At 44.4% G+C, this 72,089-nt stretch overlaps 2 protein-coding genes and 1 long non-coding RNA gene across 3 annotated transcripts; 2 read left to right on the top strand and 1 right to left on the bottom strand.

Annotated features, from left to right (window-relative positions):
- The first annotated feature begins 23,031 nt into the window (after nucleotides 1-23,031).
- On the top strand, nucleotides 23,032-34,366 carry LOC127301921 (purine permease 3). Its single transcript, XM_051332221.1, has 2 exons — nucleotides 23,032-23,946; nucleotides 33,726-34,366. The coding sequence occupies exons 1-2, from the start codon at nucleotides 23,047-23,049 to the stop codon at nucleotides 34,056-34,058; spliced, it is 1,233 nt and encodes a 410-aa protein (XP_051188181.1). The 5' UTR covers nucleotides 23,032-23,046; the 3' UTR covers nucleotides 34,059-34,366.
- A 909-nt stretch (nucleotides 34,367-35,275) lies between these two features.
- LOC127301922 (uncharacterized) lies at nucleotides 35,276-36,344 on the bottom strand. Its single transcript, XR_007852506.2, has 3 exons — nucleotides 35,932-36,344; nucleotides 35,721-35,799; nucleotides 35,276-35,492 (listed from the first exon to the last, which is right to left on the bottom strand). It is a non-coding gene; the product is annotated as an uncharacterized lncRNA (long non-coding RNA).
- Nucleotides 36,345-67,010: 30,666 nt separating this feature from the next.
- On the top strand, nucleotides 67,011-69,021 carry LOC127301920 (purine permease 3). The gene is made up of 2 exons (XM_051332219.1): nucleotides 67,011-67,887; nucleotides 68,479-69,021. Exons 1-2 carry the CDS (start codon nucleotides 67,105-67,107, stop codon nucleotides 68,809-68,811), a joined length of 1,116 nt encoding a protein of 371 aa, XP_051188179.1. The 5' UTR covers nucleotides 67,011-67,104; the 3' UTR covers nucleotides 68,812-69,021.
- Nucleotides 69,022-72,089: the final 3,068 nt, after the last annotated feature.

Below are 72,089 nucleotides of genomic sequence, written 5' to 3'. Positions count from 1 at the left end.
CTTCATTTTAATTAGATCGGCTGGTTAATTAAGAAGGATCCATGATTAATTACCTTTTCATTGTCATGTTTTAAACTTGTTTAAATCTTGGTCGAACCTAGGATTTGACCAAGATTCAAATGGGCATAAAATTTCAGAAAAAAATCGAAAGAATGAAAAACCAAATTAAGCACATAGCCTTCTTATGTCATATAGTAAGCATTCAAATTGATAAACATGGTCTAGACATATTCAAACCAGAAAAATCATGTATCTACCCCTAACCCTAAACTCTGTCTTATGAAGTCAAGCATTAACAGAAGTACGGTGGTTTTGGGTTTCAAACATGGTAAATTCAAGAACCTCCCAAAAGCTTCATTTTAGAGTTACTAAGAGAAAGATCCAGACTTAATTACCTTATCATTTTCACATGTTAAACTTGTTTAAATCTTGCTCAACAAACCTAGCATTTTACCAAGATTCTCAAATGGGCATAAAAATCAAAAAATGAAATACCAATGCACATAGTCCTCTTATGTCATATAGTAAGCATTCAAGTTGATAAACAAGGTCTAGACATATTCAAACAAGACAAATCATGTATCTACCCCCTATCGACCCTAAACTTCGTCTTATGAAGTCAAGCATGAAGAGAAGTGGTTTTGGGTTTCAAACATGGAAATTTCAAAAACCTCCCAAAATTCAGCTTCATTTTAGAGCGACTAAGAAGGATCGATGCTTACCTTTTCATTTCCATGTTTTAAACTTGTTTAAATCGATCAAGATTCAAATGGGCATAAAATAAAAAAACCGAAAAATGAAAAACCAAAGCGCACATAGTCTTCTTATATGTCATATAGTAAGCATTAAAGTTGATAAACAAGGTCTAGACATATTCAAACTAGCTAGACAAATCATGTATCTACCCCCTAACCCCTAAACTCTGTCTTATGACGAAGTCAAGCATGAAGATAAGTGGTTTTAGGTTTCAAACATGGAAATTTCAAAAACCTCCCAAAAACTTCATTTTAGGGTGACTAATTAAGAAGGATACATGCTTCCCTTTTCATTTTCATGTTCTATATATACTTGTTTAAATATTGGTCAAACCTAGGAATTGACCAAGATTCAAATGTGCATCAAAATTCCAAAAAATATCAGAAAAATGAAAAACCAAAGCACATAGTTTTCTTATGTCATATAGTAGCATTAAAGTTGATAAACAAGGTCTAGACATATTCAAACAAGAAAAATCATGTATCTACTCCCTAACCCTAAACTTTGTCTTATGTAGTCAAGCATGAAGAGAAGTGGTTTTGGGTTTCAAATATGGAAATTTCAAAAACCTACCAAAAACTTCATTTTAGAGTGACTAAGAAGGATCAATGCTTACCTTTTCATTTTCATATTTTAAACTTGTTTAAATCATTGTCAAACCAGGATTTGACCAAGATTTAAATGGGCATAAAATTAAAAAAATCAGAAAAATAAAAAACAAAAGCACATAGTCTTCTTATGTCACATATATATATAGTAAGCATTCAAAAGTTGACAAACAACGTCTATACATATTCAAATAAGACAAATCATGTATCTACCCCTAACCCTAAACTCTGTCTTATGAAGTCAAGCATGAAGAGAAGTGGTTTTTGGTTTCAAACATGGAAATTTCAAAAACCTCCGAAAAGCTTCATTTTAGAGTGACTAAGAAGGATCCAGGCTTACCTTTTCATTTTCATGTTTTAAACTTGTTTAAATCTTGGTCAAACCTAGGATTTGACCAATAATACAATGGGCTTAAAATAAAAATCAAAAAAAAAAGAACGCACATAGTCTTCTTATGTCATATAGTAAGCATTCAAGTTCATAAACAAGGTCTAGACATATTCAAACAAGGACAAATCATGTATCTACCCCCTATCGACCCTAAACTTCGTCTTATGAAGTCAAGCATGAAGAGAAGTGGTTTTGGGTTTCAAACATGGAAATTTCAAAAACCTACCAAAAGCTTCATTTTAGAGCGAGTAAGAAGGATCGATGCTTATCTTTTCATTTTCATGTTTTAAACTTATTTAAATCTTGGTCAAACCTAGGATTTGACCAAGATTTAAATGGGCATAAAAATTCAGACAAAAATCTAAAGAATGAAAAACCAAAGCACGTACATAGCCTTCTTAATTATGTCATATAGTAAACATTCAAGTTGATAAACAAGGTCTAGACATATTCAAACCAGAAAAATCGTGTATCTACCCCTAACCCTAATTAAACTCTGTCTTATGAAGTCAAGCATGAAGAAAAGTGGTTTTGAGTTTCAAGCATGCATGGAAATTTCGAGAACCTCCCAAAAGCTTCATTTTAGAGTGACTACAAAGGATCCATGCTTACACCTTTTCATTTTCAAGTTTTAAACATGTTTAAAACCTGGTCAAACCTGGGATTTGACCAAGATTCAAATGGGCATAAAATTCAAAAAATTAGATAAATGAAATACCATAGCACATAGTCTTCTTATGTCATATAGTAAGCATTCAAGTGGATAAACAAGCTCTAGACATACTGAAACCAGACAAATCATGTATCTACCCCTATCCCTAAACTATGTCTTATGAAGTCTAGCATGAAAAGAAGTGGTTTTGGGTTTCAAACATGGAAATTTCAAAAACCTCCCAAAAGCTTCATTTTGGATTGACTAAGGAGGATCCAGGCTTACTTTTTCATTTTCATGTTTTAAACTTGTTTTAATCTAGGTCAAACCTAGGATTTGACCAAGATTGAAATGGACATAAAAAATCAACAGTTTACAACAGCACACAAAATAAATATGAAATTACATCTAAATCCCTAACTTTTACATGGAGGACCCCAGGCTGAAAGCAAGAAATGCGATCGGGTCTTGAATCTTGATGCGTCTTCTCTTGACAAAGAAGATCGCTGGGAGTTTGCGTACGTACAGCACGTCACTTGTGCTCACTGAAGTGTGGGACATGACGCATGCATGGGCAACACACGTAAGTGACATGGATTCAAGGGTAGGGAAGGTAAGAGAAAAAAACGAGAATTTGGACAAAAATAACCCAATCTTGCTAGTATGTCGAAAGTTTGTTTTTCCCAATCTTTTCGACTTTGGGTTATTTCTGTCTATTTTGCCGATCGAAAAAACGAGGACAGAGACTGGAAACGGTGATGCATCTAGCTTCAGAGTACGTCAGATTAAGACTTCATGAGCAACACTAGTCTGACGTAAGTACAATGTATACAGACAAGACAGGGACTAGACATTGCTACCCACGTCCCTCTGCGCCCCTTCAAAGAAATCATACTCCGTACTAGAATCTCGAAACGTAGGAATTAGTCTGACACGATTTCTGATTGTTTAATTCATAGGATTGCAATTTTCAGAATTCATTGACAATACATTTTTATACAAAAACAAAAAATCCTTCATTGTGTAACCGTATGTTACTACTAGTATTTCTTTTGGTTTTCACACGCAATCAAATGTTATTGGATCCAAATACCGTTGTTTCTCAATCCTATATATTTGGAGATGATCATCACTCTCTAATCATACAATTTTCATATTCCCGCACTTTGAAAATCTTGCGAATAATCAAAGCAGCCAAAATGTATGGTGTGTATTGTATATGTTTATGCCATGCTTAGTTTCATCGAATATTGTTTGGTTGCATCGCGGGGAAACTGCGTGAATTTAGATTAATTGTTGCATGTTTTTTTGTGGTGTGACCAACTGCTTTTGCAACGAAACAACCCCCCCACCATGTACGCATTGTTTGGGTCGCATGCATGATGTGTACAAAATGTTAAAATAGAAATAATGTAGGAATTGAATATGATTGCATGTTGAATTAATCCTATATGAGAGAAATCACACAAATTTGAATTGCATGTTCTTTGGTTGTAGTGCTACACAAAAAACACGTGAATTAGTATGAATTATCATGTATTCAAGAATCAAAGGAGCCACTGAGATTTGAATCCCACAAAATTTCTATGAATTTTCTTCGAACCAAACAAGCCCAACAAGATTCCAAAGGAATATAATACAACGAACAAACAACTTCCGTTGTTGGAATATTTCCTTAGGACATCAATCCAATAGAAACTATATGATCCAGTTTCAGCGACAATCTGGTCGGTGTAGGCTCGAGGAGGCCAATTGTATATATATGTTTGGACCCGGTTGGTTGAGTGATCATGCTCGTGACATCCAGCCTGAAAGGTAAAATTCGGGCAAGGCCAGCGTGACGCCACAATACTTTTGAAATATTCAAAAGCGCGTAATATTTGTGAAATTTTAATAATAGCTACTACTTATGTGAATTTTTTTCGTTCATACGCTTATTGGGGGGTAGGCTAACCCTAATGGCCTCCTCAAGATCCCTACCTCTACCAAGGTTTCCTGAGTTCATCCACCTCGACGGGTTCCTTGCCACTTTCGACCATGTTGTGGGCATCATTTCGGGTTCCCGTACGACGCCAAATCCTTTTCAGAGTCCCGAACCCGATGCCATAATATTTGTTTGAAAAAATTCAAGACCGCACAATATTTGTTGAAATAAATGAATAAGCATTTTTAAATAGCTAAATAAAAGAAGTATGAATTTTTAAAAATTTATTTTTTCTAAAATAATAATTTGAGCATTGACATGTTTATCCCACTGGTCGATTTTGATAACAACATGACTAACTAGCTGATTAGATAACCAAGTTGTGAAATTTGCAACATATTAGACCACCACATGGTGGAAAGCTGCAAAAAAAAAAAAATGTCCAAGTGGTGGTTTGTGCAACATATAGAGCAAAGACAAGATATGGTAGTACAAGATGAATGTGCCTTTGCCGTGGGCCCGTGGTAATATATCATGATGATGGCAAAGGATCTTTTCTCTCATTGAACTGTCCGAGCTGATTTGATGAGACAAAATACAGCTCCACGGCGTGCAAGGACAATATACAAGACATTAGCTTCTTCTCGGGTCACACGCCTTCACGACAGTGCGATGGTGCAGCAGAGACCAGAGAGAGAAGGCACGCCCGTAGTACTCGTATTATTGATTTCAATTCAAATTGTTTTTTTTTTGCCTGCTTCTCCGTCTTCTTCATCTCCATCTTCTCTGGCGACCCCGCCTACACCAGCAGCCCCTGCACCACCGCCGCCATGCCTTTTTCGGATCATCTCGAGCCACCTGTTTGATGGTACTAGTAGGAGTTGTGGACTTTTATCCATATCGCTCTACCAGCTGCCGCTCGCACTGTCCTCCAATACCTCATACCCAAACGCCAGCGTCCCACTCCCACACCCCCACACCCACTTGACCGCATCCTTCCAATGGCGAGATCGATCAATGAGAGTGGCAGTTCTTGGGTGTTTCCTGATGGCCCCCTTGAAGAAATCGCATCCCGATGCGATGTCATCACCGCCGCGAGCCTCGTCGGTTCATGCAAGTTTTATCATGATTCAGCAACACAAAGTGTAGCTCTGCCTGCATCTCAGCCGTTTGGCATGCCCTGTGTTCTTCATACTCACCAAACTGAGGTACCGCCCGCGCACAATCCCTTCTCCCGCGTCCACAAGTTCAAGCAGCAGGGTGCACAGAAGGACAAGCAGCATGATGCAAAAGATCGCAAGGGTACCTTGTGCCAACTGACGCCGCTGGACAGGATCTCTTCCGATGCCGTGATTCCAGATGGTGGTACGGGCATGTGGGCAGGTGCGAATGGAGATTGGATCGCCCTTCTTGGCTTCCCCTGGAATTGGGAGCTTGTCAATGTGTACACTGGTCGCCGGATTCCTCTACCACCAATAAGTGAGTTTAAATCCACCCCGGATAAACTTGTGTTCGAGTCTAATGATCAACATCTTCAACTGCTGAAGATAGCTATTTGCCGAGTTCCAACAGCTGCTTCAAATTATACTAGTTTCTCTGTTCTTGCCATCTTCAACGCGGCAATTGCAGTCCTTCACTCAGACAGGCGAAGTTTATGCATGGAATCAACTTTCTTGGGGTAATTTTTCTCATCTCATATGATGTGTTTTCGCTATTACCTGCTAGTTTCAGATTTAGCTTTAGCCTTTTTCTTTTTGTTGTGCAGTTTCGTGTCATGCCTGTACCTTTCCCCCTCTATATTCAATCAAAATCAGCAGCGATATGCCTTTGAGTCAAAATAAAGTACTCCCTCCGATCCAAATCAAATTGACTCAGCTTTATCTAGCCAGTGCATCTAGCTAGACAAACTTGAGTCAATTAATGTGTGCATATCTAGCTAGACATATCCAGTTGAGTCAATTAATTTGGATCGGAGGCAGTATTTTAGCTACATCATTATTCATGTATGTAATGAACTAATCAAGTTTTGCTGAACTGACTTCAAGCTGTGCTTTCCTTTGCAAGGTCCTTTGTTGATCAGCACGGCACCTATTCCGCCAGAACTTGATGAACAAGGTCGGTACAATCTTGGCTCCTGGTGGTTAGCATGATCTCCTGATGGTTCTAGACTTTTTCTGGTCCATACCTGGGGCGTTACTGACGGGCGGGATTATACTGGACTGGTTCGGATTTTACCTGCTGCTGCTACCTCTGAGGGTCGTCATGGTCGCACTATTCGCGGGTATGGTAAGGGTTTACTTGGCTGCGAGGTGTACAGCATGGACACCAGTCAGTTGATGCCACCGAGGCCATGGAGGAGGATTATTTCCCTTGGATCATATTCTCTCTTCCTTGGAGTGAACTATCCGATTATCCTTCCAGTAGAAGACGGGGCAGAACATGACCGTCCAAATATGGCGAGAAGCAACTCTGTTTACACATCGCACCATGCAGTAGGCCTTGCATATCCTCCTTCTCCAGAAATTTGCCGCTTCAGTTTGAATTCTGAAGATCTGCATCGTTGGTTTCCAAACCAACATTAGATGGACATGGCGGCAGGTTCCGTTGTGGCTCATCCCAAGCTTCGCCAACGCCGGCAATGGAACCTGCCTTCGCGTCACACAGTCCGTAAAGAAGGGCTGATGTACTTTATGTAATACTCGTGTTGTAATGCAAGATTTGTATCTGTTGAACTATTTCATTTGCATGTTTATCTCTACCTAGGCTACTCCCTTTCCGTAGTTGTGTTGTACTATCTGTTGAACTATTTCCTTTGCCTGTTATCTCTACCTAGGCTACTCCTCCGTAGTTGTTAAATTGATGTAATGCTCCTACAATGCAGGCTACACTGGGCGTGTGGCCTGTAATGTTATCAAACACCTTTTGTAGTCGTTCTAGTAAGCATTTCACACTATAGCTCACATAATTAAAGTACTCCTACAACGTATTAGTTGAAAGATATCTCTCATAAGTAAGTACCCCTCTTTGAGCTTATGCGAAACATAAATGACTATTTTAGAAATATATACTCTCGACACAAGATTATATTAAAAACAATGGTACATAGTTCTATTAGAAAAAGAAAATGTGAATAGTAGAATGATGGAGAAGTGTTTTTTGAGGTCTGTGCATAGCTAGTGTTCATGGTGCAAAAGCACTTAGACTAGTTACAATGGGAAGTATCGTAGACTGATACTAGTCTATGATACAACACCTTCAATGCATAGTATCATGAATTAGTATCATGCAATGTTGCGAAAAACCAATTATTCATTTCTTTCCAAATAGACTAGCTTTGCGAGGATGACAAAACATTTCTTTATTGCCCTCTCGTATGAATCACCTCCATACATCACCTCTCATACCGATTGAAAGCCATGCCAAATCGTTGGTTCAAGACCATGAATACCAAGCCAATTTTGTTAGCTAGTTGGACCACCCTCGGATTGAGAACCAACGGTTGAAAGAAAGGTGGGCGCCAACTCATATTTTTTTCTCGAGATGTTGATTGCAAACTTCACAAAGGCCAAAATTTTGACATCCTCTTTGTGCAAGTCTTGCCACCATCCAAACTCGGTTTTGAAGTACCAACCAAGAAAAAAAAAGCTTGCACTTTGGAGGACCCCATGGACCATGAAAATTTTGAAAAACTTCCAGTATATCATGCATATTTCGATTTATATTTTGGTGAAGTTTCATTCGATTTGAATCATAGGTTTGTGAGCAAATATATATTTAGTTTAAACTAATGCTCGAGTACGTAAGAATCTATTTAATCACAAGCTAGTCATCCGAATGGGATGAAATATTCATAGATTTTAAAACAAGGAATCTACATATTACTGGATTTTTTTTCAAAATTTTCTGAATAGTTTTTCTTTTTTAGCTTCGAAATAAGAGATAGTTTGGAACGTTGGATCTCAAATGGATGGTAGATGGTGGGACACAGTCACAATGTATCTTGGAAGCATCAAGTCACTGAAGCTCTGTCCGGTTTCCAAACCAAGCTAGGAAAGGCATTGAAAATGAAGTTCTGCTCTAAAACATTTCTCATTCCATTTTGGTGCTCGCGCGGTTGCATGCTGCCCACGTGTTAAGGTATGTGTCTCTGGCATGTAGAGAACTACAATTATTGGCGAAAAATATATCGAAATGGAAACTGTAAAAAAAAAAGCCCTCTCTGGTCAACCTGATGTGACGAGACATCACTGCACCAAACGTCGTCGCAAATTTATAGATGGGTGGCGTGCTAGTCTACCAACAGTCAAATCGGCGCCCAGTCGCAGCAGCAGCCTAGAGTACTACCTAGTTTTTGCCCCTTGCATGTCTATCATCTTCTTCTTCACCCCGTTACAAAAAAATAAAAAATCTTCTTCTTCACCCTCCTAATCACGCGCACGCTGTGATCTCGATCCCCACCACGCCGCATCACTAGTACTACTCCGTATACCTTTCTCTCCTTACCCCGGCCGGCCGCGCGCCGCATCGTTCCTTCCATAGCGCTCGCCCTCTCCTCCGAAAACCCCAAGCGCAGTTGCATCCGCCATCCACCTAAATCCATCTTCACGTGATGGATTATTCTAGGCTTTGCCGGGGCGGCGGGGATGGCCACTTGGAGGCTCTCACCGGCGACAACATCGACCTCATCGCTGCGCATCTGGACGTTACCTATACCGTCCGACTTGCTGCATGTTCCAGGGAGCTCTACGACATGATCAGCAAGGATGAAGGTAAGATGCACCATTGGGATGAACCCTGCCTGCTGATGCCTCCGCCTGCTTATTGGTTCGGTGAACACTGGGACCTGGCGACAGCATCTCGTCTGCATGATACCATGTACGACCTGGTGCCCCTCGACCATCCTCGCCGTTCTGTCGCCCTGCCGTTCATGCACGACAGAAAATGGCTTGGCGCGAACGGCGACTGGATCGCCGCCGCCGATCATCATGAGTGGTGCCTCGTGAACGTCTACACCGAGCGACATATCACCCTTCCATCCCTACCTGATTCGAAGATTCATCATAGTATTGTTTCATATCGACCTGCATACTCTTTTAACTGGGGTCCAGCAATTAATTTGTTGAAGATTGTAATCTGCCAAGTGCCCACAAAAGGTGGGAGGTACGCAGATTACAAGCTCATCGCCTTGTTCGACAAAACGATTTTCTACCTTGAAGGGGGTGGCGATCGGGAGAATGCTGGAGGCCCTTACACTGCACTGATTATCCAAATTACTGTGATGCCATTGAACTCCGTGGCCACGTTTTTGCGGTGGACGAAACTGACGGCTCCACGTACTTCTGGGACACCGCAAATGGTATTTTTTTAGTCCTTATGTTGCATTGCTTGATACACTGCCTTAACCAATGAAGTTATTCATGAACTACCTTGTTTATATTTTACCTTTCTTATATGACTTAATGATCACACCCCCTTTTGCTGAATATGAATGAACCGTTGCTTGCAATGAATTAGTAGTACTAATTAGTCACCAACAAACATAGTATGCTCAGTATGTGATTGCATTCCTGAATTAGTAACTCTACGCCATCGTTAATATGGGTGTAATTAACCAAAGATCTCAAAAGATAACGTGGCACTATGAAGGCACCCTTTTTGATAACCTTTTACACCCATTGTTTCATATATAACTAATTGATTTTGCCTCCAAAAGGAGGACGAGAGACCCCCGCCATCTGCATCAGATAGATGCATAAGGGCTTTCATAAGTATATGACTTAACGATCACATCATTTATCTGAATATGAATGAACCGTTGCTTGCAATGAATTAGTACTAGTCAGTCATCAGCAAACATAGTATACTCCGTATGTGAATGCATTCCTGAATTAGTAACTCTATGCACCTGCAGAATATGGATGTAATTAACAAGTATCTCAAATGTTAACGTAGAAACAGAAAAATAGAAGAAAATCGTTTGTAATTACATGCGTAGCTTATATTTTCTAGAGATCGGGGAAAAAGCCTTGATTGGATGTACCTACATGCAGATCAAACAGTTCTTTGTTTATATCGGTGAACAATCTGCAGAATGGTATAATTAATTTTGTTTTTGATACATTTTTTCTCCCATTTTCTTGAATAGATTTCAGTTTCCCACAATTATCTTTCATTAGTGATTGTGACGTCCCCTCATTCAAAATAACTCAGGTTATCTTTTTCCTAATTCAATGATATTTAAGTTTGAGTAAGTTTACGATTAATATCTACAACCTCATATATATATAAGATTTAGCACCTGCAGGCCTAACAAAGTTAGCTGCCTCTAGTCCCCTGTATAGTTCTTTCTTTTTGCTTTCTCAGTTTTTCGTAGCCTTGCTACAACCCTGTATGCTCTAATATATAATGATGCACGACTAGGCATGTGTTCGAGAAAAGAAAATCTAAATATCTTTTGTAATATATGAACCTATATTGATGTTTTAGATGTTGGTAGTATAATTTTCGATAAACTTGAACAGACTTAAATCAGTTTAACTTAGCACAACCATATAGCGTACCTTTTTTAGAACGCGAAAATGAGGTAAACAAATACCATGTGTACCCTTTACTATCAATAGTAGAGAAGAGATTATGAACCTTCAACTCTAAAATGCAAATTCTTCTACTGAATGGATAGCTGCATCTGATACCTATTTTGCAAATGTTACCAGACTTGGGGTTAGCTACAAAGAGCATTTCTTTCTTGTCAAGCTTCATGCACTACCAACACAACCAAAAGTCCGAACTGATCGCAAGGGCGGCAATCCACTTATACAATTCAACCCCCCCCCCCCTCACGTGTGATGGGAGATAAGTCAACATGTGGAAAGACTCAGAGGTATAGCTCAAGAGGCATATACGTGGACTCCGAGGGGGCAACAACAATTTTAGGATAAATTGCGAAAGCCAGGACTCGAACTCGAGACCCTGGCTCTGACACCATGTCAAGCTTCATGGACTAGCCAACGCAACCAAAAGTCCGAACTGATGGAAAGGTCTAGGCAATCCACTTATACAGTTAAACATTTCTTACCCTTCGGGTGGTCACAGGGAAGCTCTCTAATAGATCACTTAAGACAAAGGGAATTAACTACAGCACAGGACTTAAACTTAAGATGATATATATTTGTCAAAATTTGAATGTATCTATATGCTTTCACTGTCCAGATACATCTGAATTTGGACAAATCTCATACACTTTCGGTGGGACAGAGGTAGTATATAACTGTGTATACACTAACTAGTGTCTAGTTTTGGCGAAGTTTAGACTAGTTTCGTGGGATGGATGCAGTATAACTGATATATTGGACACTCGATTTGAACACATGAATGACCAATGGCCTTAGCTTACATAGTCGTATTTATACTGTGAGCATGAACGATGAACAATGCTGCTGTTTGAATATGGTTGCCAGTAACACCCTATTCGTCTCCATTTCTAATATTGCAGAAAACCTGATGCTCCCGTTTGTAATCCCGCCACCGGTGGTGGATGATCAGCAGTACGCGTGGTTCCTCGCTCCATCTGCTGATGGCAAGCGATTGATGATCATCCTTACAGTAAACAAGATTGGGATTGCCAATGCTGAAGTACCTCCTGACATTCCCTATGCTGCTAATGGGCTTCAGCTACGGCAGTATCCTCCTGTTGCCACCTACGTCTTTGAGCTGGATCCCTTATCTACTGCACGTGCAGGGGACTTTCTTTGGAGGCAGGTTAACAGCCTCAGCGATCACTCTCTGTTCCTCGGACTCAATTACTCAATCATTACCAACCTGAAGAAGCGTGAATCCAAAGCTCCTAATGGCACATTGGTTCCATTCATGAGGAAAAACTGCGTCTACACAGCATACCGGAATATTCGTTATAATCAATACCCTAAAATTTTGCGCTGCAACCTCCAGCCAGATGAAGGTGAGACTGTGGGAGTTATCAGCCTTCCCAAGGATGGTTGGGATAGTGTCCGACAAGCGGCTATGTGGTTTAAGCCTGCTTTAAACATTGCCCGTTCGGTGTTACCTTTAAAAAAAATAGTGACACTTTTTTATTATGCTTGAAGTGTTGAGAAGTAGTACACTGTTTTTAGTATGTACTAGTTTGAATCAGTTTATTTGAACACTGCCCTGCTTTTGTATTTCGTGTTGCCTTCATATTATAACCCATGCATGGCTGTTTTAGGATTGACTTTATTTCAGCACTATAATTACAATGTGTGTACGTCCTTTATAATATAGCCACCTCTTGTTGATCATACTCATGAGAGGACCATTCCTATTTTTTTCGCCGCTAAAGGGTAAAGTACATCCACTGGCACGGGGGTGTGTTCGGTTCCACCCCATCCCCAAACCGAACATGCATCAACTACGAGCAAGGAAGTAGATGTGCGACCTAGGTGACTGTGCGGACCCCACATGTGAACCAAAGAAAAAAACATATCAATACGGAACTGATGTACATACGACAACTCCTATATGATATGCGTATGTACGATTGAGCATCTGGAGGTGTGCTGCCACCTGCTTCCTCACACGAAGGGTTGGATCTTGTGTTTCGTACACGGATCGGACTGAAATTGTCGTGTGCATAGCAAGGTTCATGTCAATAAGGCTGAGTTTGGCATCTAAGTCTAGGCAACAAATACTTTTGGGTTCCAACGGCCATCTACAAGGTATTTGCTATAGGCCTACTTGCTCCGGCTGTCGAAGCCCAATAACTACAAATGGGCCTTTCTGCTCATGCAATGTTGGCCCTTTTCTAAAGAACCACAGATCCTATGATTGGCAAAAAACAAAAACACGGAGACTCTACATAAAAGTTGTTTGTATTTATTTTGAATTATTGGGTTGCAATTTTTGAAACTGCTCATGGCCAATATGAAAATCCTTGATCGCTCCATACCCACAAAGATCACGGTATTTTCAAAAATTCATAAAGTGGATTTGAAATTTAAAACATATCCTAATAATTCCATGATTTATTCTATTAACTTGCAAGATCTTGGAGCGAAAGAGCTTGTATTAGTCTCATGAAAATAATACCGATAAACCTGTCGTTAACAAGAAATGAAGGTTTATCGTTCGTAGAGGATGCCATGTGGGACCCATGAGACAAGAGCGTCCTCAACGTTTCAAAGAAAAAGGCAAGTAGCCCGAAAATAGGGGTAAAAAATAAATCCTACAAAGGAAACATTTATAGTTCATAGAGGCCTGACATGTGGGACCGATCTGCAACCGCATCCTCATCATTTCGAAGTCGGCGAGGGATCGGAAAAGAAAAAGGCAAATAGCCAGAAATTATGGGTCAAAAATAAATCCAAAAAGGAAACTTTTATTCTTCATAGAGGATGACATGTGGGACCGACTCTGCCAACAGCGTCCTCATCGTTTCAAAGGCCGCAGGGGATCAAAAGAAAAAAAGGCAAATAGCCGTAAATTAGGGTAAAAATAAATCCAACAAAGGAAAGGTTTGTTGTTCATAGAGGCCGACATGTGGGACCCATGAGCCAGCGCGACCTCAATTTCAAAGGCGGCATATGATCGAAAAGAAAAAGGCAAGTTAGCAAAAATCGTGGGGTAAAAAATCTAAGAAAAGAAACTTTATTGTACATAGAGGATGACATGCGGGTCCCATGAGCCAGCACCTTACTCAACGTTTCGAGGCGGCATGAGATCAAAAGAAAAAGGAAACCGACCAAATATCAGAGCAAAAAATAATCCAAGAAAAGAAACTTTTATTGTACATTGAGGATGACATATGGGTCCCACTTATACAAGCTCTTTCGCTCCAAGATCTTGCAAGTTGATTGTACATAGAGGATGACATGCGGGGCCCTTGTGTCGACAGCTTAATCAACGTTTCCAAGGCGGCAGGGGATCAAAAGAAAAAGGAAATAGCCAAAAATAAGAGGGTGAAAAAAAATCCAAGAAAAGAAACTTTTATAGTATAGAGGATGACATGTGAGTCCCATGAGCCAGTAGCTTCCTCAACGTTTCAGAGGCTGCATGAGATCGAAAGAAAAAGGCAAGTGACCAAAAATAAGAGGGTAAAAAAAATCCAAGAAAAGAGACTTGATTGTACATAGTGGATGACATGCGGGTCCCATCACCAAGCAGCCTTACTCAACGTTTCCAAGGCGGCAGGGATCAAAAGAAAATGGAAATAGCCAAAGATCAGAGGGTGAAAAAATCCAAGAAAAGAAACTTTTGTAGTACATAGAGGATGACATGCGGGTCCCATGGGCCACGGGTTCCTCAACGTTTTCAAGGGCGGCATGAGATCGAAAGAAAAAGGCAAGTGACCAAAAATCAGAGGGTGAAAAATAATCCAAGAAAAGAAACTTTTATTGTACATAGAGGATGACATGCTGTCCCAACGTTTCAAATACGGCTTGAGATCAAAAGAAAAAGAAAGTAGCCAGAAATTAGGGGGTAAAAAAAACTCCAAGAAAAGAAAATTGATTGTACATAGAGGATGACATGCGGGTCCCACGAGTTAGCAGCTTACTCAACGTTTCCAAGGCGGCAGGGGATCAAAAGAAAAAGGAAATAGCCAAAAATCAGAGAGTGAAAAAAATCCCCTAGAAAATAAACTTTTGTAGTACATAGATGATGACATGCGGGTCCCATGAGCCAGCAGGTTCCTCAACGTTTCAAACGTGGCATGAGATCGAAAGAAAAAGGCAAGTGACCAAATATCAGGAGCCAAAAATAATCCAAGAAAAGAAACTTGATTGTACATAGAGGATGACATGCGGGTCCCATTGTGCGGCAGTGGTCCCAACGTTTCAAATGCGGCTTGAGATCAAAAGAAAAATGAAGTAGCCAGAAATCAGGGGGTGAAAAAAATTCAAGAAAAGAAAGATTTCAATTGGGCTGCATCTGGACATCTGGGCCTTCGAACTATCCTTCTGGGCCTTTTGACTCGTACAATTTCAGCCCACTCCAGAACATGAAAGTTCGGATTTTTCTCAAAAAAAAACAGGAAAGTCCTATGCTTCGCCAAAACAAAAAACAAGGAGATTCAAGATAGAAGTTGTAAAAATACAGATTTAATTTATCCGTTTGCAATAGCTCGTGAGCGAAATACACCGTTTATTGTCTCAAAATAATCAAGATATCACATGTTTCTTGTACGGGGAGGCTGACATCAGGGACCCATGAGCCAGCAGCGTCGTCAACGTTTCAAAGGCGGCAGGGGATCGAAAATAAAAATAAACCAAATATCAGTTGGTAAAAAAATCCAATAAAATAAAAAATTTATCATTCTGAGAGGATGACATGCGGGACCGATGAGGCAGCAGCATCCTCAACGTTTCCAAGGCGGCAGGGGATCAAAGAAAAAAAAAGGAAATAGCCAGAAATTAATTAGGGGTTCAAAATAAATCCATCAAAGGAAAGTTTTATTGTTCATAGAGGATGACATGTGGGACCGACCTGCCAACAGCGTCCTCATCGTTTCAAATGGGGCAGGAGATCAAAAGAAAAAGGCAAATAGCCAGAAATTAGGGGTAAAAAATAACTCCAAGAAAGGAAACTTTTATTGTTCGTAGAGGATGACATGCGGGACCCATGAGCCAGCAGCTTACTTAACGTTTCAAAGGCGGCATGAGATCGAAAGAAAAAGGCAAGTGACAAAATATCAGGAGCCCAAGATAATCCAAGAAAAGAACCTTTATTTACATAGAGGATGACATGCGGGTCCCATTTTGCAGCAGCGGTCCCAACGTTTCAAATGCGGCTTGAGATCAAAAGAAAAAGAAAGTAGCCAGAAATTAGGGGGTCAAAAAAATCCAAGAAAATAAAGTTGATGGACATAGAGGATGACATGCGGGTCCCATGAGCTAGCAGCTTACTCAACGTTTCCAAGGCGGCAGGGGATCAAAAGAAAAAGGAAATAGCCAAAAATCAGAGGGTGAAAAAAAACAAAGAAAATGAACTTTTATAGTACATAGAGGATGACATGCGGGTCCCATGAGCCAAAGAAAGTTCCTCAACGTTTCAAACGTGGCATGAGATCGAAAGAAAAAGGCAAGTGACCAAATATCGAGCCAAAAATAATTCAAGAAAAGAAACTTGATTGTACATAGAGGATAACATGCGGGTCCCAATTAGCAAAGAATGCGGTATCACCGTTTGAGAGGCCGCACGGGATCGAAAGAAAAAGCCAATTGACCAAAGATCAGGATCCAAAAAAAATCCAACAAAATAAATTTTATTGTACGTAGAGGATGACATGCGGGTCCCATTTTGCAGCAGCGGTCTCAACGTTTCCAAGGCGGCACAGAACCAAAAGAAAATGAAGTAGCCAGAAATCAGGGGGTGAAAAAAACCCAAGAAGAAAGATTTCAATTGGGCTGCATCTGGACATCTGGGCCTTCGAACTATCCTGCTTGGCCTTTTGACTCGTACAATTTCAGCCCACTCCAAAACAGGAAAGTTCCGAATTTTCTAAAAAAAGGGAAAGTCCTATGCTTCGCAAAGACAAAAAAACAAGGAGATTCAACATATAAGTTTGTTTATGTAAAAATAAAGATTTAATTATCCGTTTGAAATAGCTCAGAGCGCAATACATTGTTTATTGTCTGCAAAATAATCAAGATATCATATGTTTCTTGTACGGGGAGGCTGACATCGGGGACCCATGAGCCAACAGCGTCGTCAACGTTTTAAAGGCGGCAGGGGATGGAAAGAAAAAATAAACCAAAAATCTGTTGGTAAAAAATCCAAGAAAAGAAACATTTTCGTTCTGAGAGGATGACATGCGGGACCCATGAGGCAGCTGCATCCTCAGCGTTTATTGTTCATAGAGGTCGACATGTGGGACCCGTGAGCCAGCGGCGTCCTCAACGTTTTAAAGGCTGCAGGTGATCGAAAGAAAAAATAAGCCAAAAATCATTTGGTCAACAAAATCCAAGAAAATAAACATTTACCGTTCTGAGAGGATGACATGCGGGACCCATGAGGCAGCAGCATCCTCAACGATTCCAAGGCGGCAGGGGAAATATCCAGAAATTAATTAGGGGTTCAAAATAAATCCATCAAAGGAAACATTTATTGTTCATAGAGGATGACATGTGGGACCGACCTGCCAACAGACGTCCTCATCGTTTCAAAGGGGCGGAGATCAAAAGAAAAAGGCAAATAGCCGAAATTAGGGTAAAAAATAACTCCAAGAAAGGAAACTTTTATTGTTCGTAGAGGATGACATGCGGGACCCATGAGCCAGCAGCTTACTCAACGTTTCAAAGGCGGCATGAGATCGAAAGAAAAAGGCAAGTGACAAAATATCAGGAGCAAAAGATAATCCAAGAAAAGAAACTTTATTGTACATAGAGGATGACATGTGGGTCCCATTTAGCAGCAGTGGTCTCAATGTTTGTAATGCGGCTTGAGATCAAAAGAAAAAGAAAGTAGCTAGTAATTAGGGGGTGAAAAAAAATCCAAGAAAAGAAAGTTGATGGACATAGAGGATGACATGCGGGTCCCTCGAGCCAACAGCTTACTCAACGTTTCAAAGGGGGCAGGGGATCAAAAGAAAAAGGCAAGACATAAATCAGAGGGTGAAAAAAAATCCAACAAAGGAAACTTTTATAGCACATAGAGGATGGCATGCGGGTCCCATGAGCCAGCAGGTTCCTCAACATTTCAAACGTGGCATGAGATCGAAAGAAAAAGGCAAGTGACCAAATATGAGGAGCAAAAAATAATTCAAGAAAAGAAAGTTTTATAGTACATAGAGGATGACATGCGGGTCCCATTTAGCAGCAGCGGTATCACCGTTTGAGAGGCGGCAGGGGTTCAAAAGAAAAAAGAAATTGCCAAAAATCAGAGGGTGAAAAAAACCAAGAAAATGAACTTTTATAGCACATAGAGGATGACATGCGGGTCCCATGAGCCTGCAGGTTCCTCAACGTTTCAAACGTGGCATGAGATCGAAAGAAAAAGGCAAGTGCCCAAATATGAGGTGCCAAAAAAAACTCCAAGAAAAGAAAGTTGATTGCTCATAGAGGATGACATGCGGGTCCCATTTAGCTGCAGCGGTCTCACTGTTTGAGAGGCGGCAGGGGATTGAAAGAAAAAGGCAAGTGACCAAATATCAGGAGCCAAAAATAATTCAAGAAAAGAAAGTTTTATAGTCCATAGAGGATGACATGCGGGTCCCATTTAGCAGCAGCGGTATCACCGTTTGAGAGGCGGCAGGGGATCGAAAGAAAAAGGCAAGTGACCAAATATGAGGTGCCAAAAAAATCCAAGAAAAGAAAGTTTTATAGTACATAGAGGATGACATGCGGGTCCCATTTAGCAGCAGCGGTATCACCGTTTGAGAGGCGGCAGGGGATCGAAAGAAAAAGGCAAGTGACCAAATATGAGGTGCAAAAAAAAATCCAAGAAAAGAAAGTTTTATAGTACATAGAGGATGACATGCGGGTCCCATTTAGCAGCAGCGGTATCACCGTTTGAGAGGCGGCAGGGGATCGAAAAAAAAGGCAAGTGACCAAATATGAGGTGCCAAAAAAAAACTCCAAGAAAAGAAAGTTGATTGCACATAGAGGATGACATGCGGATCCCATTTAGTAGCAGCGGTCTCAACGTTTCCAAGGCGGCAAGGGATCAAAAGAAAAAGGAAGTAGCCAGAAATCAGGGGGTCAAAAAAAAATCCAAGAATAGAAAGAATTTTGGTTCATAGAGGATGACATGCGGGACCCATGATCCTGCATCGTAAACGGCTCGATCGGAGAACGTTGAACGAGATGGCGCGATCGAGAAAAAAAACAATGCCAGAGAGGCTGCCATCTGGGCCCTACATCCCTCGGCGGTGCGGATTTGCGTTGACTCGGCCGGCGAACCCGAGATTTCGAGATGCACCACGTCCCGGGCCACCATACGCGACGTTTTGGCCGCTTTCGTCGGGCTAGGTGGCCTCAAAAACGAGAAAAAAAAAGTTTTGACATGCACCACGGAGGGACCCAAAATCGTCGGCCATGGTACACCAGCAACCACGGCGCGACTTCAACTTCGTCGGCCATGGCAACTTTTCTTGTAGTGTCTTCATCGCCATGATCGCCTCCGGATTGATGTGTGAGTAGTTCACCCCTGGACTATGGGTCCATAGCAGTAGCTAGATGGTCGTCTTCTCCTCATTGTGCTATCATTGTTGGATCTTGTGAGCTGCCTAACATGATCAAGATCATCTATCTGTAATGCTACATGTTGCGTTTGTTGGATCCGATGAATATGGAATACTATGTTATGTTGATTATCAATCTATCATATATGTGTTGTTTATGATCTTGCATGCTCTCCGTTGCTAGTAGAGGCTCTGGCCAAGTTGATACTTGTAACTCCAAGAGGCAATATTTATGCTCGATAGTGGGTTCATGCCTCCATTTAATCTGGGACAGTGACAGAAAGTTCTAAGGTTGTGGATGTGCTATTGCCACTAGGGATAAAACATCAATGCTTTATCTAAGGATATTTGTGTTGATTACATTACTCACCATACTTAATGCAATTGTGTGTTGTTTGCAACTTAATACTGGAAGGGGTGCGGATGCTAACCTGAAGGTGGACTATTTAGGCATAGATGCATGCTGGATAGCGGTCTATGTACTTTGTCGTAATGCCCAATTGAATTTCACACTACTCATCATGATATGTATGTGCATTGTCATGCCCTCTTTATTTGTCAATTGCCCAACTGTAATTTGTTCACCCAACATGCTTTATCTTATTGGAGAGACACCACTAGTGAACTGTGGACCCTGGTCCATTCTTTTACATCGAATACAATCTACTGCAATACTCGTTCTACTGTTCTTAGCAAACATCATCTTCCACACTATACATCTAATCCTTTGTTACAGCAAGCCGGTGAGATTGACAACCTCACTGTTACGTTGGGGCAAAGTACTTTGATTGTGTTGTGCAGGTTCCACGTTGGCGCCGGAATCCCTGGTGTTGCGCCGCACTACACTCCGCCACCAATAACCTTCAACGTGCTTCTTGGCTCCTACTGGTTCGATAAACCTTGGTTTCTTACTGAGGGAAAACTTGTTGCTGTACGCATCACACCTTCCTCTTGGGGTTCCCAACGGACGCGTGCTGTACGCATATCATTGTTCATTGATCTTTCTGCTCCTACTACCAATGCTAAGCAATGTCTGATTTCAAGCAAACCAACCATAGTTTGGAAACCTGAGCTTTCAGAGTTTGTGCTCAACCGGTTGGTTCAGCTCATCCTTAGTTGTTGATGTTCTCACATTCGCTGGCATACCTGTGCCGGTATCCTTCGGGAGCGGTACAGCCAGTCGATGTCCTTTTGGGTCACGTCGGAGCCTTTCCAAGCTCCCCGAGTGTTGTTGGCCAAGTCCACACTAGAACCTTGGAGGGAGCTGCTGGCTTCCTGGCCCTTCCTAGAGCTAGAGTCCGGAACGGATGAGGAAGCTCCCATCCGGTCCAGCTCAGCTTCAAGCCCGCCGGAAGCCTGACTGTGGTGGCTGCTGGAAGCCGACTCGGAAAGATATAGGTCGGTAGACATGCGAGTCGATAGATACCGGAATCTACCTAGAAATAAGTTTCCCAAAGTCTAGCCTTGCGCGAAGATCTACGAGTAAGAGGAAAAGCAAAAGAAAGGAGAAAATAAATACTCTACCGGCCCAAGAACTGAAAAGCAAAAAAAGAGGGGCAAGCGTGCATTGGGGCTAACCTGAGGCGGCGGAGATGCAGAGGAAGAAGGTCGCCAGAGACGCGGCAGGCTCGCGGTCATCGACGAGGGCCGGCGACGAAGAGGGGCAGAGGATGCCTACGGGAACCCGATGCAGCGACGGAGAAAGAGCTTCAGAGGCTCTCTGCGCGGCGGAGGTTCGCAGTGCAGCAGGAGGAGCGGCGCTGGTTCGTTTGGAGCGGAGCTTCGGCGGCGACCGGCGACGATGAGAGCGCAAGGGGCGAGAGGCTCTGTGCGCGAGAGAAGGGGGCGAATGCGAGAAGAAGATGAAGAGGAACCGCTCCCCCATTATATAGGAAGAAGGAGAAGTGGGCCGGAAACCGCTGGGCCGCGGCGGTTCAGCTCGTGGGCCGCCACGTGGCGCGCAGATACACACGCCGAAAATACGAAGACACATGGAGGCCACACGGATCCGGAACGGCAGCGCGGATCCGGTGTGGCGCCATAAATACTGGCACAGAAGACGAACCGAAGTGACCACTGACACTGACGCGCGCTAGGTACAGTGCGTATGTCCCTGACAGGCGCGGTACTCGAGATATTCTCGACTTCGTCGAGGAGAGGTTTAATGACAAGAGATACCGGAGAAAATCGGTATAATGACATAAGTTCGGCAAGGACGCCGAAGAGTTCGATTCGGATTCCGGAAGAGTTAAACCGGTACCTTGAGAAAAGAGAACCTGGCATGGTCCGTTGGATAGGATCCACCGGACTATACCAGCTTCGGGGACTAATGTTGGGGGGATGACCCCCGGTATGCCAAAGGCATGCCAAACCGGATGGTTTAGGCCATCAAAGTACCGGTTTAAAGGTTGTTCCGGATAGCGAAGTTTGATTCATAGAATCATACCGGTATCCCAAGAAGGGGGATACCGGAACTGGCTAAGAGCGTACCGGAATACCGGAACAGGCTACACTGTAGCACGTCGGCAAGACTGGTCAAAGATGCTCTCCGGAGCTAGAAGACAAAGATGAGCGAAGCACTTCAGTTTTAATCGAAGCCATGACGCCAAAGGCGAAGGATGACGTAAAAGGTGCCGGAGGATGTCACGGCTTCTGATTAAAGGCATACCGGCATCACCGGTAGCTAAAGTAGCTTTGTAAAGTAGTTTGTCTAGTCAAAGATCCCATTAGGGTTTCTAGGGTTTCTTCCCCTGTAAGCCATCCTCTCCCCTATATAAGGAGAGGGGGCACAGCGCTTCGCGGGCATGTTACGAAACCACCTAAGAGCTATCTTGTACACAGAAACTGGTAAGCGCTTGTGATGAAGAAATAGAGAGATCTTGTGTTGTCCTTGTTTTTGAGTTCTTCATCCGGAAACCTCTCAATCCATACCAAAAACCCTCCCCCGAATCCTCTAGCGTCAATTCGGTCCCAAGATAAGCCATCCCATGGCATCTGTCTATTCACTACGACGACATATGCACTAGGAGTAGCTCTGCGTCTGATCATAGTATAGTATCCTTTGAAGAAACTTACGCATCGATCATTGTCTCTCTGGTTTCGCTTGAAGATAATAATTTCCATGTGGTGTGAATAAAGAAATTTAGGGTCTGTGTGGTTCCATAAACTTCACCGCGACACCGACCATCAAAAAAATATCATCACAACTGAGCCGAGAATGCGAGAAAAGATGATGTTCAAATCCTGGCAACCATCCTGATCAACGCTTGCTACCTACTCTCTCCGTTGGCGAATAAGTGTACATTTTCAAGTTTTAGAACAAACTTGAACATAAAAGTAGTAACAAATGTGATATCAAATTATTAATTTTCTGGTTCCAAAACTCGACTGGTCTCATATGGCCGACTAACCAAGGGGGATCAGTCCAAATAGCCCAAAACCACACGTACGGCACATGTTGCTGATGTTCAGGTGGGCACATTTTCAGTTTTGTGGAGCCACAGGCATAGCGTACCTACACCATACACCAACGGGATATACTCGTACATGACGCGGGACTGTCAGTCTGTCACATACTCACATCGACGCGCCGAAATCGTCTGGCCATTTTCTCCCAACACCTCCATCAAAAGCACTCGAGGTTACTCGCCCGACCACCTGATCATGGAGGTAGAAACCCCAGCTCAGACACAGCGCCGCGAGCAGCAGCAACTCACTAGCGGCGACGACGCCGCTGTCGCCGCTAAACCACTCCACCGCAACCCCCGCCTGGTCGTCAGCCTCGTCCTCATGGTCGTCGGCTCTGCGTCCAGTCCGCTCCTTCTGCGGGCCTACTTCCTCCACGGAGGCAACCGCAAGTGGTTCTCCAGCTTGCTCCAGACCGCCGGGTTTCCACTGCTGCTCGCTCCGCTCTGCGCCTCCTTTATCTCCCGCCGACGGCGCTCTGCCAGCACGCCGGTTTTCCTCATGTCGCCTCGGCTCCTGGCCGCGAGCGTCGGCGTCGGCCTCATGACCGGCCTGATCGGGCTCCTCTACGCCTATGGCACGGCTTACCTCCCGGTGTCCACCTCCTCCATCCTCAGCTCCACGCAGCTTGCCTTCACGGCCGTCTTCGCGCTGCTGCTAGTGCGCCAGCGGTTCACGCCCTTCTCCGTCAACGCCGTGGTGCTGCTCAGCGTCGGCGCCATCATGCTGGGGATGAATGCCGGTGGGGACCGCCCCGCCGGGGTGTCCCTGGCGCAGTACTCCGCGGGGTTCGCCATGATGCTCGGCGCCGCGGCGCTGTACGGGCTCATGATGCCCGTCATTGAGCTCAGCCAGGGGCAGCACGCGGCTCGCACCGGCAGCGCAGTCACGTACACGCTGGTCATGGAGATGCAGGTCGTCATCGGGTTCATAGCCACGGCCTTCAGCACGGTCGGCATGCTCGTCAACAACGATTTCCATGTAAGTCTGTCAACGCATACGGCTAGTCTCGCTGTTGTTCGGTTCCCTTACCTCGCCCGTGATAGGGGCATATGCGATGCTTATTTTTTTAATTTTTAAAAATATTTCATAGCTGATGCCTTCACTTTTATAAAAAAAATCATGGCTTTAGTATAACATTAAACTAAAAGCACAACAAACTATAGAGAGCGGATGGAGTATTTAGAGGACGAGTTCGGCAAAAGTGGCTGTTAGAAGCGATCAATGTTTCCTTCTTTTTTTCCTCTTGTATTTTCTTTCACCTTCAGGAAGTTTGGGAATGGAAGAGTATTTTGATGGAGAGTTCTACATTTAGGCAAAAATGTAGAGTTTTACAGGAATATCTGGAGATTATCACATCTAAAACCAGATAAATAAACGGACTAGTATTAGGAATTTTCCTGGGTTTAAGAGATTCCCCTTCGATCATCCGCAAATACAAAACAAGACCTGAAGCAACTACTCTCGGGTCTAATCCATCTCTGCAGGGTTTCCCTAAAAGCAACCATGACATCACGGATCAGCCTTGCAACGTACCACGCTTCTCATTTGGTTTGATTTCTGGGGAGAATGGTGGCCATGGATGTCGATACCCCTGCTGTGGCGCTTCGAGATCGGCAGTGAAAGCACCTTCAACACCTTACCCATACTTTAAATAAGCCAAGTAGATATGATTAATTAGGGAGAGAATGTATGGGTACGCCAAAAAGTTTTAGCTCTAACAGCTAACCCAAAATTGGCTACCCAAATCACAACCGTGTCACCAGAACAATGGAAACTAGGACGAAAATGTGAAAACTTATCCGGTCCTCAAACTTGGTCGTAGTTGGGGTCCTGCCTCCGGCCGCGACGGGGCACCGACAATATGCCTGTGAATGAGGGTGAGGGCGAAGGTCAGGGGCACCAACGAGATGCCCGTGGATGAGGGGGAGGGTAGCGAGTCAGGAGAGACCACAGAGGCCTCCCTATATATCGACTAGGTCATGCGCTATGCCCGTGACCAAATCAAGGCCAGGAACGCCACGAGGTGGTGGAGCGGCGGTGGAGAGGCACTGACAGCAGAGATTGAAGCGTGGCGACTGTTGTGAAGTGTATATGTGGATTGCCTAGCCCTTTCCATCAGTTCGGACTGTTGGTTCAAGTGGCTAGTGCATGAAACTTAACATGGTATCAGAGCTGTTATAAAAGCGACAAGCAAATAACGAAGAACAAAACAAGAACACACGCAGGGGACACAAGATTTAACGTGGAAAACCCCTTCCAACACAGAAGGGGAAAAAACCACGGGCGCCAGCCAGCAAAACTTCACTATATCGGGAGGTGTTTACAAACGCCGTGGGTTATCTTATAATCTGATAAACCCTAGCCGGCGGCTTACAAGATGTATATATAGGCGGTGCCAACTATCCGTACCGTACCCAAGCCTCCGGCGACGGGCCTCGCTCCGCTCGTCAGAAGTTAGCCTCCCTTTAGTATATGAATTTGGATCACAATACAACAAACTCCACCTTGAGACAAATTCCATCTTGTAGCATGAACTTCAACAATCTCCTGAACAACAAAGGAAAAACACTTGCTGGCGCCAACAACCACTTGGGCTAAACAGTTATACCAACCAAGCTCGAGCAAAGCTCAAACTTGGAAACAGGAACTGGCTTTGTCATCATATCAGCAGGATTATCATGAGTACTTATCTTGCATACCTTCAGTTTACCTTGAGCAACAATATCGCGAATATAATGGTACTTGATATCAATGTGCTTTGTCCTCTCATGGAACATTTGATCTTTAGTAAGGTATATTGCACTTTGACTGTCAGAAAACAAGTTAATGCAAGAATCATCTCCACAAAGCTCAGCATACAAACCTTTCAACCAAACAGACTCTTTGCCAGCTTCATTAATTGCTATATATTCTGCTTCGGTCGTAGATTGGGCAACAACATATTGTAACGTTGCCTTCCAACTCACAGCACATCCACCAACAGTGAACACATAACCTGTGAGGGATCTTCTCTTATCCAAATCGGCAGCAAAATCTGAATCCACATAGCCTATGAGTCCCTCACCGGTCTTGCCAAACTTCAAGCAAGCTTTAGATGTACCACGAAGGTACCTGAAAATCCACTGAACAGCTCTCCAATGTTCTTTACCAGGATCAGCTAGGTATCGACTGACCAAACTCATAGCATATGATAAATCAGGACGAGAACAAACCATGGCATACATCAAAGAACCAACAGCACTAGAATATGGAACTCGAGACATGTACTCAATATCTTCATCAGTACTAGGACATTGCAATGCTGACAATTTGAAGTGAGAAGCAATTGGTGTACTAATAGACTTTGCATCATGCATATTAAAACGATGAAGGACTTTCTGAATGTAATTTTGCTGACTAAGAAATAACACACTAGATTTTTTGTCTCTTGTAATTTCCATACCTAGTATTTTCTTAGCAGCACCAAGATCCTTCATCTCAAACTCACTACTTAACTGTGACTTTAAAGTAGTGATCTCTTTCTTGCTCTTGGCAGCAATCAACATATCATCAACATATAACAGCAAGTATATTGGTGATCCATTAACAAACTTGATATAAACACAACTATCATACTTAGATCTCTTAAACTCATGTGCAAGCATAAATGAATCAAACCTTTTGTACCACTGTCTTGGAGACTGTTTCAAACCATAAAGGGACCTCTTCAACTTGCAAACAAGATCCTCCTTTCCAGGCACAACAAAACCTTCAGGTTGGTCCATGTATATCTCCTCCTCAAGCTCTCCATGCAGAAAAGCAGTCTTCACATCTAACTGCTCAAGCTCAAGATCATGCATAGCCACAATGCCAAAGAATGCACGAATGGAACTATGCTTCACAACCAGAGAGAATACATCATTATAATCAATACCTGGAATTTGGCTGAAACCTTTTGCTACTAACCTTGCCTTAAACCTTGGAGGCTCATTAGGAGACAAACCTTCCTTTCTTTTAAATATCCACTTACAACGGACAGCCTTCTTTTGTTTAGGCAAGGGCACAACATCCCATGTGCCATTCTTGTCAAGCGATTGCATCTCCTCTTGCATAGCAGAAATCCACTTCACGCGGTCAACGGATGCAACGGCCTCAGTATATGTAGCAGGTTCAGTATCATGCTCCACCTGTTCAGCACAACTCAAAGCATGATGAACAAGATTACATTCTTCAATTAAACGAGGACGTGGACCTTTGTTACGCCTCGGTCTATCAGCAGCAATGGAACTATTTGTTTGCTGCAAAATAGGTGGTGAGTGCTGAACAACAATGTTATCAATTTCAGCAACATCATTTTCTTTCTTCTCCACGTGCTCCACCTGCACGCTAATCCTCTGTTGTTCATCATCAGAATTATCAGAAAAATCAACAGCATCAGTAACATCTGTAGATGAACTCTTATAAAACATAACAACCTCATTAAAGACAACATTTCTGCTATGCAAAACTTTCTTAGTTTCAGGATTCCATAACTTGTATGCCTTAACTCCTGAACCATAACCAAGAAACACACACTTAACAGCCCTAGGCTCTAGCTTTCCATTATCAACATGAGCATAAGCAGTGCAACCGAAAACTCTCAACTGTGAATAATCAGCAGGTGAACCAGACCATACCTCAATAGGAGTTTTCTTATCAAGCGGAATACAAGGTGACCTGTTTATCAAGTAACAGGCGGTGGAGGCTGCTTCAGCCCAGAAACGTCTATGCATACCAGCATTGGACAACATGCAGCGAGCCTTGGATATGATGGTTCTGTTCATCCTCTCCGCCACACCATTCTGCTGAGGAGTATATGGGATGGTGTGGTGCCTGACAATGCATTCGTCGCTGCAATAATCATTGAAAACAGTAGAACAAAACTCCATGCCATTGTCGATTTAAGCAATTTAACTTTCTTTTCTGTTTGCTTCTCTACCATAACTTTCCACTTTCTAAAAGCATCAAACACATCAGATTTATGTTTCAGAAAGAAAGGCCACACTAGTCTGGAGTAATCATCTATGATAGTAAGCATGTAATTTGCACCCCAAGAGAAGTCTTGCGGGAAGGTCCCCACACATCAGCATGTACATAATCTAAAATCCCTTTAGTGGTATGAACGGAAGCATTGAATTTAACTATTTTATGCTTACCAAAAATGCAGTGCTCACAGAACTCAAACTTACTCAAATTGCAGCCATCTAGCAGGTCTCTCCTGTGCAATTCTGTCATGCCATGTTCACTCATATGTCCAAGACGCATATGCCACAGATTAGTTTTACCAGGTTCATCAGGAATAACAGCAGCAGCAATACCAGACAAAGTGCTACCTCTAAGAACATATAACTTTGCAGAATTCATATCACCAATCATGTGAACGAGAGAACCTTTTGATACCTTCAGAACTCCGCGAGAACCGGAGTGTTTGTACCCGTCAACATCAAGGGTACTGAGAGAGATCAAATTTCTGGCCATGCCAGGTATGTGTCTCACATCTGTCAGAGTGCGTGTCATGCCATCATGCATCTTGATCTGAACGGAGCCAATGCCCACGATCTCAAGTGGGTTGTTATCTCCCATACGCACAACATCTCCACTCTGCACAAACTCATAAGAACTGAACCAGTCTTTGTTACAGCAAATATGAAACGAACATGCAGAATCAAGGATCCACTCATCATTACCAGAAACACAACCAGCAAAAACAACTAGGCAATCGCCATCAGAATTATCACTGGAAACAACAGCAGCCTTACCATCACCCTCAGATTTGTTTTTCGGTTGGTAAGTACCGTCTTTTCTCTTTGTTCTGCAACTTCCAACAATCATCAATATTGTGGCTAGTTTTCTTACAATACTTGCAGAACTTACCATCTCGTCCCTTGGACTTTGAGCGACCTCTGTCGGTCTTGCTCTTATCTCTGTTGTAGTTGTTGTAGTTGTTGTTTCTATTCTCGGTCCTGCCTCGGATCTGCAGTGCTTCTGCCTTAGATGACGAACCCTCTGCCTGCACTATAGATTTCATCTTTTCCCTCTGCTGGAGGGCCTCATAAACTTCGGCAAGGGTTAGTTCATCACGACTGTATAACAAGGTGTCTCGAAAATTTGCAAAAGAATTAGGCAACGAGACTAACAGTATAAGAGCTAGATCCTCATCATCATATTTTACCTCCATGGATAGCAAATCAGAAACGATCTTTTTAAAGATCGATAGGTGATTCATCACTGACGCACCTTCTTGCAGCTTGTGCGAGAACAACTTCATCTTCACATGCATCTTACTGGTTAGATCTTTGGACATGCAGATCGATTCCAGTTTCAACCACAACGCCGCTGCGGATTTCTCAGCCAGCACTTCCTGCAAGATATTGTTGGATAGATGAAGCTGAATTAATGAAAAAGCCTTACGGTCTTTCCTCTTTTCATCGTTGGTCCAGGTCTTGGCATCTTTCTTGCCAAAACCATCAAGAGCTTCATCCAGATCAGAAGATTGGGTAAGTATCGCCCTCATCTTCACTTGCCACAGCCCTCATCTTCACTTGCCACAGAGAAAATCTCGTGGTGTAATCCAGCTGCGGTAGATCGAACTTCAAGGAAGACATGTCGCAAAACCCTAGATTGAAACACGGGCTCTGATACCACTTGTTATAAAAGCGACAAGCAAATAACGAAGAACGAAAGAAGAACACACGCAGGGGACACAAGATTTAACGTGGAAAACCCCTTCCAATACAGAAGGGGAAAAACCACGGGCGCCAGCCAGCAAAACTTCACTATATCGGGAGGTGTTTACAAATGCCGTGGGTTATCTTATAATCTGATAAACCCTAGCCGGCGGCTTACAAGATGTATATATAGGCGGTGCCAACGATCCGTACCGTACCCAAGCCTCCGGCGACGGGCCTCGCTCCGCTCGTCAGAAGTTAGCCTCCCTTTAGTATATGAATTTGGATCAAAATACAACAAGAGCCCCAGGTCTCGAGTTCAAATCCTGGCTTTCACATGGTTTTCGCAATTAAGCCTAAAAATTGCTGTTGCCCCCCTCTTTAGCCACTGTTGTTTCGGTGTGCTCTTCTTCTTTCATGTGTTGACTTTCTCTTCTCTCGTCACACGCGAGTGGGGGTGTTGTGAAGTGTATATGTGGATTGCCTAGCCCTTTCCATCAGTTCAGACTGTTGGTTCAAGTGGCTAGTGCATGAAGCTTAACAGCGACAAGGCCTATTGAGCGATGGCTTGGACCTCAAATCGTCCTGGAACGGCCACACGTCGGCTGGAAGAAGGGTGGTGGGGGCTTGGGGGAGGTACGGGAAATCGGCCATGGTGTCAAGGTGGCCGTAGCAACAATAGTGAGCGGCATAGCAGTCAGGCAGGAGGAAATATTTGCTTGATGGTTGGATGCACACCGCTCCACCTCTTAACTCCACCGTACAGCAGCTGCTCCAAAAACAATGCCCCCAGAAGCAGCTAGAGTGAAGTGTAAGGAAACCGCAATGATGACGCCTTCAAGAAGGAAATGGTGTGTAAACACCGCCATTGCCCGCCATGACCGGAGTTAGAGCACGGTTTTCACCGACGGCTCCACCACCCCAGCTCTTCACAGGGGATAGATGTGGGATCGGGAGACCCGCCACACCCAGTCAGCTCATCACCTCCGGCGGAAGAGTAGGCCACCGCAGACCACTAACTCTTAACATCGGAGCATACACCTACACCGTGATAGAGAAGAATGCCACCCGAGAGGGAGGGAGATAGAAAACTCGCCGGGCACTGCTGATCTTAACCACGCTGACAAGGACATCAGATCAGCCGAAATCGGGGTCGCCCCCGCCGCCAGTTGCTTCACCAAACGCCACCCAACCGCCACCAACCACATATGCACCCGATTTTTCAATTTCGTTTTAAATACACTTTCAAAATGTTGAAAAACTTGGACATAAAATTTAATGGGTACATCTCAAAATTATACACGCTCACAAAGTCGTTCAACGGAAAACCGACAATTTAGTGTCATGTGTAAAGAAAGACAATTTTTAGTTTAAAAAAAGGTTGTCTGCATGATTGTTTTTTCTCTTTTTCACACAATTCACAGAAAATGTCTATTTTAGGAAATATTTAATATGCACATGTAGAATGTTGGTACGTAAGCGTGAAAAATTTTGTTCAAATTTTTTTGACATTTCGAATTATATTTTCCGGTGGCAAGAATATATGCTTCCATGTGCCGAATTAAATTTATTTACATATATAAAAGCTGCAAGCTTTTGCTTGCACCAGAGCACTTGATGCATTGTTCACGTTGATGAATAATAACCACGTGAATAGTACCATTTTTTACATTTTAAAATCTTTTTTATTTTGAATTGAACAGTAATATCTTATTGGAGCATATCGTATCCACGTTACCGCGGTAACTCTATTTTGTCACGTTAGCTATACAGGTGCTATCTATTTTCTCATGTTAACGTGGATAAATAGTGACCACATGAACAGTTCCACTATTTTTCTCTTTTGTTTTGATTCTTGTAGATTTATAATTTCAACAATAATTTTGTACTGGAGCATAATTCCTTAATGGTAATTCTTTGTTGTCGTGTCAATTATCTTGCAGTAGTTTTTCGCGAGGCATTATCTACTTTTTTGCGTTAATTATTTCACAGTAGTATTATGTGGGATGCTTTGGAAATCAAAATACCCACCATCCGTCGCCTCTTTTAGTCAACGAAAATACTACTACCTTCTTTCAGGCATTAAAAAAAACTTGCTCTGTAGTACATCGCATCATTCAAACGTGTGTGTTGTCCTTGCTCCAGGTACTGCAGCTACGGTGTAGTACTACTGGCATATTGCCCTCTTTTCTCATTGCCATATATTCATCCGATGTTTTTTGTCTATGATATCCTCTTTTTTTACCGTTTCATGTTTACCGATTCTCTATTTTCTGATTCCTTTGCTTTGATCATCGAAAATATAACTTCTAATAGCAAAGAATATCTTTATGATATTTCAAACAGGCGATTTATAGTTTTATCCTTCATGTATTTCCTCGGTACATGAGTTTGACCCTTCCACATCTGCTTCTTCTTCCCGCAGTTGAGATTCATATTAAGAAAAATTATCTCGCACGTGCTTTACTTCTTGCAGTGATACCTATGGGCACCGGAAAAAATCTGAACCATGGCGCTACAATATGACTTCACGTTTTTTGATCAGTTCTTCCACACGGATAATTAGTACTTCTACAATGCTATAACAAACAATCTAACACCCAAAGGTGTGGCGTGCCGCCGCGTAAAAGTTTCTGGTTTCTATACTACCGTCTATCAGGTCTAGTGACAATATTCTCGCAAAAAAAGGTCTAGTGACAATAAAATACCATAAAGAAACAACTGCCACACGAACTGTGGAGTGAGCAAGCCCAGTTGTATGCGGGGACGGTCGAATTGGCTTGTCCGGCAAATATAGATCGAACTCCAGGGAAAATGCTAGCTGTGTAGCTGATATCATGATTCGTGGAATATGATCGGGTACCTCCGCGATCCGCGCATAGTGCCGTTGCATATACAGTGATTTTTCTGTATCCAAGTTGATACGTACTATATGTTTTAGGATTTTCGATGAGGTTGCAAGAAATTAAGAGGGAAGTAATAACAAAACTGAGTTTAACTCTTGAATTACGTATAAACTAGAGAGAAGTGCACATACAGCGTCCACGCTATCTACTGTCCATGCATATATACCATGGATTTCTATGTTTTACTTAAATATTTACAGTTGGAAGGTATTTCTTCTGCCATTTTTGCATGCACGTAGTACTATGCCGAACACATGAATAGCACTCTCTCGCATCCATTAGTACATCCATTACTTTTTTAATCCTTAGATTTAAAAGGGCCATATATGTTGAAATAATCATCAAATTAATAATATGTTTAAATCTGTGCATTTATTTCAACGATATCTTTTAACTAGGCCTAAAAGAATGTTTGTTTTGAATTTTTTTGAAACCTGACTTTCAAAAAAAATGAAACCTCATGATGGGGATTTTGAAACCCAATGAATCAACACTAAAAAGTTGATGTTTCCATTATTATTTGAACTCGAAATTTGATGTTTTGTTTCATCAATATGTTTCATGGTTTTATATCAAAGGAAATTTCCAAATATTTTTGAACTATGGTGAACGAAGTTTGAAACAGTGAAACAAACTGTTTCAACAAAAAACTCACCACATATTATAAAATTTTAGTACTAATTTTCATCAAATCTCAAAATTCTATTTTCAAATATTATTAAAATACAGTCAATATTAGACTTATTTCTAAGATCTCTTCACTAGGAACGCTAATACTCAAACGGTTTTCAAATTGGGCTTCTGGTTCAAAGCAGCATAAGTTTGAAATTTTAGAGCTAGTGTGGAAGACAGAAGTCGGCTGCACATTATATTAAATAAAGTGTAGAGGAGAGAGCATGTTATATAGCGTGCATGGTATATTTGTTAAACGCACAAGCTAGAGGCTTAAGCAAACTAAGAATACATTAGGAAAGCTACGCATCTGAATTTTGGGTTTATCTGTATGTTGAAATAAGTCCCTGAGTCAAAGATTTATGTGGACATCTTGTGTAGTTAGTCTTCTCGTGATACCTTGTTGGCCAACAAACGTGACTTCGATTGGTAGATATTAAAAAAATTGTCTAAACATATATTTTGATTTAATGAGAGAACAACCAAAATGCAGGCAATCCCAGGCGAAGCCCAGGAGTTCGGGCTCGGCAAGGCTGGCTATTACTTGCTGTTGGCAGGCACCGCTGTCATGTACCAGTTGTTCTTACTTGGTACGATAGGCACAGTGTTCTACGGCTCGGCGCTGCTCGCCGGTGTCATCCTGACCGTTCTCATCCCGATCACCGGGGTACTCGCCGTTCTCTTCTTCCACGAGTCGTTCAATGGCACCAAAGGTGTCTCCCTAGCCCTCGCGGTCTGGGGATTCGTCTCCTACTTCTATGGAGAGATCCATACCCATGCGCAACAGTCCAACGAACCTCCAAATATAGGGCAATTGGATCTTTAAATATTCATCTATATTCATTGTGGTTTTCGTCCTCTAATTGTTGGGTAGTCCACTTCAGCAATGACAAGTTTGCTGTGTTGCTGGGTGAAAATGAATAATCGAAAGAGCAAGGTGTGCGTATGTGTTTGGCAGTTTGGGGTTAGAATGGAAACCTTTTGAACCCTAAAGTTTTGTCTTATTTCCAACTTAAATGTTTGGGTGTGCATGTCCGAAGTATTTTTGTCTCTGACATTGATTTCCTCAACACTAAAGTGATAAAAGTCTAGCTAGCTGGCAGCAAGTGTCTATTTGTTGGCTGCCAGTGTTTACTGATGCTTGTTTAAGCAATGTCCTGCCATACGTGATGAGGTTTTATCTTCTTATAGATTGCTATCACTATAAAATTTGCATGCATGTCTCAAACTAATATTTGATTGGGAAGATCCAGGAAAAATCGTGATCTCCACACCTACCCTCTATATTCTAAAATAGGAGTCTATAATGTTTTGATAAAGTTAATCTTCTCAAAATTGAATAAACTATATAGAAAAATGTTAATATTTAAAATTCTAAATTAATATTTTTAGAACATACTAGCAGCGGGTTCCAACTTTTTCTTAAACTAGATGATACCCCGCGCGTTGCGGCGGGATTTTTTTTAATGATGGATAGAATAAGAATTCATAGAGACCTGCCTGAAACTTTCATGTAAAAGATGGTATTTCAGCGGGGTTTCTATTGTATAAATTTTTTTATTGAAGGGGAGCCGAAACCACCAGGAGCCAACAGCAGGAACCAATTGGTATTGTCGATGAGAAACTAACGCCGTTCGGCATCAGTCTTCAAGCCGGCCAAGCTATGCACGGTAATTCTCCCCTCTTGATGTTCAACAGTTGCAGGTTCTCTTCAAGAGGCGTCATCTCGATTCCCTGTACAGGGACGCCGACTTCTCAGCATTGAGGTAGCACGATCCGAGACCAATGCTAAGCTTGTCCGTTGCTTTCCCTGAAAACAAATATCATTACGAGACTTCCATGAGGAGTTGAGGACCATGGGAATGCAGTAGTAGTAATATTGTGAGTGAATTCTTTGGACAGTCAAACTTGATACAAATCAAGTATATTAGACATATGAAATCTAGGGAATTTCTATTTAATTAATGGTGCCTACAACTATCGTTGGGCTTAGAAGGCAAACATTATCACATTAGTTTTGTGCAGGTAGTGTTCACGGAGAACTAACCAATATGAGAACTGAAAACCTCATAGAACTGAAATATGAGGAGTGAAGCTCTGGAAGACCCTCGCCTGGCATAAAAATCACAGACCTTTGCTTTGTAGGTTGCAGGATTGTCTAACTGCATTTTTGCGAAAGGTTGAGAACCCATACTGCATGTGTAACTTCATAAATTAGATTCAGTGTTAACTAAACTTCATCAGCGAACCGAGAGATGCACTACAGAACATCACATAGACAAAGATTTCAGCAGTGTAAACCCAGTGTAACTAAATAATTTAGGAAGATTCCAGGGTAACACATATACATAGTATCACAACAACACTGTTTGCGGATGGGATGTAGTGCCACAATTTTAAAAGTGGTGAAAATGAGCAAGCTGTCAGCAATATTGGCATTACATCAAACATTGAATGGGAGAGTGAATAAAAAATTGAGAAGGATTACCGAAAATTTACTATTTATGAAGTTGTCAACAATACTGGCATTTCATCAAACAGCTGAAGAGCTCTCATATGTTGCTTACCTGATATTCCGGGGGAAGGGCGTGAGTGAGGGCAATATGCAAATTGACCAACTATATGGAGATTATACTGTGATGGTTGATGGATATGAGCTCATCCAATATACAATAAAAATTAAGAGCAAGAGATGAGACCTTTTGTACCACTGCATGCAGGTAGTGCTGCTCATTGCTCAATGTCCGTTGATGGTAGCCGCTTCCTCCTAGCTTCAGCGAGCAACCACAAAATCCAATATATCCTATCAAATTGGGTGCTTGAGCGAGCTGCACGAGGAATCGAATCAAATCGGTGGAGCGGCAAACCGTAGAGCATCTACCAAATTGAGAAACTATGTTGGGGCATTGAAAAAATAAAGGAGGAATTAGAATCGGGAGAGGCCAGCTACCATTGTGGAGACCAGTGCCAGAGGTGCTACCCGAGAAGGCGGGTGTGCTTGATGCCGATGGTAGGAGATGTAGGTTTTTAACATGGAGGTGGCGTCCGATCAGTTCGCCTGAGAAGTTTCTACTTGATTAATGATGGAAGGCATCCGGTTGTTTCATAAGCATTTGTGGATCGAAGGTCATCCGACCCGCTGGAAGAATTTATGGCGAGGAGTCGGTAGGTCACAGCACGATGTTGCCGGGGGGACCACACGAGGAAGACGAACAGAGTCAGGGTGCCACTTTCTTTTTTTCGCAAGCGCACGTAGGTCGAACGGGTCATGGGCCGGTTGTCGGCCCATCTGGTGGAGTGGCGTGGGTATGGCGATGACCGACGAACCTGCTGTCGTTCGGCTCCTACCGTGTCTGCGTGGGCAGAAAAAACGTGTCGATCTGGGCAAGAAAAAACGTGCTACGGCTAGAAACAATGAGGAGAAGGTGGAAATTCTTAATCAGGTCACGTGGCTCGCTGTGAGACCAGCAAAATAGGACCATCTATTAAGAAAGAGAAGATTGCAAACAAGCATGCTGGCAGTCAATGGCGTAGCCACATAGGGAGTTGTGTGGTCAATTGACCACACAGATTTTTGCCAAATCATTTATATGTTGGTATAAATTATTTAAAATATATTTAAAATAATAAAAATACATATATTTGATATCATAGACTTAAAATAATAACACAGATATCAAGTTCTAGCTCCACCACTGAGTGGCAGCGGGCCGAACTAGCCTGCAAGACTAATAATTTATTGGCAACGTGCCGGATGCACATACGATTAGTACCTGGCCTACTTATCGTGTACCGGGTATGCACGCGACAAATACTATTGGTGCGGTACCAGCCACGGACTGGTAGTCAAAATCTACAAGTCCAAACGCGACTGGTAAGCCACTAGTGCACTAAGCTCAATCTAACATACGTCATTAGTATAATCCCCATTCTAGTGTGCACTTACTATTTTATGTTGACTCATTGTACTCCACCTGCGCCGAGCTACCAATTAATTTGGAAACCCTCCACACGATCCATGCCTTCGTTCGCAAAACTTCGGCGATGGCCCCACTGCAACAAGGTCCAGCCAAACCGTTCTTCCCCTAATGGCGTCGCTGCCTTTGCGCACTACCCTTCCTTACTCCCAATCCACCGGCGCACCCCAGCCTATATATCTCCCAGCATAGCCGCCAAGCCATGTCCTGCCATCTCGCACTCCAAAAGCGCTGCCGCATCGATGTACCAGCATCGTTCTTCGCTTCTCCTTAACCGTTCGCCAGCGTGCTGGCCATCGTTCGGCACGCCAGAGGCGCTGTCCGAGATGGTGGAGATGCCCGCGTGAATGGATCGTAGCGAACAAGAGGGGAGGTGAATGGACGCTACGTTAAGTTTTAGTCTTTTTCATTTTTTAGTGCAACGGAAGGTAAAGGTGATAGCTTTAGCGATGGCGGTGTTCCTACTATGATCCTAGACAAGTGCAACAAGCAAAGAAACCAAACAAGATAGTAAGAGTAAGGAGCGGGACAACCGGAGGGCGCGGAGACGAGGCGAGGTTTGTTTCCCGCAGTTCCTCCCACAAAAGGGAGTACGCCTGCGTTGAGGAGGTGCTAGCCTCACACAAGAGGCTAGATGGCCAAACCACGAAGGAAGGCCTCACCTTCTTCCTCGAGAGAGCTCCACGAAGGTGCTCCCCTTCTCCACTATGCACCGGTCGAGGCGGTGATTCCTTCACAAGGTTGGGGCGAGCTCCACACCACAAGGAGGCTCCCAACAACCTATGGGCTAGCACAACACCAAGCTAGCCTCCATAGGTGCACTTCTTCCAAGATTCCACCATAGGAACCCTACCACCAAGATCCACTAAGGGCTACCACGAATTGGTGAAATTTCTCTCGGTAGAACGATAGATCGGGGTCTCCTCCACCACTCCTCAAAGTATGAGCAAGATTGATTGGGTAGGTAGGGAGATCCACTAAGTTTGAGCTCAGCAACAATGGAGGAGAGAGAGAGAGAAGAGCTAAAAACGAGTTGGGGAAGAAGGGGCCTTTATATAGGTCTCCTCAAATCCAACCGTTGTGTGCAGTTTTGGCCTAAGCGGTACTACCGCTTTGGGTAAGCGGTACTACCGCTCTGGGTTCGAAATCCCAACTGAACTTGTCCACGTGGACACGGAGCGGTACTACCGCTCGCGGTACCGCTCGAGGTACCAAAATGGGGTCCAAACCTTACTGGATCCAAAGCGGTACCACAGCGGTACCGAAGCGGTACTGCCGTAACTAGTTACGGTACTTGAGCGGTACCGTGGGCGGTACTACCGCTCAAGGTACCGCAGAGGTACCGTAACTAGTACTATGGGACAAAATCGTGGAAAACCTCCAGAGCGGTACCAGTAGGGTAGCGGTACTACCGCTCCTGGTACCGGTAGTACCGCTATGGCTAAAACGGCTTTTCCTCTTTTCCTCTCCTACCATGTTACCTCGCGACACACACACAAAACCAGAAAACCTAAGAACTACGCTTTAGTCTTCCGATCATAATGTGTCCGGCGAGGGCATCATACACCTTGCAGACCATCAAAGACAATCTTTGTGCACGGTTAGAATCATTCGAGTGTTGTTATCAAACACACAAAACACGAGATATGGATCTTGCTCTTACAATCTCCCCCTTTTTGGTGTTTGATGACAACACACGAATTTGCAATAAAGCGTAGGATATTATGATAAGGTATTTGGTTTGCAAGAGTAGACGGAGCTCCCCCTAGATGTGTGCACATCTAGAATTAAGTGCTCATTGAGGTGGATTAAGTGCTTCTAGCCAGTGGCCTTTTGTTCCTATATCTTGATGCAAATAGTTCTATCGTGTAATTTGTTTGCATTTTGTAGTTGAGTCTTTAGATCGAGATACTGAGAGCAACTCCTGGTGAGATCGCTTCTTGTTGTCATGGTGAGCTTGATACATCCTATCTTCAAGGTCCCTTTTTAAGCAAAAGGACTTCTTGAGGCGAGCGGTGAGCTTGGCGAAGAGACCCTTGGTCTTGACAGAGTTGGGAACGAAGTCGTCACTATCGGTTTCCTCTTCCTCGTCCTTGGGAGCCCCCTTGCCGAACATTGGAAGATCATGGTTCTTGACAAGAGGACTCTTCTTCTTATGGATAGTGATGTTGGGGCAGCATTGCTCAAGAAGATCTCCGCAGCCCGCTTGCGCCCACTTGAGACAAATGAGCCTCATGATGTAGGGCCCATATTTAGGAAGCTTGCGAAGAAAAGCACAATCACGCATCTCATGCCAAATGTAGTCCATGACATCCAGTTGCTTGCCGCGGCCTCTCATCTCATGAGTGCGCACAAGAAGGTTCACAAGAAACCCATGCACTTCATCATGGTTGGTGTGCTTGGAGTTGATGGTGCTGCGGTAGATGCGGTTCATGATGTCCCGCGGATGTAGAGGTTGGCCATCTTCTCCTTGGCCATTGGCTTGGGCTGTAGGTGAATCTGGAAGATGTTGGTGTTATAGTCATGAAGCTCATATCCAATGCCTCTAGCAAATTCCTCCCACGTAGCCTCCATCACATGCTCCTTAGTCATCCATTTCAAGGCGCGGAAGCCTCCTTCATCTTCAAGAAACACAACTGTGGCGTAGAATTGGCATATCACTTCCTTGGAGTAGTTGTGAGAGAAAGTCATCAGAGGTGTAAGCCCTTGTTCTTCACATATCTCAAGAGCTTCTCCAAAGTACTCGAGGTTGGAGTTGAGCTTGTCCATGCTGATGGAGTATTGGGGGCAACAGTTGAATTCCTTGGCCCCATAGACTTCATTGTAGATCCTCTCCTGGTTGACATGATAGAACAAGGGATTGGGGCATTGACGAGCATTCCTTGGTAACAAATACGGATTGGCCCATCGTACTTCCAAGAATTGGGCTTTCTTGAGATCTATCATTGACTTTTGAGGACCCTGGGCGGTCCTTTTCCCGGCTGCTGCCTCCCTCTGACGCTTGGTGGTTCTTGTCGGAACGATCTCTTCTTGCTCATCTTCATCTCGATGACGACGAGAGGACGGCTTGACCTTGCCGCCACCACGGGGCCTAGATGATCCTGTGAACAGCAAAGGTTTGGGAGGGAATGGGAGATAAGTGCACAAGCCATGGATTTAAAGATCAAAGAGAACACTAACAAGCAACATTGGTGAAACTTAGTCAAAGCGGTAGTACCGAAATCTGACCCGGTAGTACCGCTTGGACCGGTAGTACCGCCCTTGATCGAGTTGTACTACCGCTCAAGCTCTACACATCTAGGTCGAGATTGAGGACATGGCAACGAAGTTCATAGTGTCACACATCGTTGCAAGCTAGTATCCCCGTATATGTAGATCTTCCAAGAGGGCTTCTCCACCGCAAACCCGTGATACGTCTCAAACGTATCTATAATTTCTTATGGTCCATGCTACTTTTATTATGATACTCACATGTTTTATACACACTTTATGTCATATTTATGCATTTTTCGGCACTAACCTATTGACAAGATGCCGAAGAGCCAGTTGTTGTTTTCTGCTGTTTTTGGTTTCAGAAATCCTACAAAGGAAATATTCTCGGAATTGGACAAAATCAACGCCCAGGGTCTTATTTTTCCAAGAAGCTTCCAGAAGACCGAAAGGATTACGAAGTGGGGCGACGAGGAGACGCCACGCCAGGGCCGCGCGGCCAAGGGTGGGGCCGCGCCGCCCTGTTGTGTGGGGCCCTCGCGCCGCCCATAAACCTACCCGTCCGCCTACTTAAAGCCTTCGTCGCGAATACCCCAGTACCGAGAGCCACGATACGGAAAACCTTCCAGAGACGCCGCCGCCAATCCCATCTCGGGGGATTCAGGAGATCGCCTCTGGCACCCTGCCGGAGAGGGGAATCATCTCCCGGAGGACTCTTCATCACCATGATCGCCTCCGGATTGATGTGTGAGTAGTTCACCCCTGGACTATGGGTCCATAGCAGTAGCTAGATGGTTGTCTTCTCCTCATGTGCTATCATTGTTCGATCTTGTGAGCTGACTAACATGATCAAGATCATCTATTTGTAATGCTACATTTTGTGTTTGTTGGTGTTCGATGAATATGGAATACTATGTTATGTTGATTATCAATCTATCATATATGTGTTGTTTAAGATCTTGCATGCTCTCCGTTGCTAGTAGAGGCTCTGGCCAAGTTGATACTTGTAACTCCAAGAGGGAGTATTTATGCTTGATAGTGGGTTCATGCCTCCATTTAATCTGGGACAGTGACAGAAAGTTCTAAGGTTGTGGATGTGTGCTGCGCGTAGTTGATGTATGTCTTTCCGTTCAACACGCGTCCGTTGGGAACCCCAAGAGGAAGGTGTGATGCGTACAGCAGCAAGTTTCCCTCAGTAAGAAACCAAGGTTTATCGAACCAGTAGGAGCCAAGAAGCACGTTGAAGGTTGATGGCGGCGAGATGTAGTGCGGCGCAACACCAGGGATTCCGGCGCCAACGTGGAACCCGCACAACACAACCAAAGTACTTTGCCCCAACGAAACAGTGAGGTTGTCGATCTCACCGGCTTGCTGTAACAAAGGATTAGATGTATAGTGTGGATGATGATTGTTTGCAGAAAACAGTAGAACAAGTATTGCAGTAGATTGTATTCGATGTAAAAGAATAGGACCGGGGTCCATAGTTCACTAGTGGTGTCTCTCCCATAAGATAAATAGCATGTTGGGTGAACAAATTACAGTTGGGCAATTGACAAATAGAGAGGGCATGACAATGCACATACATGATATGATGAATATTGTGAGATTTAATTGGGCATTACGACAAAGTACATAGACCGCTATCCAGCATGCATCTATGCCTAAAAAGTCCACCTTCAGGTTATCATCCGAACCCCTTCCATTATTAAGTTGAAAACAACAGACAATTGCATTAAGTATGGTGCGTAATGTAATCAATAACTACATCCTCGGACATAGCATCAATGTTTTATCCCTAGTGGCAACAGCACATCCACAACCTTAGAACTTTCCTCACACATCGTCCCAGATTTAATGGAGGCATGAACCCACTATCGAGCATAAATACTCCCTCTTGGAGTTCAGAGTAAAAACTTGGCCAGAGCCTCTACTAATAACGGAGAGCATGCAAGATCATAAACAACACATAGGTAATAGATTGATAATCAACATAACATAGTATTCTCTATCCATCGGATCCCGACAAACACAACATATAGCATTACAGATAGATGATATTGATCATGTTAGGCAGCTCACAAGACCCGACAATGAAGCACATAAGGAGAAGACGACCATCTAGCTACTGCTATGGACCCATAGTCCAGGGGTGAACTACTCACACATCACTCCGGAGGCGACCATGGCGGTGAAGAGTCCTCCGGGAGATGATTCCCCTCTCCGGCAGGGTGCCGGAGGCGATCTCCTGAATCCCCCGAGATGGGATTGGCGGCGGCGTCTCTGTAAGGTTTTCCGTATCGTGGCTCTCGGTACTGGGGGTTTCGCGACGAAGGCTTTAAGTAGGCGGAGGAGATAGGTCAGGGGGGCTGACAGGGGGCCCACACACTAGGCCGGCGCGGCCAAGGGCCAGGCCGCGCCGCCCTAGCGTCTGGCCACCTCGTGGCCCCACTTCGTGACTCCTTCGGTCTTTTGGAAGCTTCGTGTGAAAATAGGCCCCTGGGCGTTGATTTCGTCCAATTCCGAGAATATTTCCTTACTAGGATTTCTGAAACCAAAAACAGCAGAAAACAGCAACTGGCTCTTCGGCATCTCATTAATAGGTTAGTGCCGGAAAATGCATAAATATGACATAAAGTATGCATAAAACATGTAGATATCATCAATAATGTAGCATGGAACATAAGAAATTATCGATACGTCGGAGACGTATCAGCATCCCCAAGCTTAGTTTCTGCTCGTCTCGAGCAGGTAAACGATAACAAAGATAATTTCTGGAGTGACATGCCATCATAACCTTGATCATACTATTGTAAGCATATGTAATGAATGCAGCGATCAAACAATGTAAATGACATGAGTACACAATTGAATCATAAAGCAAAGACTTTTCATGAATAGTACTTCAAGACAAGCATCAATAAGTCTTGCATAAGAGTTAACTCATAAAGCAATAATTCAAAGTAAAGGCATTGAAGCAACATAAAGGAAGATTAAGTTTCAGCGGTTGCTTTCAACTTGTAACATGTATATCTCATGGATAATTGTCAACATAGAGTAATATAACAAATGCAATATGCAAGTATGTAGGAATTCAATGCACAGTTCACACAAGTGTTTGCTTCTTGAGGTGGAGAGAAATAGGTGAACTGACTCAACATAATAGTAGAAGAAAGGTCCTTCAAAGAGGAAAGCATCGATTGCTATATTTGTGCTAGAGCTTTTATTTTGAAAATATGAAACAATTTTGTCAACGGTAGTAATAAAGCATATGTGTTATGTAAATTATATCTTACAAGTTGCAAGCATCATTCATAGTATACTAATAGTGCCCGCACCTTGTCCTAATTAGCTCGGATTACCTGGATTATCACCACAATACATATGTTTTAACCAAGTGTCACAAAGGGGTACCTCTATGCCGCCTGTACAAAGGTCTAAGGAGAAAGCTCGCATTGGATTTCTCGCTTTTGATTATTCTCAACTTAGACATCCATACCGGGACAACATAGACAACAGATAATGGACTCCTCTTTAATGCTTAAGCATTCAACAACAATTAATTTTCTCATTAGAGATTTGAGGATTGTTTGTCCAAAACTGAAACTTCCACCATGGATCATGGCTTTAGTTAGCGGCCCAACGTTCTTCTCTAACATTATGCATGCTCAAACCATTCAACTTATGGTAAATCGCCCTTACTTCAGACAAGACGAACATGCATAGCAACTCACATGATAATCAACAAAGAGTAGTTGATGGCGTCCCCAGGAACATGGTTATCGCTCAACAAGCAACTTAATAAGAGATAAAGTGCATAAGTACATATTCAATACCACAATAGTTTTTAGGCTATTTGTCCCATGAGCTATATATTGCAAAGGCGAATGATGGAAATTTAAAGGTAGCACTCAAGAAATTTACTTTGGAATGGCGGAGAAATACCATGTAGTAGGTAGGTATGGTGGACACAAATGGCATAGTGGTTGGCTCAAGGATTTTGGATGCATGAGAAGTATTCCCTCTCGATGCAAGGTTTAGGCTAGCAAGGTTATTTGAAACAAACACAAGGATGAACCGGTGCAGCAAAACTCACATAAAAGACATATTGTAAACATTATAAGACTCTACACCATCTTCCTTGTTGTTCAAACTCTTTACTAGAAATTATCTAGACCTTAGAGAGACCAATTATACAAACCAAATTTTAGCAGGCTCTATGTATTTCTTCATTAATAGGTGCAAAGTATATGATACAAGAGCTTAAACATGAGCACAACAATTGCCAAGTATCACATTATCCAAGACATTATAGCAATTACTACATGTATCATTTTCCGTTTCCAACCATATAACAATTTAACGAAGAAGATTCAACCTTCGTCATGAATATTATGAGTAAATCCTAAGGACATATTTGTCCATATGCAACAGCGGAGCGTGTCTCTCTCCCACATGATGAATGCTAGGATCCATTTTATTCAAACAAAACAAAAACAAAAACAAACCGACGCTCCAAGCAAAGTGCATAAGATGTGATGGAATAAAAATATAGTTTCACTAGAGGAACCTGGTAATGTTGTCGATGAAGAAGGGGATGCCTTGGGCATCCCCAAGCTTAGACGCTTGAGTCTTCTTGAAATATGCAGGGGTGAACCACCGGGGCATCCCCAAGCTTAGAGCTTTCACTCTCCTTGATCATATTGTATCATCTCCCTCTCTTGATCCTTGAAAACTTCCTCCACACCAAACTCAAACCAACTCATTAGAGGATTAGTGCACAATTAAAATTTACATGTTCAGAAGTGACAAAATCATTCTTAACACTTCTGGACATTGCACAAAGCTACTGAAAGTTAATGGAATCGAAAAATCCATCAAGCATAGCAAAACAGGCAATGCGAAATAAAAGGCAGAATCTGTCAAAACAGAACAGTTCGTAAAGACGAATTTCTAGCAGGCACCAGACTTGCTCAAATGAAAATGGTCAAATTGAATGAAAGTTGCGTACATATCTGAGGATCACTCACGTAAATTGGCATAATTTTCTGAGTTACCTACAGAGAATTAGACCCAGATTCGTGACAGCAAAGAAATCTGTTTCTGTGCAGTAATCCAAATCTAGTATGAACCTTACTATCAACGACTTTACTTGGCACAACAATGCACAAAACTAAGATAAGGAGAGGTTGCTACAGTAGTAACAACTTCCAAGACTCAAATATAAAATAAAAGTACTGTAGTAAAAACATGGGTTGTCTCCCATAAGCGCTTTTCTTTAACGCCTTTCAGCTAGGCGCAGAAAGTGTATATCAAGTATTATCAAAAGATGGTGCATCTACAGCGGGGCGTGGAGTTTTCTCAACCATGCATAGTATTTTGGATACATAGGTTTCAGCGGCTCCCTTTTCATTAGTCTTGGACTTGCTACTCTCATCAAACAAATTTTCAGGAACAAGCCAAGCATAATTATCATCTAGAGCTTCATGCATCGCTAGGAGCTTACATGGTATTGGTGCTTTAATCTCCCCACCATCATTAACATTATTAGTGTACTTAATTCTATCCATATCCATCTTTTCAAGTGTTCTTTTAAAATCGGTGATCATACCAAGCCTATCATGCTTACTAAAAACTTTTCTAGCTTCTTTGGCTACATCCTCAAATTCTCGCACTAGGACTTTTAAAACAAAATCTCTCTTCTCTCCCCTCTCCATATCAGAAAGTGTAAGAAACATGTGTTGTATCATGGGGTTGAGACTAATAAATCTAGCTTCCATCATGCGTACCAAACAAACAGAGGCATCTTCATAAGTAGGGACAGCTTTTGCAATGGGTATATCTTTAAGATCTTCATGCATACCAACATGGGTGAAGAATTCTTCTATATTATCTCTTCCAATTATAGACCCTTGTCCCACATGTATATCTTTTGCAGTAAAATTAAAAGGAAACATGATGAAATAAGTAAAGCAGATGCAAGTAACTAATTTTTTTGTGTTTTTAATATAGCAAACAAAATAACAAAATAAAGTAAAACTAGCAACTAATTTTTTTGTGTTTTGATTTAGTGCAGCAAACAAAGTAGTAAATAAAATAAAGCAAGACAAAAACAAAGTAAAGAGATTGGAAGTGGAGACTCCCCTTGCAGCGTGTCTTGATCTCCCCGGCAACGGCGTCAGAAATTTGCTTGCTGCGCGTAGTTGATGTATGTCTTTCCGTTCAACACGCGTCCGTTGGGAACCCCAAGAGGAAGGTGTGATGCGTACAGCAGCAAGTTTCCCTCAGTAAGAAACCAAGGTTTATCGAACCAGTAGGAGCCAAGAAGCACGTTGAAGGTTGATGGCGGCGAGATGTAGTGCGGCGCAACACCAGGGATTCCGGCGCCAACGTGGAACCCGCACAACACAACCAAAGTACTTTGCCCCAACGAAACAGTGAGGTTGTCAATCTCACCGGCTTGCTGTAACAAAGGATTAGATGTATAGTGTGGATGATGATTGTTTGCAGAAAACAGTAGAACAAGTATTGCAGTAGATTGTATTCGATGTAAAAGAATAGAACCGGGGTCCACAGTTCACTAGTGGTGTCTCTCCCATAAGATAAATAGCATGTTGGGTGAACAAATTACAGTTGGGCAATTGACAAATAGAGAGGGCATGACAATGCACATACATGATATGATGAATATTGTGAGATTTAATTGGGCATTACGACAAAGTACATAGACCGCTATCCACCATGCATCTATGCCTAAAAAGTCCACCTTCAGGTTATCATCCGAACCCCTTCTATTATTAAGTTGAAAACAACAGACAATTGCATTAAGTATGGTGCGTAATGTAATCAATAACTACATCCTCGGACATAGCATCAATGTTTTATCCCTAGTGGCAACAACACATCCACAACCTTAGAACTTTCTGTCACTGTCCCAGATTTAATGGAGGCATGAACCCACTATCGAGCATAAATACTCCCTCTTGGAGTTCAGAGTAAAAACTTGGCCAGAGCCTCTACTAATAACGGAGAGCATGCAAGATCATAAACAACACATAGGTAATAGATTGATAATCAACATAACATAGTATTCTCTATCCATCGGATCCCGACAAACACAACATATAGCATTACAGATAGATGATCTTGATCATGTTAGGCAGCTCACAAGACCCGACAATGAAGCACATAAGGAGAAGACGACCATCTAGCTACTGCTATGGACCCATAGTCCAGGGGTGAACTACTCACACATCACTCCGGAGGCAACCATGGTGGTGAAGAGTCCTCCGGGAGATGATTCCCCTCTTCGGCAGGGTGCCGGAGGCGATCTCCTGAATCCCCCGAGATGGGATTGGCGGCGGCGGCGTCTCTGGAAGGTTTTCCGTATCGTGGCTCTCGGTACTGGGGGTTTCGCGACGAAGGCTTTAAGTAGGCGGAGGAGATAGGTCAGGGGGCCTGACAGGGGGCCCACACACTAGGCCGGCGTGGCCAAGGGCCAGGCCGCGCCGCCCTAGCGTCTGGCCACCTCGTGGCCCCACTTCGTGACTCCTTCGGTCTTCTGGAAGCTTCGTGTGAAAATAGGCCCCTGGGCGTTGATTTCGTCCAATTCCGAGAATATTTCCTTACTAGGATTTCTGAAACCAAAAACAGCAGAAAAAGAATGGCTCTTCGGCATCTCGTTAATAGGTTAGTGCCGGAAAATGCATAAATATGACATAAAGTATGCATAAAACATGTAGATATCATCAATAATGTGGCATGGAACATAAGAAATTATCGATACGTCGGAGATGTATCAATGTGCTGTTGCCACTAGGGATAAAACATCAATGCTTTGTCTAAGGATATTTGTGTTGATTACATTACGCACCATACTTAATGCAATTGTTTGTTGTTTGCAACTTAATACTGGAAGGGGTGCGGATGCTAACCTGAAGGTGGACTTTTTAGGCATAGATGCATGCTGGATAGCGGTCTATGTACTTTGTCGTAATGCCCAATTGAATTTCACACTACTCATCATGATATGTATGTGCATTGTTATGCCCTCTTTATTTGTCAATTGCCCAACTGTAATTTGTTCACCCAACATGCTATTTCTTATTGGAGAGACACCACTAGTGAACTGTGGACCCCGATCCATTCTTTTACATCGAATACAATCTACTGCAATACTTGTTCTTACTGTTCTTCGCAAACATTATTTTCCACACCATACATTTAATCCTTTGTTACAGCAAGCCGGTGAGATTGAAAACCTCACTGTTAAGTTGGGGCAAAGTATTTGGATTGTGTTGTGCAGGTTCCACGTTGGCGCCGGAATCCCTGGTGTTGCGCCGCACTACACTCCGCCACCAACAACCTTCACGTACTCCTTGACTCCTACTGGTTCGATAACCTTGGTTTCTTACTGAGGGAAAACTTGCCGCTGCACGCATCACACCTTCCTCTTGGGGTTCCCAACGGGCGTGTGCTTTACGCGTCATCAACCCCCATCAAACCCTAGCCTATGCATCTAGGGAGTTCAACACACCCTAGAGAGAGATATTAGGGTTCATACCGGAGGACATGGCGGAGAAGAGGATGGGGAAGCTTCTCTACGGAGGAGATTTGGCCGGGGGCGGCTGGAAGAGGAGATCGGGGCCGGTCTCCTCGAGGTATTCAGCTTGGGGGGGCGTCGTTTGCTTGAGGAGAGTGGGGGTATGTGGTGTTTTGGGATGAATCCCGACCCACCCGGTACCTCTAGTCAAAGGTGCAAGCGGTAGTACCGCTCGTAGGAGCGGTAGTACCGCTTACCGGTACTTGCCCGGTACCTCGGGCGGTAGTACCGCTGACGAGGGATCACCTCGGCAATGCCTACATATTGTAGACTAGGGTTTTCGGGAAGAGCGACGATGGAGATTCCGGGGTCGAGATTAGGCACACGACGTACCCAGCTTCGGGTCCCCTCGGTGGAGGATCCCTACGTGCTGCTAGCAATCCAGTATATGAGCATAATATGTTTACATGGTGCCGCCGTAGCGGAGCTATGGTGTCTATCTCTTGTCTATCTGTTGTCTATATGTTGGCCTCCTTATTTCGGGTGCCCTGGCTAGCTTTATATATGCAACCAGCCTAGGGTTTTACAAGAGTCCTAGTCGACTACTTCTTCGGGTTGCCTTGTTGGGCCTTCTCCATATTTGGTCTTCTCCATATTGGGCCGAGCCAGGTATACTAATAATGGGTACCCGAAGGGTATGCCCATGTCAGTAGCCCCCGAGTTTATAGGGAAGTCGAAGACTTGCGTAGAAACTCTAAGCATAACCATCTCCGAAGTCGAAGAAAATACAAGGCGAGGTTCATGTCGTAGATCATGTGTAGCGTAGATGATGTCGACGATTCTTGAAATTATCGGGTGCGCGGCAGCGCTCCCGATGGGAGTAGCCCCCGAGTCTATGGGCAAGTGCTTGCACTTGGGCATAGACTCAAGTTGTACTACTCAATGAAGAACTTAACTATATTTCTGGAAGACTTGATGAAATCCATGTGCTCCCGATGGGAGTAGGCTCCACTCGAGTCGTAGAATCGAGTTGAGTCTACAAACCTTGATTGTCGTAGATGCTGTCGAAATTATTTTCTATCGGGTGCGCGACCAGCGCTCCCGATGGGAGTAGCCCCCGAGGCTACAGCCAAGTGTTTGCACTTGGGTGTAGGCTCAACTTGCTTGTAATTGACTCCATAATTTTTCCTCTTTCTTATCGGGAGGGTGAACAATACTCTCGATAAGAGTAGCCCCCGAGCCTATGAGCAGGTACTTGCACCTAGGCATAGGCTCAAGTTGTACTACTCGATAAATAACTTGGTGCAGACCCTCTTTTTATCGACTCCAGGCCGTTGCTATTTGTATTTGACATCCATATCTATATTGTACAGGGATAATGGTAGTTGGGGCTAGTTCATCTGACGGATCAGGTACTAGTTAACTGCTCTAGTGGCAATCCGCAAAAACCTACTTCAAGATCACGTCCCTGGACATGATCTCGGGATACTGGTGTAAACTTCGACAGGTGCCGCTTAAGGTCTTACCATTCTGTCGAGTCCCAGTCATGTTTATCGGGTACCTAACGCGTCCGTTAGGATTTTCTTCGTATCTGTTGATACGGATAAAAGTAGCAGAGCGCAGTCTTCGGCGATGCCACGCCCAGCAGAACGGATCTGGGGTCTTACCTTCGCAAATTTGCGGCATTCAGAAATTGATCGCAACTTTGGCGTTCTGAGAATATATTGTCGAGTGCCTTGTTCGGCTAATGTAATGACCCATTTTGCGGGTTCTTCTATATTTTTCTCGGGCGTGATGAGACAGCCGAATATATTGGGTTCTTCTATATTGTTGTCAGGCACATCGCCGATGCTCTTGCTCAGAACAAATGACGAGTCAATGGACCCGAAGATTTGTCCATCCTCTTTTTTTTTCTCCCCTTTTTTTTTACTCCTCTTTTTTTTTTTTTTTTTTTTTTTTTTTTTGGGTTTCTCCCTGATGATAATTTCGTCGAGTTCCTCCCTCAGGAAAATTTCTTCGGGTCCTCGTTGAGGACAATTCTTCGGGTCCTGTTATTTCTTGAAGACAATTCTTCGGGTTGTCATTGAATAAAAATTTTCGGGACCTCCTTGAAGATAATTCTTTGGGACCTCCTTGAAGATAATTTTTCGGGACCTCCTTGAAGATAATTCTTCGGGACCTCCATGAGGATAATTTTTCGGGGACCTGTTCTTTCTTGAAGACAATTTCGTCGAGTTCTCCCTATAGACAATTTCGTCGGGTTCTCTCTTATATACTTTGAATTTTACTTTCTCCTGCACAAATAAACAAACTTTTTCTATCTTTCCCTTGACTCTCTTTTTCGCATGCGGTGTTAGATGCTCAGATTCGATGATATGTAAAGTAAATATATGCCGCGCAGCCCCCGAGTGTCGGGTGCGGTGAAAGTAAACGATAATCAACTTTGTGTAAAATAAAGGAACACTTAGCTTATTAGGCACGACGGAGTTGATGCGATGAAGTCTTCGAGTACCGAGAAGAAGTTGAGCCGAAGTAGAAACCACCAGATAACGAAAGTAAATGCCGCCATATTATTGACGAAGAAATAGCCAAAGCCCCCGAGCACTGCTGGGGTGATGTCATGATTGTTGCTTAGACGCCGTGTCACAGTTGTTACTTGAAGCGAAGTCATGGTCGAGCCCCCGAGTATTTAGCCATGATGTCGAAAGAAGTTGACGAAGTCGCGGTGTTATATAAGGTGACGCCATTTAGGATGAAGCCATTGTCAATGATATAATATGAGTCCATGAAGATGAATGAAGTATTTAAGATGAATCCATATTGAATATTGCGCCAATAAATATGAAGCATATATTGAAGATGAATCCGCCGATATCATAGAGGATGAATCCATTGACCCGAAGAAAATAAATCCAGTAATATTCATAGAAGATTAATCCATTGAACCGAAGAATCCCATAATATAGAAGATGAATCCGCCGAAGAAAATAAATCCAGTAATAATCCTCGATGATAAATCCAGTGACCCGAAACGCCTCGGGTAATGTTGTATAAGAGTAAGCCAGTAATATTCATATAGATGAATCTTATAAGATGAATCCGGTGAAAAAGAATCCGATAAGCCGAAGCCGAAGAAGATGAATCCATTGATCGAAGAAAATAATTCCATTGAGCCGAAAATAAATCCACTTAGCCGAAGTAGATATATCCAGAGGCGAAGAAAAGGATTTCACCAAGTAATCGAGTGCATTTGTGGTAACAAAGTAATGGCGCAACCCCTAGTGTTTGGGTGAATTTGCTGCAATAATGTAATGGTGCAGCCCTCGAGTATTCGGGTATGATGAAAATAAATAATAATTAACTCTCGGAAGAGGAACACTTAGCTTTTTTTTTCTGGGTGCGACGGAGTCGACGTGGAAGTAGGTCACCCGGCATATGAAGTCGATGTAATGGACGAAGCCGATGCAGTGGAGCCGTGTGTCGTTTAGCCGAAAATATTCGACAAGGTGGAAGTAGTCGGCATGGAAGAGGGAATCGTCGAGTCCGCGGTGGGCGAGCCCCAGGGCGAGGTGTGTGCGCGTTGTTGGGTTAACGACAGGCGAGCCTCCGAGCATGCGACTGTACGCGGCGAAGTCGTCGAAACTTGTTCCGATCTGGATTTGTATTGGATGGCGAAGTCGGATGTTATTCGGCTAGCAGCCGAGTCGCTATTTTTTTGTTTCGCTGACGAACTTGTTGAAGTAAATTTTCTTCGGATCCAATCTGTGTGCCCGCTCCCTGCGCACGATGTGTGCCATTGAAGTAGATGTGTTCACGCAGCCGAGATACTTGTCCGTGTCGATGTCTGGGTTGCCAGACGAGGAATTACTGATTGGTTGTTCATCAGCAAGGTCCGCCTGCCTTGGGTGATAAGATGATCAGCCGCCGAAGTCTCCGTACGTGCGCAGGTCAATATGTCTTCAGCTGAAACAATCTGTCCCAAACTCCCAATAGCTTTCTTCGTGCACGTCGTGATTTGGCTTTTGGATGAGAAGCAGATTCTCGACCAGAATCTCACTGCCTTATGTTGTACTGGTGAATCCCTCCAAGCTCGTATGCGCGAAAAAATCTAGCAGGCCACAGCATATGCTTCCGCGTGAATACTTCTCTATAGCATCCGATGCATCCAGCTCTTGATTGAAGACGACAAGAGATCTCGCCCGAATAACAAAATCCAGTCGCCGCGATTCCCACAGACGGCGCCAATTGACGAGGGATCACCTCGGCAATGCCTACATATTGTAGACTAGGGTTTTCGGAAAGAGCGACGATGGAGATTCCGGGGTCGAGATTAGGCACACGACGTACCCAGCTTCGGGTCCCCTCGGTGGAGGATCCCTACGTGCTGCTAGCAATCCAGTATATGAGCATAATATGTTTACATGGTGCCGCTGTAGCGGAGCTATGGTGTCTATCTCTTGTCTATCTGTTGTCTATATGTTGGCCTCCTTATTTCGGGTGCCCTGGCTAGCTTTATATATGCAACTAGCCTAGGGTTTTACAAGAGTCCTAGTCGACTACTTCTTCGGGTTGCCTTGTTGGGCCTTCTCCATATTTGGTCTTCTCCATATTGGGCCGAGCCAGGTATACTAATAATGGGTACCCGAAGGGTATGCCCATGTCAACCGCTCTGGGGCCAAATTCCGAATTTCGTCAGATTACTGCCCCTAAGCGGTTGTACCGGCCTGAGATCCGGTAGTACCGGCCTCCAAAACTCAAAGACACTCAGATTTTGGTGTAGACTTGTGCTTTTAGACTGAATTGGCTCAAGAGATAGATAATGGCTTAGGATTAGATGATGGAACTGTTAAGGTACTACCCAACCAAGCTTGCAAGAATCAAAGCAAGAAAAACCAAGCTTGGGTGAATCTCCCATGAAGAAACAAAGAGAAAATAAGAACACGAAACAAGGAAAAATAAAAGAAGATCAAGGAAAAACAAAAGAAGCAAAAAGAAGAACTCCTCAAAGAGGAGGTTGATGGCCGAAGCCACTGTGTAAGAGTAAGGTGGTGTGAGGTTGCGTAGATAAATCTATAACTCACGACCACAACTCAACATGAAGCTCATAAGTCACTAAGATGACAAATAGAGAATGTTTTGGGTTTCTTTTTGCATTATGGGGGGAGGGATAGCTCAATAAATTTAAACCGCACTCCCCCTATATTCACGCGTGCTTTCCATCTAGACATGTAGCACGGAAGTGGTATGATGTCCACTCTCAATGCAATGTCCGGACGAAATGCACAAAGAGAGAGAAGCAAACCTTATCGTTGACCGGTAGAGCATGAGATCATATGCTTGTCGGTCTCATCAAAGGAGTGTAGATACTTGAGGTACTTCGGGCTTTTCATACCGTTGACCCCTTACATAGCTTCTCTTGAGTGTGTCTTGATGAACTTTGCTTGAGATATGAAAGAGTCTTGAACTTTTGCACATCGGCGAGTATAGATCATAGGAATAGATTCTTGAGAGATCCTTTGATCTTCAAAAATGTTTAGGTCCTCGCCATGACCCCCATTGTTGTTGATGCCGAACTTGAGGTTGTGGGAGAGGTGACTTTACACTTGGTTGTCCAATTGAAAAGACTTGGCCTTGTGGTGTAGATGGCTCCACATAGGTGGAACTTCGTCCTTCCCTGGCACTTGTAGAAGGTAGCTTTTGAGACACCCATCCTTCCTACGGTAACCGGGGGAATTGCATCTCCCTTCTCACAAGAAGCACTTCGCCCCCTCCAAAGTACTATCATCTTCATCAAAAGAGTCTCATCACAGACTACCACAAACCATACAATAGACTCATACTCCATCATCATGTTTGAGCTTCTTCAACTAAGATTTGTCTCTCACTTCCGGCAACCCCATGAAGTTAGGGTAAGACTATGGCTAGGAGTATATGACGGATTCCTTATTTGCCAATGAAGACATCAAAGATCTTGAGCTTAAACTCCATTCCATTGTTGCTCCTTCTTGCAAGGATCATGTCATAGAACATGCATTGAATTTGTTTGACAAACTTCATCATGGTTCATTTTCTCCAACGCAATTCCTACAAAACATGATCTCTACACAAGGAAGCATTTTCTATTAGTCCGAGACCTTGGCCTCTTGAAGAGACTAGCTCCACAAGAGAACCACCACATGTTCATTATAGTAGGTACAAAGACCCAAAAGTGCAAAGCAATGAACAAAGAGTACATACGCAAGAGTTTTTACAAGGTAGGACATGATCACCACCTTGTCAAGGCCCCAATACCTTTAAGCTTGCTTGTGTTGTCGTCATGAGAATGGTAGAGATAAATGACTTGATGACGACAACGAATTCCTTGCTTCCGGTCAAAAGACTTGTGGCTTCAAAATAAACCACCCAATAAGCACCACCGAAAGCAAGGTCCTTCATGGATCAAGACTTGGAAATAGGAACCCATTTTTCAATGGGCCCTATCATGACGTTCTTCTTTACATTGATCCTTATTCCTTTGGTCTTCTTCTTTGGCATGATTGCCACTTCTCCTTCATTGCATGAGTCCTTATAGGTTTTGAGTCTTGCTTCAATGACTCCTTCCAAGAATTTGACTTGGACTTGGAGACTCTCAATTTTGGACTTCAAGCGATTGACTTCATCTTCATGATCCGGGTGAGGGTGAGTTATGTCAAACACTTGAACCTCTTTCTCCTTATTCACCCGGAATTGTTCTGATAGAGCTTCCTCAAGAAGAGAATTCCTTTTCAAGAGTAAACGCTTGTGTCTTTCCAAGGTGGCAATGTCGTCTTCATGATTACAACAAGTGTGATCCTTTCTTGAGAGTTGGTATTCTTTTAAGGCTTCATCTTGCATAAGCTTGATCACCATAAGTTTGTCCTTGCTTCTCTTTAGATATGCAATTTCATCCTTATGGTTACAACAAGTGACATTTTCCTTGCTCAAACGGATCCACTCCAACAAGGACTCATTTTGCCTATCATTCACTTCAACTAGCTTGGCCTTGTGTCTCTTTAGAGTGGCAATCTCCTCTTCATGATCACAACATTTCACCTTCTCTTTACTCAAGCGATAGTATTCATCCAAGGCCTCCTCTTGAGTAGAAATGACTTCCAAGAATTTCGCATTGTGTCTTCTCAAGAAGAAAACTTCGTCAAGGAGCTTGTCACAACATGAATTAGGACCTTCATCTTCTTTCTTCCTGTACACTTCTTCTTGAGGATGCCTCTCCATCTCGGATAGGAGTTCAAACTTGCATTCCAAGGATTTGAAGTTCTTGGTAAGGGTTGCAACATCCTCAAGCAGCCATTCATGGCTTTCTTCAAGATAACGCTTTTTCACCTTGAGCTCATCCACCCAACCAAGAGAATAATCTAGGTCCTTGATGAGTTGGGAGATGAGAGAATTGTTGGAGTCCTCAAGAACAATAGCACTAGCTTCAAGAGACATACGCATACACACTTCTTCCTCATGATCTTGAGTGAGAGAGATAAGCTCTAATTCCTCCTTCTTCTCAAGCCTCTCCTTTTCCATCATATGGTCTTGATCTCCTAGCATGTTAGTGGGAGAAGTATCCAAACCCACAATAGATATAGTATTTGATAAAGATGTAGGTTCGGAAAGAGGTTCCACCTCCAAAAATACCTTTGCCACTAAGCAACGAGAAGTGTTGGTGATGAGGTTCTCGTTTGGGGAGTCGAATGGAGAGATGGAGAGAGTGGAAATGGTGATGGCGGCCACTTCTCCTTCTTTCCCTTTGTCTTCACGCTCATCACCTTCGTCGGAGGAGTACTCCTCACGAATAATGAAGGCTCTAGGCTTCTTGGTGGAGGAGATCTTGGTGTCGTCGTAATTGGAGGAAAACTTGGAGAAACCTTTGGAGAGAGATCTAAACTTGATCTTACGAACAAGCTTTCCACCATTGTATTCCCTTCTCTCATAGATACAATCCGCAACAAAGTGACTTTTGTCGCCGCAATTGTAGCAAGAACTTCCCTTTTGTTCCTCCCTTGGGCTCTTGGAGGAGAGTCTAGTAGAATCATGAGGTGAGTATCTTCTTGGCCTTGAGCTTCGTGTCTTGTTTCCACTCCAAAAACTCTTGGCGGAAAGAGCCATGTGTTCATGATAGTTGGCCTTGAGATCATCCGGACCCCACTCAATGGGATCCTCATCGCTCTCACTAGCTCCATGCTCCGTCATCTTCAATGCAAGATTGGGCTTGCGGGTGTCGTGGGCGCGAGCAACAAGATCTTCCGCATTCTTCTTAGATATGTCCAAAGCGATGACTTCACTAAGGACTTCATCGGATGTCATAGCACGGAAAGAGGCGTTTTGGCGGATGGCCGTCAACTTTACTTCCTCATAAGGAAGGAGAGCATTGTAGAACTTTCTCTTGATCCAAGGGTCATCCACAAACGTTGGTCCAAGATCTTGCATTTGCACGGCGAGAGCAATAAGGCGCCGGTACATCTCTTCGGGGGATTCTCCCTCATTCATGACGAAGTTGTCGGCCATGTTGTTCACTTCATCAAAACAAGAGCTTTGGATGCTCTCATTTCCGAGGAAGAGCTTGTCAAGTTTATCCCAAGCTTCCTTGGCGATCTTGAGCGAGCGGATATGAGCGCGGTCCTTGGGCGTGTGACGGCCATGTGAATCATGTTGATGGCGGTGGCGTTGAGTTGGTCATCCACCACTTCCCTTCTTGTCAAGTTCATTGGGTCTCGTGGTGAATAGCCCTCCTCAATGATACGCCAAAGCTCGGTATAAACACTACGCACATGGGAACACATTAAGAATTGCCAATTTTCAAAGCTATTAGATTCAAGTAGCGGTGGTGAACCATGAGTCAAAATACGAGGCATGGGTATTGGGACATTCACGGTGTAATCACTTGGTGGAGGCACCGCATGATTACCTCCTAATTGTCCCGCAACCGGAGGTTCATCCTTCCCTTTTGATGAGGTGTCAACATCCTCAAGTTCCTTTTCTCGAGGTGGCTTTGTCGATTGCTCAAGAAAACCAACAAGAGGAAAAGTGTTGACTTGTGGTGGAGGAACATCGACACCTCCCTTAGGATCTATGATGGGGTTTAGTTTTGGAGTAATCAACTCCATCATCATAGCCTTCATTTGAGATACAATCGATGACTCCAATTTCTTGAGGTCATCCAAAGTAGCCGGAGTATTATCGGCAATTGATGATGGAGATGATTGCTCACCGGGAAGGAATCCATTCACAACTGCCTCTTGTTCGGCCATTTCTTAGGCGGTAAAGCCCGAGCAAGAAAACCTTGCACTGATACCAATTGAATGGATCGTAGCGAACAAGGGGGGGGGGGTGAATGGACGCTACGTTAAGTTTTAGCCTTTTTCAATTTTTAGTGCAACGGAAGGTAAAGGTGATAGCTTTAGCGATGGCGGTGTTCCTACTATGATCCTAGACAAGTGCAATAAGAAAAGGAACCAAACAAGATAGTAAGGGTAAGGAGCGGGACAACCGGAGGGCGCGGAGACGAGGCGAGGTTTGTTTCCCGCAGTTCCTCCCACAAAAGGGAGTACGTCTGCGTTGAGGAGGTGCTAGCCTCACACAAGAGGCTAGACGGCCACACCACGAAGGAAGGCCTCACCTTCTTCCTCGAGAGAGCTCCACGACGGTGCTCCCCCTTCTCCACTATGGCACCGGTCGAGGCGGTGATTCCTTCACAAGGTTGGGGCGAGCTCCATACCACAAGGAGGCTCCCAACAACCTATGGGGCTAGCACAACACCTAGCCTCCATAGGTGCACTTCTTCCAAGATTCCACCATAGGAACACTGCCACGAAGATCCACTAAGGACTACCATGAATTGGTGAAATTTCTCTCGTTAGAACGATAGATCGGGGTCTCCTCCACCACTCCTCAAAGTATGAGCAAGATTGATTGGGTAGGTAGGGAGATCCACTAAGTTTGAGCTCAGCAACAATGGAGGAGAGAGAGAAGAGCTAAAAACGAGTTGGGGAAGAAGGGGCCTTTATATAGGTCTCCTCAAATCCAACCGTTGTGTGCAATTTTGGCCTAAGCGGTACTACCGCTTTGGGTAAGCCACTACCGCTCTGGGTTTGAAATCCCCACTAAACTTGTCCACGTGGACACAGAGCGGTACTACCGCTCGCGGTACCGCTCGAGGTACCGCAATGGGGTCCAAACCTTACTGGATCCAAAGCGGTACCACAGCGGTACCGAAGCGGTACTGCCGTAACTAGTTATGGTACTTGAGCGGTACCGTGGGCGGTACTACCGTTTGCAAGCGGTACTACCGCTCAAGGTACCGCAGAGGTACCGTAACTAGTACTGTGGGACAAAATCGTGGGAAACCTCCAGAGCGGTACCTCAGAGCGGTACCAGTAGGGTAGCGGTACTACCGCTCCTGGTACCGGTAGTACCGTTATGGCTAAAATTGCTTTTCCTCTCCTACCATGTTACCTCGCGACACACACAAAACCAGAAAACCTAAGAACTAAGCTTCAGTCTTCCGATCATAATGTGTCCGGCGAGGGCATCGTACACCTTGCAGACCTATCAGAGACAATCTTTGTGCACGGTTAGAATCATTCGAGTGTTGTTATCAAACACACAAAACACGGGATATGGACCTTGCTCTAACAATCTCCTCCTTTTTGGTGTTTGATGATAACACACGAATTTGCAATAAAGCGTAGGATATTATGATAAGGTATTTGGTTTGCAAGAATAGACGGAGCTCTCCCTAGATGTGTGCATATCTAGAATTAAGTGCTCACGGAGGTGGATTAAGTGCTTCTAGCCAGTGGCCTTTTGTTCCTATATCTTGATGCAAATAGTTCTATCGTGTAATTTGTTTGCATTTTGTAGTTGAGTCTTTAGATCGAGATACTGAGAGCAGCTCCTGGTGAGATCGCTTCCACCAGCAGTGACAAAATCGCGACCAGCCACACGATCACCGTAGGAAACTACAGCTTGATCCTACAACGCGACTATTGCATGGTCCCAGCGCTAGTCATGCATGTGTTGACTGTCCCAATCGGCCGCATCAACACCTTTGTTGGATTCATCGGCGCAACGGAAAGCATCACGGCCAACAACCCCAACGAGTAGATCTCCGCAGCAGCCCTCGCTGATGACATCACCGACTCGGCCAGCACGCCCACCGTGATGCAAAAAACTTAAAGAAAATTACCATGCAATTTGCACTCATTTAATATCTCCAAGTTTAGACTCTTGCTCGTCCCTGAGAAAGATAACAGCTAAGGACCATGGACTTCTTGTCATGAAGCTTGAGTCGATAAACTTAAATAAAACACTATTCAATTTGCACTCATCAAGACAACACATAACCGACCCTCATAGAAACACTACCCTTAGTCTCTCCCCACTCTGTCCCTTCATCTGAGTCAGGCGCGGCGGCGGTGCTCGAGTGGGGCTAGTGGCCTCTCATGTCTTGTGGCGGATCATGTGTTATATCTAGACATGTCGGCTCAACGTCCTCCTCTCCTAATCGTCCAGATCTAGTCTCACCGGGTAGGAGGTGGCCCAACAGTAAAGATCGAAGGCCAATCCGGCCATATGTGGGTGGATCCGCCCCGCGTCGGGTGCAGCTGGATTCCTCCCCATCCGGCTCGTCCGGTGGTGGGCGACAAATTCGTTGGCGCCGCTTTCATGGGCGGTACATCCGTGGGCGGAGGAACCAATGATTAATTGGGCAGACCTAAGGGTTACGCCACGATAAACTCCGGTGTGATCGATGTTATAAATCTTTGTGTCACCGGACGTCGTGACGATAAGTTTCGTCATACTTAGGGCATATGTTGTTGTGCATGTTCTGTTTAGGAAATTTTGGTGTCGTTATCAATATAATAAGTAGGTCCCATGTGTTTTATTATAGATATCTGATTTGGGTTTTTTTTTATTTTCTCTTAATTCTTCATGACTCCATATTGTCATTATGTTTACTAAGGGAAGATGTTGTGAATTTTGTTTTCAGAAAAATATGGTATAGTTATCAATCTGATTAAGTGGGTCTCATGTGTTTTATTAAGATCTCCACTTCGGCTGTTTACTGTTTTCTATCCATTCTTCATAACACGCAATTGTCATATTTTTACTTAGGGAATATGTTACTATGCATGTTCTGTTAGGTAATAATCTTATGTTATAGTTTTAGGTAATAATCTTATGTTATAGTTAATGGAAAATGTGTGTGTTGTTTACAGTTTTCTGTTAGCATGTTCTTTTTAGTTATAAATTTCGGTTATGCTTCATGGCAACTGTGAGTTTTCTTTATAGTTTACTTTTGGGTTGTTTTAGATTTCATGGATAACTTGTAACTTGTTTGAAAATCAATAGTTAATTTCGGTGATATTGCATCAAAAAAATCAAGTTGTCGTGGCACCTGCACCTGCACAATGATTGGGGTCTCTTCACTTGGAAGAAGCAGCATCGCTACTATTGTGTGAAATCTGCAGTTATGTATACACGGGTGGTGACGCTAGGATAAATGGATAAATAAGTCGAGACATGACTAGAGAGAAATTCTAGTTTTCTTTTTTATGCTACTAAGATATTATAGGTAGTCAAAATATGATGTAACAGTAGTTATCTGTAATTAGTCGGCTTAAATATTTATTGATACGTGGAGGTATCATAGCATACCTTACTTGATCACATTTACAAATATATGTAACCGAATATATGTAACCGTTTTCTATGTGATGAACCGTCTCATTCACTATCGATATTGATTATGTTATGCTTACATGCAAACATAGTTAAATGTGTTGTCAAAGAATTTGTGTCTGCTTATGCATACGAAAATTCTCTGTGCAAGCGGGTCGAACCAGAATATTGTAATGGATGACACCAACTATAAAGAAACAGAATTTTTTAAATAATTGTTGTTGGAAAAGAGGACTCATCGCTGACGGTTTTGTTTACCCGTTGCAATAGAGGCCTTGACACCAGCGTCAAGCTCATGACAACGAGCCCTTTCCCATTGTCATGGGGTTTTTTTCGACCCGTGACCATAGAGTCGCTCTGTACTAGTGTGAGATAATCGTCCATTTAACAAGTAGCATGCAAAACCCCTGTGATTGTACAAAACACATACTAATGGGGATTATTCTAGTGTTATGATAGCTCCAAAGTCCGTGATTTCTAGCTATGGTTTTTCCTTATGTTTCCACTTGTTTTCGCTGCTTTTCGATCTTTGACTAAAATTAATAGTGCGAAACAAAGATACCTTGTGATTTATTGACCCTTTCAGGTGTTTGACGTATTTTGTGGGAAATGAAGCCACATTTGAACAATTTAGAGTATGTAGTTATTGATTACATTACGCTATGTCCGAGGGATGTAGTTATTGATTACATTTGAAAGTTCTAAGGTTGTGGATGTGCTGTTGCCACTAGGGATAAAACATTGATGCTATGTCCGAGGATGTAGTTATTGATTACATTACGCACCATACTTAATGCAATTGTCTGTTGTTTGCAACTTAATACTGGAAGGGGTTCGGATGATAACCTGAAGGTGGACTTTTTAGGCATAGATGCATGCTGGATAGCGGTCTATGTACTTTGTCGTAATGCCCAATTAAATCTCACAATATTCATCATATCATGTATGTGCATTGTCATGCCCTCTCTATTTGTCAATTGCCCAACTGTAATTTGTTCACCCAACATGCTATTTATCTTATGGGAGAGACACCACCAGTGAACTGTGGACCCCGGTCCATTCTTTACATCGAATACAATCTCTTTATAATACTTGTTCTACTGTTTTCTGCAAACAATCATCATCCACACTATACATCTAATCCTTTGTTACAGCAAGCCGGTGAGATTGACAACCTCACTGTTTCGTTGGGGCAAAGTACTTTGGTTGTGTTGTGCAGGTTCCACGTTGGCGCCGGAATCCCTGGTGTTGCGCCGCACTACATCTCGTCGCCATCAACCTTCAACGTGCTTCTTGGCTCCTACTGGTTCGATAAACCTTGGTTTCTTACTGAGCGAAACTTGCTGCTGTACGCATCACACCTTCCTCTTGGGGTTCCCAACGGACGCGTGTTGAACGGAAAGACATACATCAACTACGCGCAGCATTATGTCTTAGTGTTCATGATAAATGTTTACACTCCATGCTATAATTGTATTAACCGAAAACATTAATACATGTGTGTTGTGTAAACAACCAGAGTCCCTAGTAAGCCTCTCATTTAACTAGCTTGTTGATTAATAGATGATCATGGTTTCCTGATCATGAACATCGGATGTTATTAATAACAAGATCATATCATTAGGTGAATGATGTGATGGACACACCCATAGTAAGCATAACATGAGATCAAGTCATTAAGTTCAACTTGCTATAAGCTTTCGATACATAGTTACCTAGTCCTTCGACCATGAGATCATGTAAATCACTTACACCGGAAGCATGCTTTGATTACATCAAACTCCATTGCGTAAATGGGTGATTATAAAGATGGGATTAAGTATTCGGAAAGTGTGAGTTGAGGCATATGGATCAAGAGTGGGATTTGTCCATCCCGATGACGGATAGATATACTCTGGGCCCTCTCGGTGAAATGTCGTCTAATTAGCTTGCAAGCATGTGATTAGGTCACAAGAGATGACATACCTTGGTACGAGTAAGGAGTACTTGTCGTTAATGAGGTTGAACTAGGTATGGAGATACCGATGATCGAACCTCGGACAAGTAAAGTATCGCGTGACAAAGGGAATCGGTATCGTATGTGAATGGTTCTTTTGATCACGAAGTCATTGCTGAATATGTGGGAGCTATTATTGATCTCCAGTTCCCGCTATTAGTTATTGATCGAAGAGGAGTCTCGATCATGTCTGCATAGTTCTTGAACCGTAGGGTGACACACTTAAGGTTTGATGTCGTTTTAAGTAGATATGGAATATGGAATGGAGTTAGAATGTTGTTCGGAATCTCGGATGGGATCCGGGACATCACGAGGAGTTCCGGAATGGTCCGGAGAATAAGATTCATATATAGGAAGTCACTTTCCAAGTTTGGAAATGATCCGGTGCATTTATGGAAGGCGCTAGAACCTTCCGGAATAAATCACCATGGAAGGTGGAGTCCCGGATGGACTCCACCAACCCTAGCCTGCCTGCCAAAGGGGAAGGTGGAGTCCATGGTGGACTCCACCTCCATGGCCGGCCATAGGCGAAGGAAAGGGAGCAATCCCACTTCCCCTAGGTTTCACCCATATGGAAGTTTTTGAGTTGGACTCTTATTCGGATTTTGGGCAAACCCTTGGGGGTTCCACCTATATAAAGAGAGGGAGAGGGAGAGGGCTGGCTACCACTTGGCCGCACCACCAAGGGGCTCCCTGGTCGGTGCCCCAAGCCCCCCTCTCTCCAAACCCTAGCTACTCCCTCCTCCTTCTTCTCCCGCGGTGCTTACGGCGAAGCCCTGCCGGAGATCTCCACCACCACCGTCACCACGCCGTCGTGCCGGCGGGATTCCGAGGAGGATCTACTACATCCGCTGCCCGCTGGAACGGGAAGAAGGACGTCATCATTAACGCTGTATGTGTGACTGAGTACGGAGGTTCTGCCCGATTGTGGCACCGTCAAGATCTTCTACGCGCTTTTGAAAGCGGCAAGGGGTCGACTACATCCACCACGAGATTTATCTCGTTAACGCTTAGCGATCTTTGAGGGTATGTTGATCTTCACCTCGTTGCTACCATCTACTAGATTAGATCTTGGTTTGTTATTCATTCTTGCGGTAGGAAATTTTTTGTTTTCTATGCTACGAATCCTATCAAACATGAGTCACTACCGTGCACAACCACTTTAGTTCTACAAAACACATGATAAATGCAGATTATCCAAGTGCTACTAACATTGTTCAAACTTTTAAGCATCGGCCTAACAATGTACACAACAAGCATCATATGAATTACAATGTGAGCCTCATACTAATATAACACACATCACTTACTGACATAATGTGCCATCTAGTAATTACCATGGACAAACATTGTGGTTGCACAATCACTTGCTATGTGGGGATTATCCAATTTGCACACACTAAAATGGTGCTAACATGTAATCATTGGCCCTACAGATGAATAACAAAAAACGATGTCTCATATGAAATAGTTCATACATATGTAGTATCTGTGAACAGTAAATCCAGTTCCTCGACCATCTGCAATAAATTTGTCTTGCATGCGAGCCCCAACTATTAAATCAAACTACCAAACTCTAAAAATATTACGCAACGTCTAAAATGTTGACCCAATGCTAGAAATGTACAAATTAAACCCTACCTAAATGATTACACTAACAGATCTATAATGCATGTCATCACTCCCTAAAACTAAGTGTGTAAATCTACGAAGGGAAATCATCGGAGAAGGTAGGAGTGGTCCTTACCGCCATTGATGAGGGCTGGTTGAGGTCGAGGGCGAGGAAATCCTTGCCCATGTTTGGTCACGGTGGAAGCCAATGAAGCGCCCAGGATGCCATCCCGAATTCTTGATCCTCCTCTTCACGCCGTCGCAATGGATGCGCCGGTGACAACGAAACCGATGATGTGATATGATAGAAGGAGCGGTGAGAGATAGAATGGGAGAGTGAGAGGCCTAAAACCCAACCAGATGGACCGAATTTGTGTCTCCTCGGAGCCTAGCAAGAGGTCCTGGATGCTGCCAAACATGCTCACTACACTATGAGAAGGAGGGAGTACTAATTTCCATGTGGTTCATACTCCAGCGACCCAATATCATCACGATTGAACCTAGGAATGCAAGAACACATAGATGTCCAAATCCTTGCACCATCCCGACCAATGCTAGTAGTATCTAATTTCAGAACCTTCCTATAGTTGGGTGGTTAGGAGGGCAGTGGCACCTCAAGCCCACCAGAATTCAAATCCCAGTTTTGACACTTTGGTGTCTCATTAAAGGCGGAATATTCTTCAGTGAGAGGCTACGTTCCCGTTGACATCGAGGCGCATGTGGTGACTTCACCAATCTCAAGACCCATCGGATGAAATTTCTTTGACGCAGTCTCTCGAATGTGCTCATATGGGTGTGTGTGCATATATTCATAGGCATGAGTGTATATGCGTATATATGAGCATCTACGTCTATGCTTTGTTTCGCAACAATGTAATACTCCCTACGATTATTAATATGAATGTATCTAGAACTAGTATAATTTAGTGCGGGGAGCGGGGCGACAAACCATTTTCACGCGTGCTTGCACACACGCGATGGTCAATGCACACAGGACCATGGAATTATGGATACGGTGCTGATGGGCTAGTAATTGGACCATTATAATCTTCTTAGGATCGTACAGCTCGGTTGGTATAATTAAGCGTCTGAATGCGTCTCAGGGAGCACCAGTTTTACGGATCAGTCTATCAAAACTGTACATTTTCAGTGTTTTGACAAGAGTGCTAGTACACACTACCCCTAAAAATCTTGTAGATACGTACAGCACAAGATTAGCATAGTCGCATACTACGTATGATTCTAATAAAATCCTGTAAAATTTATTTATTCTTAGAAAAAGACCCGGACCTACATGACGCGGAGACCAACGGGACACCATACCATACGGGAGGCTTGGAGTACATGACGCGGGCACTAAGAGCATCTCCACTCGTCTCCCCGCAGAGCCCCCCACGGCCACTTTTTTTCATCCGGACGGCGAAAAACGGTCCAGTCAGGCCCCCGGTTCCTCGTTTTGATCCGGATTTGAGCCTATTTTCGTCCGGACTCCCCATGCCATCCCCGGCCCCCCGGGGAGCGCTCGGGGACTCCGGATGAAGCTAAACCAACCGCCCACGCCCACGTGTCTCCTCTTTCGTCCGGATTCCCCGAGCCGTCCTCTTTTTCCCCGAGAAACGCCGCTTGGGGAGCACACGACTGGAAATATACTGCCCCCCACGCCAAATCTTCCTCCAATCCGGACAAAAATTTCGCCGGATTTGGGCGTGGGGAGCGCCAACGAGTGGGGATGCTCTAACACTGTCACACCGACGTGCCCACATCCTCAGGCCTCTGCCTCATTTTCCTCCCAGCACTTTCCCCATCGATAACTCGAGCCGACCACCTGATCATGGAGGTAGAAACCCCAGCTCAGACAGAGCGCCGCGAGCAGCAGCAGCTCCCTAGCGGCGCCGGCGCCCGTGTCGCTGCTAAACCGCTCCACCGCAACCCCCGCCTGGTCGTCAGCTTCCTCCTCATGGTCCTCGGCTCGGCGTCCAGCCCTCTCCTTCTCCGCACGTACTACCTCCACGGCGGCAACCGCAAATGGCTCTCCAGCCTGCTCCAAAGCGCTGGGTGCCCGCTGCTACTCGTTCCGATCTGCGCCTCCTTCTTCTCTCGCCGACGGTGCTCTGCCACCACGCCGCTCTTCCTCATGTCGCCCCGGCTCCTGGCCGCGAGCATCGGTGTCGGCCTCATGGCCGGCCTGGACGGCCTCCTCTACGCCTACGGCATGGCTTACCTCCCGGTGTCCACCTCCTCCATCCTCAGCGCGACGCAGCTTGCCTTCACGTGCGGCTTCGCCCTGCTGCTCGTGCGCCAGCGGTTTACACCCTTCTCCGTCAACGCCGTGGTGCTGCTCAGCGTCGGCGCCGTCATGCTGGGGATGAACACCGGGGGGGACCGCCCCGCTGGGGTGTCCCGGGCGCAGTACTCTGCGGGGTTCGCCACGACGCTCGGCGCCGCGGCGCTGTATGGGTTCATCCTGCCCGTCATGGAGCTCAGCCAGGCGCGGCACGCCGCACGCACCGGCTGCGCCGTCACGTACACACTCGTCATGGAGATGCAGATCGTCATCGGGCTCCTAGCCACGGCCTTCAGCGCCGTCGGTATGCTCGTCAACAAGGACTTCCAAGTAAGTTTATTATTAACGCGTACCGCTAGTCTCTCCTTGTCGTTGATCCCTGAAGGAGGCTACGTACCAATTCTCACATAGTGACAATAAAACCCCAGGAAGAAGACAGCTACTCCGTAGCTAGCTACTCACATGAACGCTAGCTACATACCAAATCTCACTGTACTGAAAGGAGAACTTTTCCGAAAGTTAGGACGCTACATACCAAATTCTCACATTGTAGTATAGTACAAATTCTCACGTAGCGACAATAAGATTCCAGGAAATAACAACCACACAAACTATACACGCTGATGGGCATGCCCAGTTGTATGCGTGGGGGGTGGAAGTATGCTTTATCCGGCAAAAGTATATCTCATCCACGAATAGTGAAAATGCTAGCTAGCTGTGTACCGCCTTCGCATATCGAATGACTTTTCTGTATACAAGTTGATACGTAAAGCTAGATGTTCTAGGATTTTCGATGAGGCCTGGGAGAAATTAAAACAAGTGAGAACAAAAGAGTTAATCTCTTGCATTGCGACTCATTGCGTACAAGCTAGAGACATGAGCCAGCCAAGATATCGTTAACGTGAGAGCAACCAAATGCAGGCAATCCCAGGGGAAGCCCAGGAATTTGGGTTCGGCAAGGCGGGCTACTACCTGCTGCTGGCCGGTTCAGCCATCGTGTACCAATGCCTTTTCCTTGGTACCATGGGCGCAGTCTTCTACGGCTCAGCGCTGCTCGCCGGCGTCATCCTGACCGTCCTCATCCCGGTAACCGAGGTGCTTGCTGTCTTGTTCTTCCACGAGCCATTCAATGGCATCAAAGGCATCGCCCTCACCCTCTCAGTGTGGGGTTTCGTCTCGTACTTCTATGGCGAGATTCACAACAATGCGCAACAGTCTGACAAATCACCAAATATAGAGCAATTAGATCATTAAATGATCATCCGGCCCTATTCACATTGTGGTGGTCCTTGAGTTGTCGGGTGTTCTATTGCAACCATGAAAAGTTTCTTGTATTGCTATGAAGCTATATGGAGATGAAAATAAACTATCACAAGCTTGGATGTATGCAAATGCATCAAGTCATGTTTCTCTTTGCTTAAAAAAAGCTGAAATATATGTATGATTGTATGTATGTACGTACTACGAAGCTAGCTTGTTGCGGCAGCACGCCGCACCCATGGGGTGATATCGATTGTTGTAAGGGACTCATCGCATATTAAGCAAGGACTGTTGAGCTTAGATAAGGACTTTTGTCTAGCGATGGCCCATAATGCAGCTACGTACTTCCGTGAGAATTGTGCAGTGACCTGCCAGCTTGCAACTATTTTATCCTACCTCCATCCTAAGGGCATCTCCAGCGAGGAGGCGACGTGTGCGATCGTTTGCGTCCGTGTGGACCGGAAATGCATCTGCATCCAGCTCCAGCGGGTAGACGCATCGCGTCCGAGGCGTCCACCGATATGCGGCACGTTTGCGTCTCCGCGGACGTTGCACGGTCGCGCCGAGCGTCCGCTCGCTTCCCCCACGGGCACACATGGCAGCGACCCTGTATCAAGGGCATCGCTTCCGCGGCTAGTGCTTCCGCGGTCAGCGGTTCCGTGTCTGCGCCGCAGCCTTCGCCTTCAATGGCGCGGCTGTATGTTCTGCGCGCGCACTGGCGGGCGGCGGCTAGGCTTCTGCGCCGCCTTCAATGACATCGTATCCCGCGCGCGGCCGGCCTTAAAAGTCGACCGGCACAGTTCGTCAACAAGGACTTCCATGTAAGTTTGTTATCGCGTACCGCTAGTCTCTCCTTGTCGTTGATCCCTGAAGGAGGCTACGTACCAATTCTCAAATAGTGACAATAAAACCCCAGAAAGAAGACAGCTACTCCCATGAACGCTAGCTACATACCAAAACTCACTGTACTGAAAGGAGAACTTTTCCGAAAGTTAGGGCGCTACATACCAAATTCTCACATAGTGTCGTTGCCTAATCGACGGTACCTCGGAGGAGGGATCCTCACGAGGGGGAGAAGAAGTAGGGGCCATAGGGCGGAGTGCACACGGGACGGTGGTACGCGAGTTACCCAGCTTCGGAACACCTGCACGATGACAGGGCCTACTGCTGCTTGTCTGGAATTATCTGGGCGCTTTCGCGTTGTTACAATGAGTTGTGGTTGTGCCTCTAGGGCTCCCGGGGATCCGGCTTATAAAGGCGCACGGATCTAGGGTTTACATGGAGAGTCCTAGCCGGATTACAGACAGCCTAGCTACGGAACAATATCTTGCCGTGCACGTCACGGATCCGCCTTCCATACACGTCGTACTGGATCCGGGTTCCTCATGGGCCTCCCTGGATCCGGGTCACTCCTAGGTCGGTACGGATCCGGCCTGCTGATCCTGGGCTGGACTTCTTCCTGCATGATCAACAAGAAGCCCAGGCCGCCCGATGGGCCACATGCCTCATCACCGTCTGTGGGCCACCCGGGCTTGCCGGATCTAGGCACTGTCGATGGTACACCCATGAAGTATACCCACAACAGTAGCCCCCAGAGTTCTCCGAGTTTCGCCTGCAGTTTCCGCCATGCTTGTTCCTTAAATTTCCGGCATCATCGGCAACGCGGAGAAACTTGAAGAGCTCAAACTTTGCATTTTATTCTTTTTCCAACTTATAGCCGGAAAATGCTCTCATCCTGCGGGACTTCATCCATCGACGTTCCAAAGAACATTTCCGGGTTACTCCCTGCTCGCGAACAAGAGTCAACTTATCTTCACGCTTTTACCCGGAATCTTAAAAGACTCAAACGGTTCCGCCAATTCTGGCGCCATTTTCGCGCGATCCGCGCGGTAACTTATCTCTAGCCATTTTTACCGCTAGGGTTTGGGACACGTGTCACGCATCCAACGGCGCGACGCTTGCGTTCCGACCACAGGATGCGGAACACGAATCTCATCCTCTCTGCCTATAAATATCAGCCGTCGACCCCTTCTCACCTCATTCACCCCCTTCTTACCTCTCTTCCGAGCGCCGCCCGAGAGCCATTCCTCCGCCGCGCCGGAAACCACCGGAAAGTCGCCGGAGCATCGCCGGAGCGAGCCCTCCGCCGCAGTGTTCTTCGTGTTCTTAACTCCGGCGAACCACCGCGCGGAAAACTCGCCGCCAGCAACTCCGACCACCGCACGCGCCATTACGGTAATCCTCGAGCTCAAACTTCGCGCCGTAGTTGATAGGGATGAACTTTGGGGAAGACGAAGTGAGATCCGACTAAGGAAAGTTTCCGCCAACCTTTTTCTTCAGATGTCTTCGACGACTCCGCCTCCGAGCTCGGAACCGATCATGGCGACGCCAATTTCCTCCGCCCCTCCTCCCTTTGTCCCCATCAGGCTGGACCCTTCAAAGGATTCCGGCAAGGAGACTGAGGGGACCTCCGCGCACCCGGAGAAAACCTCTGGGGCGGGCCAGTCGGAGCAGCAAACAGAAGAAGCTGCCAAGAAGTCAAAAGCTCGAAAGCGCGATTCCGAAGCTAAGGGGAAGTGGTGGCCCTGCACCACCACCGAGATGGAATTGAAGAATCTCGAGTCGGAGGGCTTCCTGCAACCCGGAAGCTGGAGGACAGTTCCAGATGAACCAGCTCCGGCTCCAAGGGACGACGAGATGGTGGTGACGAAGGCACTGGTGGAGCGCGGATTTTCATTTCCGCCTTCAGATTTCTTCCGGGAGATTCTGAAGACGTATGGACTCCAACCCCACAATATATCTCCGAACAGCGTGCTCGCCATCAGCAACCACGTCGCTCTCTGCGAAGGTCACCTCCGGGTAACTCCAGAGCTTCCCCTCTTCCAATACTATTTCTCTGTCAAAAAGGAGAAGATCCGCCAAACTTCCGAGTTGGCGACTTGCGGATCTATCACCTTCATCATCCGCCCGGGTCGCGTCTATCCCCCCACCGACCGCCATGAATCCGCGAGATACCGGTCTCTGGGGTTTCTTCTATCTAAAGGACGTCTCCGACCCCGCGAGCGATAAGAAGCTACCGCCTTTCAAGAACTGCCCCGCCACCGAGCTTCTGGCTTGGACGCACTGCCCCCACGTCTCCGACGCGCCACGGCTGACCCGCGCTGTCAGGCGGATCTGCAAGCTCACGGAGGAGGGGCTTACAGGAAGGATTTAACCCTTTCCTGGTTCACGAAAGCGGATCCAGCCGGCACAGGGACCGCCTGATGTTTGAA

This window comes from Lolium perenne, chromosome 5 (genome assembly GCF_019359855.2).
Source record: "Lolium perenne isolate Kyuss_39 chromosome 5, Kyuss_2.0, whole genome shotgun sequence".
NCBI lineage: Eukaryota > Viridiplantae > Streptophyta > Magnoliopsida > Poales > Poaceae > Lolium > Lolium perenne.
This window is presented reverse-complemented; position numbering and strand designations above follow the sequence as displayed.

What these genes read in the sequence shown, in the direction of transcription:
- LOC127301921 (XM_051332221.1), top strand. Translation starts at nt 23,047, where the DNA reads ATGACGCGGGACTGTCAGTCTGTCACATACTCACATCGACGCGCCGAA. An exon ending in TCGTCAACAACGATTTCCAT is followed by an intron (nt 23,947 to 33,725) that starts GTAAGTCTGTCA and finishes ACCAAAATGCAG; the next exon opens with GCAATCCCAGGCGAAGCCCA.
- LOC127301920 (XM_051332219.1), top strand. Translation starts at nt 67,105, where the DNA reads ATGGAGGTAGAAACCCCAGCTCAGACAGAGCGCCGCGAGCAGCAGCAG. An exon ending in TCGTCAACAAGGACTTCCAA is followed by an intron (nt 67,888 to 68,478) that starts GTAAGTTTATTA and finishes AACCAAATGCAG; the next exon opens with GCAATCCCAGGGGAAGCCCA.